This window comes from Cinclus cinclus, chromosome 2, assembly GCF_963662255.1.
Source record: "Cinclus cinclus chromosome 2, bCinCin1.1, whole genome shotgun sequence".
NCBI classification, from domain to species: Eukaryota; Metazoa; Chordata; class Aves; order Passeriformes; family Cinclidae; genus Cinclus; species Cinclus cinclus.
In genome coordinates this window covers 50,023,144-50,095,232 of record NC_085047.1, presented here as the reverse complement: position 1 = coordinate 50,095,232, position 72,089 = coordinate 50,023,144, and the positions used below count along the sequence as shown (strand labels likewise).

The 72,089-nt window shown below is 42.5% G+C and overlaps 1 protein-coding gene across 1 annotated transcript; it reads left to right on the top strand.

The window, feature by feature from the left end:
- Positions 1–38,375: 38,375 nt before the first annotated feature.
- On the top strand, positions 38,376–66,279 carry KATNAL1 (katanin catalytic subunit A1 like 1). Its single transcript, XM_062514691.1, has 10 exons — positions 38,376–38,537; positions 45,819–45,979; positions 47,919–48,087; positions 54,694–54,818; positions 55,324–55,429; positions 59,976–60,134; positions 60,975–61,101; positions 62,070–62,204; positions 64,476–64,602; positions 66,081–66,279. Exons 1-10 carry the CDS (start codon positions 38,376–38,378, stop codon positions 66,277–66,279), a joined length of 1,470 nt encoding a protein of 489 aa, XP_062370675.1.
- Positions 66,280–72,089: the final 5,810 nt, after the last annotated feature.

Genomic DNA, 72,089 nt, shown 5'->3' with positions numbered 1-72,089 from the left:
GTGGGAAACAAATCACAGAACACATCCAGGTTAAAAATAGCTGGAAAAGAGTGAGAGAGAGAAAGAAATTAATTCCAGAACCTGAACCAATATCCTACATGTACATCTAAAGCTGATACAACAGAACCTTTTTAGCTCAGATTCCGTCTGTCCAGCTCCATCAATAATTTGTACCTGATTTCACATAGGACTGAAGGGTAAAAATCTCAACAGCTAGTGATTTCCATTCTAAATTTTGTGCAAACTGATTGCTGTGTGAGGGATAGGGACCTCAACTAAAGAAATGCAGCCAGCAGTCACGTGGCTAATGAGTATGTGCATGCTGGCTGGCCATGTATGCATTAGCTGATCAGACAGCATATATGGACCTGACTGCAGCCCAGGAAAAGGCCTTAGAGCATATAATGAAGGAAGACAGGGGTTCATTGCAGCCATTTTATTTTAGGAGGAGGGGAGGGAAGCAAAGCGACTGTGAAGCAGTGGTCAGAGACCCTCAGAAAACCAAGAGCCATTAGTTACACTGTTCACAAAGCAATTTGCTTCAAAAAGGCCTGAAATTTTATAAAATAAGACCTCTCCTGCACGTGAGCTGTAAATCAAGTGAGCCTGTAAATCATACAGTTTGTGAGGAAGTTGAGAGCTCAGCTTCACATTCCTGTTTAGACTTCAGCAACCACTTCTGCTTTTAGCACTGCGAACACCAGTGGAAACCACGGATACTGATTTCTTTCCTGTACTCAAATGTCACTTAAAGCCCTTGTTTCTCGTGAATAAGTCCATTAAGGACTTGCTTCATCTCTGTTCCTACCTGCCTCCTTTCCAATCTACAGCAGCTTGCCAAGAGTTGCTCTGCTCCATTCTCTTCTTTCATATCCTTCATGCCTCCCGTCTGACCATTGTATGGCCTCAAATTTGTACAGGGCAGTACACAAAATATTCAGTGAATTGTATCTGAAAATTGTTAGTATTTTGGTGCAAACAAAAGCTGGCTCTTCCTCCCCACCCTTTCTGAGGGTAAAGAGACCTTGGGTCTCCTCACTGTTTTTGCTGATCTGCAGAGCGGACTGGGTGGGATGGGAGCCACAGGGTGGAACAGTAGCCATGAGACACCCTATGAGCCATGGCTGTAGTCCATGGTCAAAAAAGGGTCTCTGTGTTCCTGTTCTGAGGTGTTTTTTCAGCATCTGGCTGCACCTGTGGGATGCAAGCAGAGAGCTATGTGGCTGCTCGCAGTGGACTGTGCCTGTGTTGGAAGCACACCCTGTCTTTGGCAGGGGAGCTTTCATCTGATAGAATCTGGATCTATTCCTACCATTTGTGGTCTTCCCCAGTAAGAGCAATTATCATTGCCATAGGCAGGTCTTGGGTTTCTCCAGGTGAGAAACCAGAGGTTTTGGGCAGTTGGGAATTTTCCTGGTGTGGGAAATCCCTGGGTGGCAATAATCCAGTGTACTGGGCTGTGTGCCATCCCTGCTGCAGACACCCAGGAACATTACTGGGAGTTGCACCCAGTGTGATCTGTTTGCAGATACTCCAGTCTCACCACAGGTATGGAGTGAGCTGTGATGGGAAAGGCCTGAGAAGGCTCCCAGGGAATCTGCTTGCGTTAATTCCCTTGTCCTTGCATACCTCTGGGTCTGCTCTGGTCTGAACACTGGGGGAGCTGCTAGAGCTCAGCTCCTGCAAGAGAAGCATAGGCTTTCCTAACATTGATCCCACTTCTGGAACTAGTTCCTGTAGGGAATTTTCTTTCCCCAAATAGAAGAATGTAGCCATTTTGCAAGGTGCCACGGGCCACCTGTAAAGGAGATCTAAAGCAGAAGCCAGGGCTTCCTTGCTGGAAGGGAGTGCTGGAAGGGAGTGCTAGAAGGTCTCATCCTCTCTCCTCTCCAGACACAGGAGCAGGGGAGGTGCTGGTGAATCTTGACCAACATGGAACAGCCTCATGCAGAATGGAGCGGCCCTTACATTTCTGTGAGTGATGTTAGGATCTTGCATTATTCTTGGGTAACTACAGAATTTGGGGAAGTGGTGGTAGGGGGAGAATGATCAGAAAGCTGGCAGAAATTGTGTAATTGATGTATCAAAGGTCTTTTTACTCTCCTCTGGTCTCATTTTAACAGTACCCATTTTATTCTATGTGTCAGTAAACAAGAAAATTGTTACTGATAAAACTTGCCTTAAGCAATAAGACACATGTGAACAATAAAGAACTAAGAGCCATATTTTCAAAAGTGTGTGTGCAGAAATGTCTATTGTACAATGTATAAGCAGCATGTGGTCTGGATGTGGCAAGCAGCAACAGGAGAGGAAAAGGGGAACAGATGGAACCTGTATATGAGTGACAAGAGCGGACGTAGGCTCAGATCAAGTTTTGTACGGTGCAGAGGCTGAGCTTTTGAAAAGCCTTAAATAACAACCACATTTTAAGGAGGACTGCACTAATGGGGCATGCAGATAAGCACACCAAATGGTGCAACTGCAGAGCACACAGCACTGCAGACAGTGATATATACAGAGAGTATAAAAAGTTCAGTCTGACACGCCAGCCATGCATACAATCAAAGGTGTGCACATTTTAGAAACATCAGCCTCCCTGAAACCTCAATGACTTAGCAATAAAGCATCAGGAAATGATAAACCAGGGTCAGAAAGGTCTGAGAATTCCACACAGCTGAAATAAAGGTTGAGCAAGAGGAATTAGCATCAAGAAATCAGATTCAGATGTTTAAAGCTGATTGTCTGAACCAAGTTAATATAATGCACCATGTGTCACTTCAAAACGTTTGGATCGTGCAGCTGGGAAGCCCTTCCCATGATTGTGAAATGCAACAGTTCACTGTATCTAAGAAGGCTGGGATGGACATCTCTGCCTGGACACGAGCAGGCTATAAATGATGAATTGGGATTACAGCCTTTAATGTCCCAGTCCAGTTTTACCAGTTCCCCAAACCACTAGCACAGAAAGCAAGCCCTGCAGCAAGGCACTATGAAGATTCCACCTTCATGTATTCTGGATTTGCTTTCTGTCTCCATTCGTCTCCCCATGGAATGAAAATGCTCACACTCTTTTTTCCAACTGCGAAGCACTCTGATGATCCACACCCCTTGCTCTCTTAATTTCACCCGATTTAAAATAGCCCCTATTTAGCTACCCAGTCTTTTTAAGGAAAATTATCCTCTCTCTGTCCATTCCACCAAGTCCAGGGTTCATGGCTCTAGACAATTATTTTTTTAACCTGTCAGTACTACGGGACAATCCCATTTTCACTCATCCTCACGCAGGCATAGAAGGAAGCCCTTACCCCTATGAATGCAGACCAGCACAACAACCACCTCTGCAGGACACTGTAAGTCTGCAAAACTTGCACAATTTCACTGCTATTTTTTTTAGTCTCAGTTGGATTTATATCAACTTACAGACACACATGTATTGTGTATGGTCCTTCAGCCTAGAAAAGTAATCCAAGAATCCAGCACTGCTCACCTGAAATCCACACCTCACAGGAAATGAGAATTCCATAGGTATGAGAGTTTTGCAGAATGGCAACTTGTTTGTTTTGTAGATTTGTGAAATTATATAGCTGGTGGGAGTGGCTCTTTCCTACAAAAAGGTCACACACTCATCAATCCTTGTGTGAGAAACTGATTAACTGGAGATCAGCATAAATTCTGTACTTTTCCATGCACTGTTTGTGGTGACCAGTTCTGGATTGCGGTGATGGTGTACACAGAGAAATCTTTGACAATACAGATATTAGGCTCTTATATAGTAGGTTTTCTCTCCTGTTCTATTCACATGCATTTTCATGGCAGCTGGACATGCATTATACAGCTATGGGCTAAAACACTCTCTGGTATGTTTCTAGTGAAGCCAAAGAAAAATGTGACACGTGATTTATGTTGTGAACAAAATAGACCAGGGCATGTTCTCTCTCCCATCAGCAAGTGGCACAGCAGAGCTTTTACACCTGGCAAGCTCCTCTCACACAGCCACCTTCAAACAAAATAGGGTGGCCAGCCTAAGGAATAGCATCTCAGAGAGGGCTCAGAGGCAACAGGCTGAGATGTGCCAAGGGATGCTGGAACCTGGGCCCTCTCCTGGGGCAAATACAACCAAGACAAAGCCATTTCTTTAGTCTCCAGCACTTGCTGGTTTCAGAAGACTCTGTGTAAAATTCAGCATCTTCTGTCAGTTGAAGCTAAAGTGCACAGCCTGGGTTTTACACCCAGGCTATGGGAAGTTGACTGGGGTTTGTTCTGTTGCTGACAGCTTGAAATTTCCATTTGCAGCTCCTTCCTGTTTCCTTTTCAGACATGCATCATACAAACTCAGAGAGGCTGCACAAATGTACCAAAATGGTGAGAAGAGAGGACATTCGTTACCACAGGGAAGCTTTTAGTGTGCCTAGTCAACGCTGAAGCAGCAGAAGCAGACCTGGGCAGGCACTTCCCATAGCCACATCCTGCAGATACATACTTTGGTGCTGCTGATACCTGAAGTCCATGTCTGCAGCTCCCATCCCACTTGGGATGCCACCTGGTGTACTCGGACATCAGAACCTAGGGACTTGGAAGTATGCTGAGGCATTTTTTTAAATTTAAAACTTGCAGCACTGTTGCTGCCTCATGGGGTCTTTCACTGGTAGTTGTGAAAGAGGCAGTGTGCATGCTGGGTGGGCATACATCCCGCATGTCCCCAGCATGGGAAGGGACCTCTGGGAGGGATCACTTGGATATATATATCTACCAGACACACCCTTGATTTCATATGTAGGCCACATAGGAAGGCAGGACTTGCTACCTGGAGCCCACACCTCAAGCCCTCCAATCCTGAGATCCCCTGGCCGCATGGCACCTTACTATGTCTGGGGATCTCCTAGCCATACCAGGACCTCACCATGCCTGGCAGGGAGAGCTGATGGAGTTCGTGGCACAGTCCCATCTTGCTGCAGCTATGCTCAAGAGCTTTGGTTGTCCTTTGCCTCAACCCATCAGCACAGAGAATGAGTGGTGCCAGCTACATTGTGAGGAGCAGGAGATGATGTCTCTAAAACAAGGGAGGAATTTTAACGCCCTTTGCTTTCCATTTGTCCTACCCATATTGCACCTGCCATTAGAATGACCAAAATTATCCAGTGACATCATCATGCATAGAAAAGCACAAACCATGAAAACTCCCCATGGAAATTTCCTGAGGAAACAGGCTTTCTAGGTTCTCAATGCCTCAAAAAACTTCCCAGTTACTTCTCTCCCAGACATTTTATCAGGAACTGAAGCTCACTGAATCAGTGATTCACTCCCCCCTCAGCACTGGCATTTTGTATGCCTTGGGATAAGAATCATGCTATTCTTTGCTCGGGTCCAGGACACCTCTGATATATGCTAGAATATCTCTGGCTTGTTACAATTAAGATTATTCCAAATTTCACGGGAGAGGCATTTTTATGCACTGCCTTTTTTATAGGCAACTTCAAAAGCATCCACCCAAACCACCAGATCAACAACACAAAGAAATAAAAAAAACACCTTAGTATGCTGCTTTCCTTGCCTATGTTTGTATAAAGCTTGTTTACAGCCAGCAGTCCACGAGAAAAAGGTCATTTATAGTATGTGCTGTGGCACTGCTTGCCTGAATTTTAGGAGTCAGCAACTTAGATAAACATTTGATGCAGCTTGCAGACACAGTTAAGAATGTCTCTTCCGCCCGCTGCAGGAAGCTGGTCAGTGTATCAAAGATCAAAGCTGCTCACGCCAAAGCAAGAAGGTTACATACAAGCAAAAAGTAACTACAAATGCTCGGGTTTGGATGCAGGATTTGCATGTATTGGTCTCTTAATTGGACCGTACACCACTTGAAGCAATTAAAAGAACCCCAAACACTTGCTGCAGCACCACCCAGATTACTCACGGGCTAATCCTACTGTTGCAGGGATAACAAGATGTTATCAATATGTTGTATATGACTTTGAGAAGATGAGTTTATTGAAAACCATATTAGGGACTTATTTAGAGAATGTAATGACCTTAAGTGGCTGTGCCTCAAAAGAGCTACCAAAGGAGTATGTGACCTGAAATGAGCATATACTGCAGGAAAGTCACTTCCCTCTGCTACACATACAGGCATCTGCAGAACAGGCAAATATTTATCAGGAACTGAAGCTCATTGAATTAGTTAATTGTTAAAAAAAAAAGAAACAAAACAAAACATCAACCCCTAAGAGATGTTTTTTTAATATTTAAAAAAATCGGAAAGGTAGTCAGGACCTTTTCAGAAGCTGTTCCTGAAATAAATGTCCCTGGGATAAAACACAGTTAGGAATGACTGTTGAGAAACTTTTGGTCATCTCTGGCAGTTCTGATGCAAACCTGACTGCTGCTGGAGTCACTGCTGAACTAGGAGGAAAGACTGGCAGGGGAATTCAAGCTAGCATGTCTGCCTTCTCTTCTTCTCTCTTCTCTGCTCCACTACAGAGTAAGAAATCAGAGAAAAGACAAGCCTGATTTAAAAAAAAAATTGGTGGCTGTAGTGGGCTCTTGCACACAAAGAGGATTCGGGATAATTTTGGGTTGATTTCCTTTCAATTCTGCATCTCTGCTCTGTTCTGGTTTACTATTCTCCAGCTCCTGGTACAAACAGGATCCTTCCTCAACAATGTTCTGCCACATCATCTTCCTTCCTTTGTATACAGGCTGCTCCTGCCTGTTACATACCATGGGGCTTCCCAAGACACCTCATTTCTCAATGCTAGCAAAAACAGGAACCAAAAGCAAAACAGCAATAAAATGCTAAATTCTCACTGCAGTTAAAAATGAAATCTTGAAAGTTTCCGATTCAAGATGACTTTTCTGTTAACGGATTATTTTTCTAGTTTAGTGCTCTACAGTACATGTGCAAATGAGGTGCTTGTACTATTTAGCAGATTCAAATGCCTCTCCAGCAAGGTTTGCAACATTGACCCATGCTTCTCCTCCTTTTTTACTGGTGTTGAAAAGTGAACCCAGCTGAGCAGAGTACACATTGCTTCATCGTTCACCTCTTCTCTTCCCTCTTGTAAGGCTTTGCTGTCTGATTTTTGCTCTGAGGAGGTTCAATAGCATGTGTACAGGGACAAGAAAAAACCACAGGCCACAGTATGTATTGCACAAATGCTGTTATTATTCTGAGGCCTGAAGAAACAAGGAAGGAAGCTTGAGGCTGGTGGTTTGGCAGGTGTGAGGCCTTTTTCACAGAGACATCTGTTTCAAGTGGTAGCTCTGGGCTCAGGGATGAGCAGGGAACACTTGTCACTCCCACCCCTTCTCTGTGTCACAGCACAGGGGGGTTTAGGTTCCTGATGAAGCGATGTCAGCTCCTTGTTCAATCTGTGCTTCGAGACTCTGCTCTCTTGTATTTGTGGGGCAGGGCTGCAAAGTGAGGCAATTCCTCCCTGCAAACTGCCTGAAACAGAGGTTGCTGCTGCTGCTACGCCAGCATGCATAAAATGGATGGGGTTAGAGTACAAAATGGGTGAACAGCAACATGTTCACAAGCTCAACAAGCCCAGCAAGCTCCATGCAAGGACTTGATAAAAATCGTTTGGATGCTACCATGTACCCCACATCAAAGTGAACTTTTATAATCCCATTAGATTAGTGTTTTGGGCAACCCTACTAGTGATCCCATTACAGTTTTGAATAGACTGCTTCATTTGGCAGGATGTTACAGCACACTCTCTGTGTTGCCTTGTACCATATTTGAAGGAATTCATTAGTGTTTGATGGTTAATTATCTATGCAATAACATATCTGGGACTCCACCGAAGAAATAATCTAGAAAGAAACTGCAGTTTTTAGGACTGGATCCTGCTCTACTAAACACATGTGTAGGGAGGAAAAAAAGGGTTCGCATAATATCCTCCCAGGCAGGGATTCTTTGGGTCTAGTTAGTGTTGAGCCACATTGTTATTTTAAATGATAATAGGTTCTTTCTCCTGTAGTTCATGGCCAACTTAAATGACCATTTAGTAACTTAATTATCTTTAAGGTTGCTACTCCTCTGTTACAGATTGCTGACATTGGTCAGAGAGTTCAGAAGTTGCTGGGGGAAGGGCAGATATGCAGAAAAGCAGAGACTGAGATATATGTCTACAGCTTCCCTCATTTCCATAAGAAATCAAGCTGAAGCAATTTCAAGGAGAGGGACTGTGGATAATCCCTCCCAACACACTCATTAATACGTCTCATAAACAAGTCTCCTTGTCCACTGACAAGGAGAGTCAATCAAGCACCACTTTAGTCTGGGCAGGAGAAAGGCTATGGTTTCATAGGGCCTGCTGGGTTTTATGGCTTCTTCAGAGGTTTTAAGCTGTGCTGTGCTGACGTGCCTTCATTTAGAACTGAGCAAGCGGTAGGTGATGTGATGGGAGAATTAAGCTCCTGTCTGTGTTTCATGTCACAAATAACAGAGTAAAATCTGCTGATATCAATACCAGAATGGGCAAAATTCTGGCAAAATGAAAGGCTAGGTAGCATTTTGACATTCTTGAAAATGAAGGCAGAATTCCTGACATGAAGTATCCTTCTGTCATGCTTAACATGTTCTCTAGAACCACCATGTCATCTGTGGTGGTCACGAGTGAGGAGCACCACTAAAGCACTCATAGAAATATAATAAACTTCAGAGTTGGACTGCAATAAAAAAATTATTTTGTCCTGTGGATTAGAAGAAAAATAAGAAAAGCAAGCCACACACAAGGAAGCCTGATGTTCCAGCTTTGGTATTATAATTTTTTTTCTTTTTCCTGTCTGACAAATATCAGCATGACAGCGAACAGAACTCTCCTAGTTCACATGGCAGCGCAGCTTAACTGTGCTGGTAAGTGGAGAATTGGCTCTTTGCTCTAGCATGCCCCTAAATAGTACCATTAACATGTGGTTATAGTCAGAGAGCACATTTGGTAGGAAATGACACCTTGTTACTTCCCAGATTATCTGCTCTCTATGGGGTAAATATTTTAAACATCGTGCAGGGTTTTAGCAGCAACATCCCTATTAAAGTAAATGGGATCTGAGTGAGGGTAAATCCAAGCACACAGTGCTGGGACAGTACACCTATAAATCTTCCGCACCTTACACTCTGTGCTTTATTCCCTGACAAAGGACAAGTGTTTTCTGCCTTTGCAAGGTTCCTAAAGCACAAAGGGAGGGTGTGTGCTCGACATTGCTTCCTGTAGCTCTGGCTGCTGCTACAGCACGACAGCCCGAAGTAGGAAGGACACAGGGATTCCTCAGCTCCGCAGCGAAGGCTGCAGCCACTCCAGCGGGAGGAATGTGGCTTTCAAGGGCCAAGGAGTTCAGTTCACTCTGGGCCGCAGTGACACGGTGATAAAGTTCGTTTTGAAACAGCGTCTACCTTTAAGCCAGGAAGCATTTTAGGCAACAGATACCTTACAGGCCTCTTCAAGCTTACTCAGTATGTATTAAGCAATTTTTTGTGTAAATTTTGTCTTCTGCTCATATCAATCCCATCACAGCAGTGTTTGAGAAGTATCCCAGTTTATGTAACAGCAAAGGCTGGGAAAAGCCCTTTCCTTAGGGTAGCTACCTTTAAACAAACATCTGGAGTTTGAAAAAAAGAGCCTGCTCTCTCCAGTAGACATCGTTTCATGGTTTAATACAATAAATGTGCAAGATATGTCTGGCAGCGTTCTTTGTTACTTCACTAGATGGCGTGTGGTGGTGCCTGGCAGGGGAGAGAGAAGGGAGAAGAATTAATTCAGTGTGTAACTGGCTGCACTGCACTCCTACCTCTGATGTACCTTTAACAATGGGGGTCTATGAGTTAATGCTTCAAGGGTGAGAACTGAATTTCCTGCTGAAACTTTTGCCTGAAGAGTACCCTTAAATCAGCAGTGGGGCAAAACTGGTAGAAAAGAGGTTTTTTAGACCAACCTCTTTCCTAGGCAAAACATGCTTTCAGAAACATAAGTTCTTCAAATCTAAAACAGGCCTGAAGAAGAGCTTATGTGTCTGCTTACTACAACATGATCAGCTGGTAGACCTAATCTCTTTCTATAAATTCTGTCATGCTTATAGCCTCACACCATCACTGCTGCTACACTACTGTAAAAATGTCCAAAAATTTGTGTGGCTCTTCAAAAGGCAAGCCATAAGGTTAATTTGTGCTCTCACTTTCCCTGGTGTATATCCTGGCATAGCTGTCCTCTTTTGTTCTTCTATTAACTATTTATGCCTTTCACTTGGCAAAAGAACAAGACCCAGCTCTGCCCTGAGGCACTTCCTCTAGCGGGATGACAAAAAATAATCCTCGAAGGGCGCTCACAGTGCATGTGCAGTGAGAATCTGCTCTTTTCTAGCTTGGGAAAATAGGCATTAAATCTTCAAGGCCTCAGACATGAATCGCGGAAGTGGCTGGATCCATTAGGGGTGTTCCAGGCTCCCTAACACAAACACTGACAGTGAAGCTCTCCACAGAGAGGTTTGTTGGTGAACACACCCGTTCTCTCGGCAGCACAGGGGCTGTGCGATTTCACAACTGACCTAAGCTGACCTACAGCTGGGCTCCAGCCAAAAGGCAGCTCTCTCCCTCTGCTGACTCTTGTGCTCCTTTGGCTGTAGGGTCGGTGGTGCCAGGGGCTGATTGGTCTCGGTGCCACCCTTCCCTCCCATTCTTTTTCCCATTTGGTAGGGTTAATTTTCAGTCGGCTCAGTTTGCTGAATTGGCCAACTGCTTGGGTGGACACAGGAACTGACACAAGGAGATGGCCAGGGCTGAGGAGCTGGAAAGTGTAAATTTGACCTTTCTGCCATCGGTGTGGGCTGAGCCCCCAGGAGCCAGAGGGCTGTGCACCACACTTTCTGCAGTCCCACAAACCACCCCAAATGCAGTGGGAGGAGGACAGGGCAGGTCAATGCCTTAGGATGGGATGCAAATATTCCTTTGCTCCTTTGAACACAGAGAAAAGGAGTGTAAAAACCATCTATTAAAGAATGGTGTCATGAGGAAAACACATCTGATATACATATAAGTGTGGGGTTTTCCTGTGGTATTTAGGCCTGAAGTGTTTACAGTTTTACCATCCAGCTATGCACCCAAGCTGCAAATGTGTTCAGTGCAACCCATGCACTAGATTTAACACCTGCTGCACCATGGCTATAGCTACAACAGCAGCTTATACCCTGGCTGAATCAGCCACCAGTGCCACATCACGGTCAACACTCTCCCCAGAAAACAAAATTATGTCCAAAATCAAGTGTTTTTCTTTGTTGTTTACAGCTTGTTGCTGATGGGAGAGTGTATTTGGCAGGTGCTTGCCTTGGGGGAGAGTGTCTGGTGAAGTGCCAGTGCTGCAGCTGTGTGGGGAACCGTGCAGAAAAGGACCTAGTGCTCACACTGACTGGGCAAAACAGGGGCAAACACTGGCAACCAGCTGAACAAGAGGCCTCTCGGCAAACCCTGAAGAGAGAACTCATTCTTCCCTTGTGAGTCAGGTTTGTGTAGCCCCTGTAAGATGAAGCTACAGAGTAAGACAAGTTCTGCCAGGGTTAAGCCACTGCAACCTCTCCACTAAACTTCCCCTGAATCAAAAGAGGTTTAAGATGTTAATGGGAGAGGAAAACCAGGGTCATTGGATGGCTTATAATCAGTTCTGTAGGAGAGGCAAGTAACTATGCCACTTTCTTCTGTATCTCCATGAAATGCTCCTCCTGTCTTACTTAGATCAGCTCATTTAGCTACCTCAGCCTCAAAATGCAGTTGTCTTAGCTAACTCATTTGGTTCGAATTTCCCCATCCCATCACTCAAATCTAGTAAGTTGAAACATCTGGATGAACCCAGAAAAAACTGCAAGAGATGTCCTTACTTTATTCCAAGTAGTCTGTGCTTTGAAAATCACTGTGCATGCAACATTTCTCTGCACACAGCCACCAGTATCCTCTCAGCTCAGGCTCCTGGTTCAGGGTCCCACTCTGCTTCTCCTTCACTCTGTCCTGATAGTCTCTCAGGGTTTAAAACTGTCATACTGTCAGTATGTTGTGTTTGAATTACAGAATTGTTCATATACATGTCTCCGTCTCGTAAACTTACAGCCAAGAGTAAAGATCCCCGTAAGAAAGAACTCTTTGGGCTATAGAGAAATGCTGCCAACTACTGTAACAGCAAAACATTACAGCTCCCTTTTGCCCCAAAAATAACATTTTCTTGCTGTGGGTAAATAGCTATTTCAGTCCTTCTGGGAGCAGTAATCTTGCCCCTCTCTTTCTTCAAAGGTAGCGTGCAGTCCTCCATCCCATAGTGAAGCTCATTTCCACAAGGCATGTCCAGACAGCATCGGCATCTGCCTAGGAGTTGGGATAGTAGAGGATGAGAACAACGGCAGAGGGGGATGCTCCAAGGAAGTCGCTCATGACCATGACAGAAGCTAAAAAAGCATTCCTCACCAGAACGGCACTCAGAGGACTTCATCTGGGCTCTTCTCTGCCTGGGAAGGACTCTCACTTGGTTTCTTCCCCCTCTACTCCATACCTTAGCACCTGTAATTCTGAAAGTGAGTCAATGTCTACAGAGACATCGATGGCTGTGTTTCGTGCAGTGCCATCTCAATTCTGTACCTTGAGGCAAGTCCCCTTGCCTCTGCCATGTCCTTGCCTGGGTTTAATGCATCTGCTGCTCAGGAAGGTCACAGGGCCATGAACTGTGTGTTCAGCGCACCTAGTGAACAGCAGTTTACTGTGATTAGCTGGGATTTCCAAGTACAAAATAAAATAACTGTAAGCCAAGGAAAGTAATGACATTTGTCAAATTCAGCTATACCACAAAGAACAGATAAACAGATTCCAAAATCATAAGTTAGTCCTCCACCTATTAGTCTGGTTTTAGTTTGTGTGAGTTTTTCCCCAAGGACATCTTTCCTCACCAAAATGCACAGGTCTTTATCTTCCTCACATTATTGGGTTTTCAAGGTGTAGTAATTTCCAAGCAGCTGCTCAGGTTCCATTAGTATTGATCTAATTTGAGATGAACACTGACCTCATTAGGTTTAACTCTGTTTCCTGCCCCACTGTTCATCAGTGAAGGGTGGTCTAAGATAACACCTGAGAAACAGTGCTGGTTCTTAGAGCAAAAAATCAGGACAAGTGAATCCAATCCCAGCTCTGCCACTGACAAGAGACAAATCCATGTCCCTTTTGTTTAAACTTTTTCTATCTGTAATGGGAGTAATACTGATATCTCTTTGGACAGATGCACAATGGCCTGTTTGTAGAACACTTAGAGATGGTGCAGCACGGTGAGATCTCAACAAGGGTACAAAGTGCTACTGGTGTTTCTTAAGTGTCTTATGTGTGTCTTAAACTAACCTTGATCTTACACTTCACACATCTGATCCCCTTCCACATCTCTACTATAAAACAATCTATGATTTAAGTAAATTGTTTATTAAATATGTAAAAGACTTGTAAGAGTCTGCTTGTTTGTTTTTTTTAACCACTGCATACTGCAGATCTGAGCTAACCCGAGAAAAGCAAATATATGGCCACAAGTAGAGTTCATTGAAGGTGCTGCAACCCTTCTATAGGTATGCATCAGGTAAATGCAATGTAGCCCAGATTTTCTGGGCTTCTGAAGGCCAAGAAGCCGTGTAAGGTCTTTTGATCATGGCAACAGCATGAACAAGTGGGTTACATAACTGCCAAAGCTAGTTACATCTTGGTAGCCATAAAAACATTTATTTTCTTGTCACCTAGCTATATGACAATGGCTTATACCTGCTTCTTGCAAGCCTTGCTGCAATATGTGCTTTATCTGTGGATGCTCATCCAGCAGCAGAGGGTGTACTGCAGAAGGGCACATGGCTCTGGATTCCTACCATATGGCCCTGACTCTGGGGCTGCAGATTGTCCTGTCAGCAACAAACTCATTTAAGGTATACCCATCTCCCTTCATAATCCAGGCTGTGCCTTCCCATGTTTAGCTGAACCCAATCTCCATCATGCTCCTTCTCCTCTGCACCACTTCAGCAAAGGGACAGGATCTCCAGCACAAAGCAGGTCAGGCCTGGGATGGGTGTATTTGCACAGATCTTCAGCACTGGCTCCTCTTCAGCATCATGGAGTGCCATGCAGTGTGTACTGTTCCTCATCACTGATATATGGCTGTGACCATGGAGCACTTCCACACAGCTCCTGAACATGGAGCCCTGGGTACAGGGTCCAACTCCCCCTCTCCTGCAGATGTGACTGCCTTTATCTCAGGTCTTCTGGATATATAGAAAGTGTGTATCATGCTCCAAGCAGACAACAGTGAGGCAGGAAATGCCTTAAATATGCATCTAGCCTTGCACCATGCCATAGCAGAGCCACAGCTGTCTGCAGCACCCTGAGATCCACATGTCCTCTGCTCTACCAGAACTGCCCCACATTGTCTCTGCACATTACAGCTCAGCCTCTCCAGGGAACGCTGTGTTTGCTGTTACATTTGCACACCAGCCAGCACTTTGCTTCCTGGTTTATGAATGGTGTGTCCAGAAATTGGCTGCTACACTGGTGCATTTCAGAGAAGATAATGCTGTCCTTTTCCCTGCTGTTTATCGTAACCTTAATTTCTGACAAACAAAAGAGATGAATTCTGGGCAGTTTCCCAATAATCAAGCACAGGGTGAGCAAGATGGCTTTACAATATATATAGCCTGTGAGAAGGGCTCAACAAAGCCCTCTGATACTGGGTATCACACTTGCACCAGGCCCTTAGACTGATGAATAATGATAACAGCAGCAAATATTTTCTGCCCTGCAAATAGCAGCCAGAGATAATAAAACTTCAAAACTAGCAACACAACAACAACATGGGAAGCCTAAATACATTATAGGGATGCCTTAGGACTATGAGAAGAAATTGAGTACCTTCAGCACTGAATGAGTAATCCTCAGGAGACTATTTAAAACTCATTGACTCATTATGCCTGCACATAGCTTTGTCAGTCAACAGAGACATCAAAAGTTTGTGTAGGTTAAGTTTACTCAGGTACTGAAGAGCAGAACGAGACTTTTTTTATGATCAATTGCCTGGCTCTGCCCCTGGGGCAGAAATCCTTCAGACATCTCTTGGGGTTTCTTTTGTCATTTGATGGATTTGCCTCTGACATATGAAATCACGAGCTGAGCTGTATGGCTGAGGCAGGGTGGAAACACCATATGCAGGTAGGATGTGTGTGGCAGGGTTCATTTCATGTTAGAGACATAACACTCAGCATGCTCCCTCTACCTGCAGTGCAGCACAAGACCCAGGTGGAGAACTTGAGTGATCTGCTCCTCAGCTGCCTTACACACTCAGGACTGTGAACTGCACTGCCCTGAGGATGCCCAGGAGACAGACTGGGCTGCTATTACTCTGCATATAAAGCATCCTGGCCCTTCCTCACACTGAATTGCTTCCTTCCCTCCACCAACCTCCTTCATTTCCATTCTGTGGTGTCCCCCATCCCTCCCTCCTTACTGATAGCCACTCCTCATCCCCCAAACCTGGCTGGAAGGGCGATATAAGACAGGGCTGTCAGCATAATGCAGAGGAATGGTGGCAAGTAAGAGAAGACCCCACAACAAGGAAAACACTCTGCACCCTCTAGTTCCTGTTGGGACATAAATGAAATTGTTCCAGCTAATTCATCTTAGTCCTAGATACATGTTGTGTGACAGCAGGGCCTGGAAACAGCAGAGAAACCTCTAAGACACATTCTGCACGGGGGTGATGCCAGTTATGTGGATAGAGTTCACTAAACAAATGTACAGGTTTAAGTGGTAGGTGTCCATTTGGGAGTTAGTCACCTTAGGATACCGTTTTAAGTCAGAGAGAAATAGACACTTTTGGCATAAGATAGAAATTTACACTCAGCTGAGCTCAATTGTACCTTGTGAGCTCCTGCTGCTCCCCGCTGATAATACAAGGAGTCAGGCATAGCCTGAATGCCTGCATGACACAGACCAAATGATGGGCGAGATAAATCCCATTTTGCTTGGCTGTGTTTTGACACAGGGATGCTACACGTTCTGGGGCTGCAGAAAGGGGCTTTGTAGGGTGCCTGGTGGAGCACGCTCTGGCACGTAACCACAGAGGCCAGGGTGCCCGATTCAGAGGAACAGACACAGTGACAGAGACGGCAAAACCCTTCGGAAATGTGGCTGCTGAAGAAACCATGACTTCATTAGACTTGCTCAAGATGCCCTCTACCCTAGACCTTTCACCTCATGTAATGGTTTCTTGGCCTCAATCCCTTATAATTCTGAAATGAAAAAAATCTCTTTTGACTCCTGTTTTCAAGCCAGGGCTGTTTGATTTGGAACACTGCATTGAAGTCTGTGTTACTGATTGATTTCAGGTTTATTATATTTTCCCCTTTGAAAAATGCTACAGTAAAAAAACCCCACTTTGTCGTTTTTCATGTAACCCCCCCCCCCTTTTTTTTTTTTTCAATCTTAGCAAATGCTCAGTCTTTTCCACTTCAATAGCTTGAAATTCTCCCCTGGGAGCCTTAAGCTCTTTAAATATTTTTAGGTTGCCAGATTTCTTATGTTCTCTCTCCAGGAAGCCAATTTTGTTTCTAAGCTCTCGAGAGTAGTCCAGCTTCATCTTTTGCGCACTCACTGCATCACAATAAAATGCTGCCTAATTGCTGCCTCAGCCGAGTCCCAAAGGTGCTGGAGTTTGTCTCTAGGCTACAGTTGTGGACAATAAACTCTTCTCAGACTGGAGTTAAGCCTTTTTATTATTTAAATCCAAGTAATGTAAAATTAGTTTGCTAGCAAGTTACCCACTAAGATCTAGTATGGAAAGAAACTCCCACATATTGTTTTCCAACACAATGAGAGAATGATCAGATACAAAGATTTGCAAGTGGCCTGTAATACAAGATGAGTACAGAAACACCAGCATTTAATTTTGCCAAAAAGACAGGAAAATGTTTCTGTGAGCCTAGAAGTTACTCTCAGAACTCATCTGTTTGGTGTTCTTTACCTTCAAATTGAAATTGGTGGTATGAAAAACTCTTTTTTTCCTCTAGCTTATCCATGACCTGAAATACCTAGGAAAGAGGAAAGGCAGCTGAAGATAACAAATGCCAGATGGGGAAGAGCTTTCTTGTTCTCAGTCTAGCACCACAGCAAGAGGATTTAGTAATCATTTTGCTTGAAAATAAACAAGAATATACTAAGACCAGCCACCCAGGCTGCACCCCCATCAAGCTTGAGAAGACCCCTGTAGCAAGGAACAAATGGACAGTACAGGGAGTGAGAATGAACACATGCTCTCTTTCTCATCAGGACCATATTCATCTATCCTCAAAAGCAGAAGACATCTGTATATGGCAGTTTCTCTCTTTGTGCTCCTTTTTGTAATCTCCATTTTAAAGTGTTTGTATTTCTTTTGTACAATATGGCTTCTGATGAAAGTGCATACTCCACAGACAGTATATAAAAAAGACTTAATGATCATTGTTTTGAGACTCTAATTCCTTAAGACAATAGTTTCTTTGGATGCATTTGCTGCTGTATGCTCAAATCCACAGTCTTAATTAAGCGAAAATGAAGCTGAAAGAGATTGCTAGATTTTCTCAAAATGGTTAGACTGTCCTTTAATTAAAAAGGTCAGACATGATAACAGAGACCTGACATGGTTTTTGTAGTGGTGTCAGCAGCATATTTGCAGCCTGGGACACTCATGAGCAAGGACAGCACACATCCAGGTCAGGGCAAGCCTGTCCAAAGGGCTCTTCGTAGGGCTCCTTTTGTCAGCACAAAGAACATGCAGGCAGATGCAGGGATCTGCAGTGACTGTGGGGACACTGTTAGCCACACACCACACACTAATCCCCTCCTGTTGCTGGGGTCTCTCATTCCTTATTTAGACTTGTTTTGATCACTTTGGGGGAAATGCCAGGCATGGTGTGACAGAACCTCCATTACTAACAGTGACGTAGAAGATAGGAAGGATGCACAGGTCTGAAGCTGACATTGGCAGGCAGCAGCTAGAAAAGCTAGGACGCAATTTCAGCCTTATTCAGATTAATGGGAACTTTGCCACTGATGTAAGTGGAACGAAGATTTTGCTTTACGTGTCTGCCTGTAATCTGAGAGCATGTACTGTGGACATCCTGGAGACTCAGTGAAAACCAGACCCCCCAGAGTTCACCTTAGATTCACTGTCTCAAATAAAACTATGTGGATTCTTTGTGCCCCTTTTAGTTATCTGTAAAACAAGTATGATAATGCTTTGAGTGCTAAACAATACAATGTGTGTAGGAAGACAGTATCTTTTATTAGGCTAACTGAAATAGTTGGGGAAAAACAGACAAGCTTTGAGGCTTGTCTGAAATGCTTTGAGATGCTCTGATGAAAGGTGTTTGAGCTGTGCAAGGGATCATTAAATTACATTCTTCCTCTCTCTGGAAATCATTTAGTGATATTTCAAAGGAAAGATGCTGTACAGAAATAACTGATTTCTATTGCAAGTGCTGTCTGGAGCTAAATATCTTCCTTCCTCTCTCTTTATGAACTAATATAAAGAAAAATATGTTTTAAATTAGCATGTTAAGAACAATTTTGTGGTATAATGTATAGTTCCGTGAAATGTTCTGTGTGAAGCGTAGCTCACTTAAGATCCTTAAGCATATTTCAGTACACTCAAACAAAATGGCTGGATTGCTGTTGAACAGTTTGTGGAAATTATGAAGGTATCACTGTAAAGAAATTAGAAAGCATGGAAGGTCAGTGAAAACAGCACATGAAAATAAAAAGGCAGATGTGAGTCAAAAACGACATTATGCTTGTAAATACTGGCTAACAAGCGCCTAAACTGTCACTTTTGTGTGGACATGATGCCTTGGAAAGCTGTGAACCAGCTAGTGTCCATAAAAAGTGTCAAACAACCTCACACTTAACTCTCTGCTCCCCCTGATTTACCAGGAAGGAGTTGGGAGTGTTCACTTGAAATTAGCCAGGGCTGAGAGACCAACAGCATTAGGGTGTCACAAACATGGGTGCAGCAAGATAGATCAGTGCTATCTATCATTGAGTCTGTGCAACACTGGGGTTATGGGGGACCCTGAAGGGGTAGGGGAGGGAAGGTTTAACTCTACATAAATCCTACTAATATCACTTTACTAGTACTTTAGTTCAGTGTCAAGACACAAATGATGTCAAGAAGAAAGAAAGCTGGGGGCAGGGGAATCTTTGAATATGTGAAAAGTACTTGTGAAAAAGGATGAAATAAACTTGCTTATGTCTATCAGAACACGAAGCAATAGGGATAAATTGCAGTAAAGGATATTTACATTAAACCACTATACAACAGTCCAGGATTAAGGAAATTAAGCATTGGTACAGACTCCATAAGAGAAATGGGGAAACTTCCATCACTGGAACATTAAAAAAAAGGCTTAAATAAACACGATCACAAGTTTCACTATGGATGATTGTTCACTGAAGCAGAGAAGACTTGGAGATTCATCCGAGAAAGGTTACAATGTGTGACCAGATCTTCCTGCATGTTCTTTTTTCCCCAGAAAGATGTTGTTGAAGATTTTCTGTTTGTGTGAGATTTTGACATGCAGTCCTCTGAAAATATCTGTCTAAGAGAGGAGGGACCATTTATCTTTTGAAGTCCCTGTCCACTGGTCACAGATGCAGTCACAGATGACTGGCTTAGTATGGACACCTACTTATTGAATCTGCAAAGTGAGATGAGACAATTACCATCCCTAATGACAAACTGTGTCCTTTCTAATATATTCCTAAATATAACACTCAAATCTCCATTACTCATTCCAACTATAATTACTTGTTGTGCACGTATGAGGTGGCACCCATAACACATAATCATAATGTTATTTATTGTCCTGAATTAGTAATTTAGCACATTATATTTAGATGCCATATGGCCTGATGAAAAATGTGATAAGGGCTTCCTATGCAGTGGATAGAAAGCTTCTAGACAACAATTAATATTATCTATTTCACTTTTGCACTGCATTTCTACTAAGAATATCACTGAAGCGTAGGCTATCTCAGGAAGGAAAACGTTATGTTTAGATCAAAGACCCAGCCAAAGCTCAGCCGAGTTGCAGGTAGAGCTACTAACTAGGAATGTAAGTGGTTTTATTTCAGCAGTATGCATGAAAGAATAAGGTGCCTCCAATGTACGGTATTAACCACTTGTGTTTCCAAAATCTGCATACAATAACACAGATGCTCAAATAATCTATATGAATGTGTGTGTTTATATTGGACTCATCCTACCACAGGACTAAAGCTGGGTACTTAGGAAATGTCACCACTACGTCCCACACAGAGGTCATGGGAGGAAGCCTGAGCACCCAACTGTCCCTTCTGCTAAATTGCAGCTTTCTCCTTGGGGACCTTTTCAGGTACATTCCATGCATTCACTTTTGAGATTCCCCCCAAATGGCAGTAAGGCAAAGAACATTGTATTTGGCTCTTCCAGACCCATGTTGTCTTCCAACACTATTCTTGCAGGTTCTGTACCAGGCAGAGATGGACACCACATACATATGAGATCCAGGGTACAGGTCTGTGTGGCATGGACAGAGCAGTCTGGAGTAGCCCTAAGCATCCAGGGTGTGCATCAGCACATGCCACTGAGCCTTGGGATGGAAAACTGCTCCCTCTCTTGTGTGGATACAGATTTTGCACCACTGCCCATATCAGCCAGCACTGCACTGAACAGTAGTGCTGGACACTGCTTTCATGAGGTAGAAAGGTCTCAAGTACTGTCTCAATAGGAGGGGAATTTTTTGGTATCTGAGCAAAAGAGAAACCCAGAATAAAAATTATGAAAAGTGTCAAAGGGAAAGAGTACAGGATCACCTTCTCCATCCTGAGAAATCCATAGAATATTATTCTCCTGTGCACTTGGAACAATTTCTTTTAATAACTTTTGTTCTTTTGTAACCGGTAATTACAGAAATCTCAATCTCTTATGTACAAGTACCCTCATCATACATGTATTTCTACATTGCAAAAGGATGTGAAGACTTCAGGCTCTTGTATTGATTTTGGCTGGGGTAGAGGCAGTTTTCCTCACAGTAGCTGGTGCTTGGGCTGTGTTTTGGAGTCGTGCTGGAAACAGTAATAACATGGGGATGTTTTGGTTACTGCTGAGCAGGGCTTACACAGGGTCAAGGCCTTTTCTGCCTCTCATCCCATCCCACCAGCAAGTGGGCTGGGGGTGCAGATGGAGTTGGGAGGGAACACAGCAGGGACAGCTGACCCCAGCTGACCAAAGGGAGATCCCAGACCATGTGGTGACATGCTCAGCTTATAAAGCTGGGGGAAGAAGGAAGAAGGGGAGATGTTCGGAGTGATGATGTTGCTATTCCCAAGCAATCATTAAGCATGAGGGAGCCTGGCTTTCCTGGGAGATCGCTAAACACCTGCCAGGCTCTGGGAAGTTGTGAATGAATTCCTTCATTTTCTTTGCTAGCTTGTGGGGCTTGTGCATTACCTATTAAACTGTCTTTATCTCAACCCATGGGTTTTCTCATTTTTACCCTTCTGATTCTCCCATCCCACTGGCTGGGGAGTGAGTGAGCAGCTGTGTGGGGCTGTGCTGCCTACTGGGGCTAAGCCATAACAGGCCGATTTTGTAACTTCATTACATTTAAAAATTCATCAAATATGAAAAATAAATGCAACACTTTCCCTCCTTCTTTTTTTTTTTTTTTTTTTCTTTTAAGGAAAGAAGAATTACTTGAATGAGGAAATGCATAAAGGAAGACAACAGCATATATAGGTTTAACTCCAGCTTAGCATATAGAAGTTCACTTCCAGCTGTGCTTCTTTGTGGATTTTACCTTCTTCCTTATTTAAATCTTTAGGAATCTTTTTATTATTTTAAAATATTTTTATTCTTACTTGCATGGAGAAGGACCAGAAAGCTGAGTATTTCAGCTAAAGGAGGCAATTAGGTAGGTCAATCTATAGAAGGTCACAGATAAGTATAATTAAACAATCTCTTTGCAGGCTCTTAAGATGCCTACCTGATGACTACTGAATTTTAAAAAGCAAGAGATGCCATGCAAAACTACTGAAAACTACTAATAATTCTCTCACCTCATTGGGTTTGTGGCTCACGTTCCTAATACATGCTTGTTTTAAAAGAATACTGCTTTATAACAGGATGGTTAATTCTGTAACAACATGAAATACCTTAATTGCCAGAGACTGCAAAAATGTCCTGGTGGTGGACACCAGTAGCATCAAGTCTGTCTGAACAGGAATGAGTTTTAATAATCAAAGAATGAAGCTTTAGTGCCATACTAGCAGCTGAGCCTGGGTGGTTTTAGAGGTCAGCACACAGGGCAGTTGAACCTCACTTGTTGTAGTCAGCAGTGCTCCATGTACAAGGAGCAGCTGCTCAGCCTGGAGGTAGGATCCAGCTGCCCAAATGTAGAAATTTCATATCTGAGCATCTCTTATGAGTCATATAAAGCATGATCTAAAAGGCTGGGTTTTCCATTGATTTTGAAAAGAAATTAAGACAACTAGTTTACAAGCTGATGCCTGCACTGTAAACCATCAAAGGTAGATACATTGCATCCTGCATGTCTGATGAAACATTAGAAGCCCTTGGCTGATGGGTGGGAAACTTCTTAAGCTACTCCAACTTGACTGCACTCTGGAAACACCACACTTCTAGGCCTATTTATAAAGTTTGGCACACCTTTTCATGGTAAATTTGTAAATACTATAAATAATTCTGTTTAAATTATGGCTACTTTTACCACAGATAACAGAGATGCATGGCTAGATTATATTTTCCTTACAGTGACACAAGCCATAATAAACTTCCATGACATTTTTGAAACTGTAATGATATAAAAATAATGTGCTTGAACAGAATGATACTTAGATTCAAGACTCAGACTCCTTAACTTAAATCTTTAAAGTCAAATATCTTTTTCTTGGTTGCACACTTGGTTGCACCATTGCTTCCTCAGACCTGTTTACAAGGTCGTGCAATTAAGAAAATCAGAGACATGACCTAGGTTAAAAGTTACACCTTCTTTTGTAGGGTTCTTTTCAACTCAGACAATTTCACCAACCTAGCACCACATCAACCCCTGCACAAGCCCAAGAGACAGAGTGGTATGTGAAGTAGAAGGCAAGAACAAGTGCCGAGGGGTGGAGATCAGGTAAATCAGTTTAGTTGCCAAGGCAAAGATGCAAAGAATAGCACAGAAAGGCATTCAAAGTTGAAGAGGCTCCTCAAGATGATAATTCAGAGCAGAAGTCTAACTAACAGTCTGAACTGCTCTCTGGAGGAGCCTCTCACTCCTTCAACTATGCAAGGCATCTAGGGAGACCAGCCTCCTAATTTAGGCATCTACGTTATATATTTAAACATAGGCAGTGAATATTCCCCCTGAGAATGTGAATGGGATGTTATAATAGTTTAAAACATGTTTCACTGAAGCTGTGATGTCAATGTCTGTTCTTTAATGAGATACTGTTCTTCGTGCCACCGATCCTCTACTGACACAGCCATGTTTCTCATTTATTAGATAAATGAACAACATTAACAGAATGCACAATGTTCAGTGATGGTCCAAATTCTGAAGTTAAAAAAAGATTCCCAATTTTACTGTCAAAAAACGAACCGGATTAAGTTGTTCAAATGGAAACCACTGCAAATTCCCAGTAGTAATCGTTTTAGGGGACCAGAAAGGGAAAAGAGATTCTTCACAATGATTACCAGTGTATATTTAACTTTATTGTTCTCCTCAAACATTTTTTAAAAATTTTTTCAATTACGAACTTTGATCTGTAATTACATCTTGTCTACATTACTCTTATCTATTCAGAACTTTTTACATATTCAGTGATGGGGCTTTCAGAAGTTATCAGTAAATGACAGAAGTTGTTCTTTCATTGCAGATGCATGGTTTACCTCCTGCCCTGCAAAATCTTGATACTAAGGCACACACCAGAACACTGATTTTCGCTGTGTCCTTCTCCAGTGTAAACACCCTCACTACCATTGATCACAGCACTATTCAAAGGACTATTTGAGACAGCTGTGGAAGGAATGCTCTTTAAATGTAGCTGTCTTCTCTCCTGAATGAATATGTTTACAGGAGTGGATTGTTAAAACCAATTCATTTTCTAGTGTCTCACACTGCGGAACTGCAACTAACATGACTAAGAAATGAAACATGCTGGGCAAGCCATTAATATGCATTAGACTATGCTTTGTTTATTCTAGCGGTTTGGGCATCTACACAGTGTGTGCAAAAAGCTGCCCAACAGCTCCCTGATTTGACACTGCCACTGCTAAGTCAGATGAACATCTACAGGGGAATGAGAATAATATATACCAGCATGACCTAAAATGGCTGTGCCTGAGTTAATGGGCTCAACTGATGTAACTGCTTCAAATTACCAAAGCCTACTACCCTATGGTGTTGTATCCATTCCCACTTAGCAGTTATTCCCTTCAAGAAACTTGCCAATGGATCATACATGGTATTGCAACTCGTGCACAGAAGCAGATGCTGTGGGTATCATTAAGTGGGGAGCTGCTAGTCATTTTACATGGGCACACCGGGCAGCTTGCTGCCAGATGAAATCTAGAACAGCCAAGTTCTGCCTGCCTTCTGCTCAGCAGAAGCACCAGCTGAAGGTATCTTTTCTACTGTGCTACTTACGACAAAACTAAAAGGAGCTTGGTTAGACCTCCATCCATTTGCAAATGTGGTAGAGACTGAGAAGTGAGGATCAAACTTATTGCAGTGGGACAGACAGTGCAAGTCCAGAATGTCACATCTTTAAAAAACAGCTTGAAGTTCGCACTTGACCATGAAAGAGTAGTACTACCAAACAAAAGCACATCAAGAGAGATTTTCTCTCAGCTGTCAACCCCAGCAGACAGAATAAGGAAACTGCCACTTGATACTGTCTAGTGGTCTGCCACAAGCAGAGATGGCGTGAATAAATTTTCTTTCCTGGTCCAGGTTTTCACTTAACAGTTGCTGACATCCAGCTCCTTGGGCATGACTCTACTTTCTTTGAAGCTTCTGTCCAAGTTTCCTCTCTCTTTGTTTTGACTGCCGTAAACTCCTTTCTTATTCCTTCTCCAAAAAGTAATACTCCAACATATGCAAAATGCTTTTGCATGTTAAGTATACATATAAAAGAAACACAATATCCTAGTTCCTGTTTATTTTTCTAATTTCTATCCACAGACTCAAAGCAGAACAGGTGGGATTTTTTTTCCAGTGTACTGTGGGCTTGGTTCAACTCATCTCAAAGATCCGTCTTCTCTTCCACCCGTGTTTTCCATTAATGTGACACCAGCCTGTTTTTCATCATTTCAATCAACCTACTAAAAACTGCCATGACAGCTTTCCCTCTCTAGGACTCTAACAATGCAACACATTGGGTGGGACTCCTGTCACCTACCTTTAGACATCTACAGTGCAAATACTCATACTTATGTTGATCAGATGAGTCTGCTATAAGCACTGGAAAAAAAAAATAGCACATTCAGGGCACAATCTGCCTTGGTTGAAGCAGGAATTGTATCCCCAAAGTCTTGAATCAGAGGCAAAAGTCTAAAAGATAGATATCTACACTGACCAGATAAATAAAAACATCCTTCTCTATTCCACCTCTCACCTTCTGGCTTAATTGAAATCCTGTTTGCAAATCAACTGCTTTCCCTTATACTGTTCTCTATCAACAATTTACAGCACTATGAGATGTGCCTTGTGGGAAATGTGTTGACTAAATCTTTCTCAGGGTTTGGACTCTGAGGTTCTTTCCTAGGAGAAAAATTGGTGGATGTGTCATACTGATAAATATAATTCCAGAAAGATAGCTACACAGAAGAACAATTACTATGTGTGTATGAAAATTAACAGTCTACTGATGCCTTTACTGACTTGTGCATAACTTCCCTTGGAAGGTTAATGCCCATGAATATGTAACATGCACCTTCTTCTCCCTATTGCTTCCCTATTGTTTTTCCCTTTTCATTATTACAGCATTTCTTCATACAGCCTGTAAGACCTTTGGTAAAGAGTTATGTTTGCATCTGAGCATTAAAGCTTATTATGAAGGCACAATAATTCCTGGAGTCTAGTTAAATATAATTGCAAGGGGAAGGGAAGACAGAAGCAGAGGGCAGTTCATAACTCACAGACTTCTCACATGATTTCAACCTTCTCCTTGCAGAACTTTGTGGGTGGGAGGAGGTTACAAATGAAGCTTTCTGTTACATTGTGCTAAAAGCCTGAGCCAGCCCTCTAGTCAGTGGAATTTATGTAATGATAACCAAATCAATTCAGAAACCAGTTTTGTTAATTTGTCAGAGACCCTAGGAGTGCACAGCTTTAAACTTCTCTGACAGTGTCTGCAATTACTCTAGCTGAAGAGACACTTCTGAACCGAATCTAATGTTCATGGCAAAAGAGTTACATTAATTTATATCAGCTTCTGATTGAACTGACTAGAATAAATCAGAGTGAGCAGGCACACAATCAGCTCTGCTGGCAGATTTGCAGATTGCTGGAAAGGACCATGATAAGTCTCTGGGGTCTGACTGTGAGTAATGCTCTCCTCCACCAACACAGCTGGATTCTGCCTAACCACACTCACTGACACCCACCAACATCATGTCTTATCCAGAACCTCTAGGTTTATGGCCTTTATCAAAAAATAAAGAAGTTGTAAGCCATAAGAATATGTTCAGAGCAGAAGAAGCTTCAGTGGCTTAAGGTGTCATCTCCCCTCCCAGCAATTTCCTACCTCCTCTTTACCTGAAATTACTGCCTCACAGCAGAATTGGTGGAATGAGACACACACACTAGTCCCAGCTGCTTCATTCAACACAAGGTCCAGCAAATAAGCCTAAACTGCTCATAAGATGACTTTAACATCATATTTTGCATTAAAATGGCTTTAGAAACACTGTTTCCCAATCCAGGGATTGCTGTGGAGGCAGGAACCTTCAGTATGGAGGTCAAGGAAGCAGTATGTTTTTGCAGCAGTCCAGCCAGATTTTCTCAAATTTGAACCAGCAATAGGAAAGACTAAGAAATTTCACACAGTTAACATTCTTATGGCTTACTAACAGGTTTATGAACTTCTGATTGGCTGGCTGGACTAGATGACCTTCTGAGGTCCCATCCAAGATTAATTACCCTGTATACCTAGTGTGTGTGGCCAGAAACCTGAAGACACAATTCCTCCTGCAGACACAGTCACGGCATAGCTTGGCAAACTGTGGAGACGCACGCTTACCAAATTTTCCCTCAGAGTGGTCAAAATAAGTTGACACTGGTATTGTTCTGGTGTTGAACAGCTGCTTTTTAAAAGGGAGGTCAGCTGTAGCATGGGGCTCCTCTGTCACTAGGAAGCAGCCCTACTCGGCTCAATTGTAACTAGAAAAAGGGATGGGGGGGGGGAGCCAACCAGACAAATAGAGATTATGCCCAAATAACCAACCTTCTCTGGGTCACAATTTCCTACCTGGGGGATACAATCCTCAGACAAAGCACTTAATGTGTTGCCTAATGTAGTAAGAGGTACACAGTCCAATGGGAAGGGATATAACTGAAGTGCTGGGACAAGGCTGCTTATCATCTGCTCTCTAGAAATGCTGAACTCTGTAAGGTCTGCACAGCATCTATGCTTTTGAGTATGTGAAAAATCAGCAGGAATTGATGTCATGGGCAGGCAAGTTTGAAGAAATCTGGAAAAGGGGAAGCCAGAGTTGCAGCTGTTATGAATTCATCACGATTTTGGCCCCGGTTCCAAAATTCTCACAAAGACATAAGAATCTCCACATGATTTTGAGGGAAGCAAGATCTGTAGATATATGACTGACACATACACACATGCTGTATTGTTTAAGAGGAATACTGAGCTTTTAGTTTTAATCCCTGCTCTTTCACTCATGTCAGTTAGCATTTCTGAGAACCTTGTTGTGAGACACAACCTCATGCTGCTGCCTTAAAGTAAACTACAACAGAAATTTTCCAGAGAAATCATGTACTACTATCAGGTGTGATCACAAGATCACCGTCACTGGGATACTCTCAGAGCTGTCACAAGGCAGTTTCAGCATTAAGGGCTCACTGCAGTAGTGCAGCTGCATACAGAAACACAGCTTGGATCCACTGGGATTTCAATGAGCTGCTCCTGCCTCCACATCTCCTCTGCCTTCCTTGTGCCTGCAGCAGCTCTACAGACTCAGCTATTTCGGGAACTTTGTCCAGCTGAACTCGGTTAATTTTTTGGAGGAGCAGAACTGGCTTTCCACCAGATCAGATCTGATGCTTGCCTTGCCAGATGGCATCATTAGAGTTACTGCGGTGTAAATAACAAACAGGAAGGCATAGCCATGATCAGAGACGAATGCAGGACTGCCCCTTTTGGTGGCAATATAGACAAAGGCTGTATTGCATTAACTGAGAAATTACATCCTTAAAAAGGTTTATAACTGCATGGCTCCCCTTGCAGGACACCAGGCTGTTCGTATTAACTGTGAGCTGCGTGCTTCAGAAACGCTAGGTAACATTCACCCTCAGGAGATGACACAAACTGGGTGGTACCACCCTGTAAGGCTGCCTCTATCGCCAAATACCACTTTGGTCCGGGAACAGGGCAAATCCCTAAATCTGCTCCTTTATGGTACTATAAAAGCGTATTAAACCGCTATAGCAAAGATGATTCAGTGCCCTTCTGCGCGCCTACGCATGACAAACATAGGCTCTGCATTTCCTAGACACTCCCACAGACGAGGTGGAGGCACACGAGGTTTGCATTCAGAGCGTGAATGAGCTCTGATGTGTATTCAGAGCTCTTCTCGGTGGTTCCAGCTACAAGGACACGACTCAAGGGCAGAAAGTGATGCACAGGAAGTTCCAGCCGAACACGTGGAAGGACTTCTTTACTGTGCAATCACCGTGAAATGGAACAGAGTGCTCAGAGAGGCTGTAGAGTCTCCCTCACTGGAGCTATTCAGGAAGGGTCTGGACGCAACCCTGTGCCATGTGATCTAGGATGGCCCTGCCTGAGCAGCACCAGGTGACCCCCGGTGGTCCCTTCCAGCCTGACGCATCCTGTGACTCTGTGATTTCAGCCGAGCCGAGCCCTGGCGCGGCACAGAGCGGAGCACGGCCGGCGCTCAGCAGCCAGCCCGGCCGCTCGGCTCCGGCTCTCCCTCCCTCCTGCCCGGCCGGGCCCCGCGCCGTTCCGGCTCCCGGGACGCTCAGCGCGGAGCCCTGCCGAGGGCAGCCAAACGCCGGCTGGGCGGCTGAGCCCGCAGCCATCGCCGGCGGTGCCGCGAAGTTTTCCCTTTAGGAAAATCCCTTGCGCCCGCCGCCAGGACGAGGCGGAGGCGCTCCGGAGGCCGGAGCGGCGCTGCCGTCCCGTCCCGTCCCCTCCCCGCGCCCGCCGCCGCCATGGCAACCGCCCGTCGCCGCGCGCGCGCACCCCCTTCCCCGCCCGCCCCCCCGCTCCTCTCCCCGCTTCCCCCCCCCCCGCCCGGTCTCACAGAGCCGCAGCGCTGCGCCCCCTCCCCGCGCCGCTCCCGCCAGCGGACACGCACCCCCGGCTCTCCCAGGTAACGGCAGGGCCCGGGAACGGGGCAGCCCCTCACGGCGCTGCTGCCCGCGGCGGGCGGCGGCTCGGATCCCGCCACGCTAAGAGAGGCGGCGGGGATGGGGGGGAAAACCTGCGGTAGAGGCTGGAGGAGGGCGGGGGCGCCCCCCCATCTCCCGCAGAGCGTGCCGGGAAGTGTAGTCCGCGTCCCCCCCGCCGGACTCTGGGGGCTGCCGGGAGAGGCGGCGGGAGGGAACTACAGCCCCCAGCGCTCTGGGCGGAAGATGGAGGGTGTGGGAGATGGGTGCTGCGGAGCGTACCCCTGTGGGGACGGGACGCTCCCTCTGAACGAGGGCACCGAGGCGACTCTTCCCTCCGGAACAGCGAGGGAGAGAAGCCCCTGTGCCGCTGACGGGGCGGGAGGGGCAGGAGAGAGGGAGGGGCGGTGCGGCGCGGCAGGGCCGGCTGGGAGGGTGGGCGCACGGGCGGTGCGGCTGCAGAGGGGAGGTGCAGGGCCGGGGAGTGAAAGGGAGGTGGGTGCGGGAGAAACACGGGTGGGTGCATGTGGTGAGGGAAGGATGGGCTGGGGGGCGTCTGGATACCAGCGGGGGAAAGAAATCGTACAGGGAAAGGGGCACATGGAAACATGGATGGATGGATGGATGGATGGATGGATGGATGTAGAGAGATGTGCTAGAGGAGGAGTGGTGGAGCAGATGGACAGAGAGAGCCGTGCAGGAGGCAGAGCAGACCGGAGGCTGGAAATGGGTACGAAGGAGGCAATGGTCAGAGGCAGCTTTGGAAAGTTTCCCCAACCAGTTTGCGTTTATGGTTTCCAGTTTCACGTCTCTTACCATCCTTGGGCTCTGCTGAGCTTGTTGCCCTTGGTGGTCTGGACACAGTGTTACTTTTTAAAAATTATTCTGCTACATTTCTATTTCCTCCCTCCCCCCCCCCCCCCCAAACATTTCTGTCATGATGTCACCATTGGCATCTGTCCCTTTTCTCTCTACATTTCCTCTCCTGACAGTTCTAGGGTTATTCTTTGTCTTGTTCTCTAATAGCCATGAGGGGGAATAAAATTACAGTTTCTCTATATATCATATTTAAAATATACATGTTTATGATTGGTATATAAGGGGATGTCAGTTTTTTTATCCTGAAAATCTGTGTCTTAAAAGCATCAGTGCATTAGTACTCCCTTGTATATGAATGTTGGAGGTCTCTTCCCACTACACTTTCACATTTCACAGAGATGGGTTTCTTTTCAATGAATGCTTGATTGCAGTTGCAGACTGTTGAGCAGTTTATTTTTTTCTTCCTTTTTCCCCCACCCCTATGTCAGCTATAGCATAGACAGGCTTCAGCTTCTTGCAGCTCCTGGTACTTGCCACAGTGCAGAACACTGAAGCTGCAGCGTGCTTACAGGGTGCTTGGCTCTTGGAGATTTGGGCTTTGAAGAGAAGATCCTAGAGAGAGAAATAAATCCTGCCCTGACCTAATCCCAGTCAAAAGACAGAGAAGTAAATGGAATACAAGAAAACAATGATAGGCCTTTGTCTGGTTTTCTGTGTAATTAATAATAATAAAAAGAAATACCCTGATTCTTCTGGGGATGAGCTGAGAAATCTGGAGAGCTGATGTGTGTAGCACTAACAGTAATATGCCTATAAATGTATATTTTTTAAAATATATGCTATTCTATTAAAGTAATACACATCCTTAGTCCTAAAGAGCCAATTCTTTGAAATTCAGAGTATTCAGCCCAAAATTCTGACCTTATGAGTTGGGGTTATAAACACCCACGTAAGTGTATTAAACCTAAATTATTCATGGAAAGCTTATCTGGGATGCAGATTGGTTGAGCTGGGAATGGAGCAGCAGCAGCATGAAGTCTTTGTGAAGCTGGCTGTGGTCTGGTTGGGAGCATGGGTATGCTGTGTCCAGGGCCAGGTGCAGGAGCAGTTTCACTGCCTTTCTTGGCACAGAGCCCGACCTCAGAAACACTCTGAACCTGAGCTGCCTCTGTGAAGACCCATCCTGAGAGTCTTTGGTGGCATGTTTGCTCTACCAGAAGTGCTTACACGCATGAGATAAGCAGAGAAGCAAGTGGCTCCACAAAGGACCAGAAGGATTATTGACTTGGGCTGGGTTCCACTTTGTTGAGCTCCAGACAGGCCCTGCAGAATTCTTCAGGTATCTGGGCCCTGCATCCTGCCAGAGGAGGGGTTGACTGGTCCACCTTGTGGCTGAACATGGACCTGGGTTTGATTTGATATTCCAGAATATTTGATAATTCCAGAACCCCTGGAGGCTGTGCTGGAGAGGACAGAGATGTGTGGAGCCAGTCTGGGTTCAGTAGAGCTAAGATGGAGCAGAAGCTGGCAAGCCTGTCACTGCCTGACCTGTGTGTGTATGGAGTTATGCTCGCCAGAGTGCCCCACAACATTTGTTTTAGCTCTTTTTATTACCCAGCCTTGCTAATCACACCTTATTACCCCAAATAATGGTGATGTGACCATATGGATGTGTCTGAAATGGGTGTATGAGGTGCTTGGAGAAGGATACGGTTCACACTCAGTTTGAGGAATGACACAGCCGTCTCTGATTCTCCTTTTTACTTCTTCAGAGAACTGTACTTCAAAGGCTCTGCAAATGGCTCTTTCATTCTCCAGGATGCTTTCTGTTTGGTTCACAAAACTAATGAAATCTCTCAATCTCTAAATTAATCTTTAATTAAATGACTGACCTCCTATTTAGTGTTTTCTTATGTGTTTACTTTTAACTTGTGGTGAATGTCCCTACCTCATTTGAAGATTTTTTTTTTCACTTGCACTCAAAGTAACTCTCTGTTTCAAGTTAAGAATGCACACAAAAATAGTTTGAGGCCTGCATGCATGCTTCTTCTCCTTCCCACTTCCATACACATTTCCCCATTAACTCCATGTCTGCTATTGCAAAACGGAGTGTCAGTGCAAAGAGGCCAAAAACCAGTCAGCAGAAAGCAGTTGACTGAATTAGATGATCACTTGGTGGTGGATTTCCTGGACCATGGTATGTGTGTGTGTTTTATCTGATGTCTCTAGTGTTCTGAAAAATGACATAACCTGCTGCAAAACCAATGCTGCTGCTGCTATTGTAGCCAGCCTTGTCACTGCTAATGCACACAGCAAAAGGAAAAAACAGCCCTGGCATAGCACATTTCTCATCTTTGATTCATTTACATGTAGTTTAAATTCAAATCTGCTGGAACTGAGCCAAGTCCTTACTTATAAATATGTTTTTAACAGGAGTTGTGATCCTGTGAGGTCATGGTCGTTAGTTTCCACACCAGTCCATGGGACCACAGCTGCACGTTCAAACAAAGCCATGTTAACAGGAAAAGATGGATTTAGTTATGGAACTTGGCAAGCCTTTTGTTTGTTTGTATTTTATCTGACAATGATCGGTTAAAATGTTGGTTTTGTCATGCAAATGTAATGTCTGCAGCATCAGCAATTGCTTCTGAGCAGAGACAGATAATTATTGGAAATGAAGATCAGTTGTTCTGCACCCAACACCAAAACAAGAGAGATAATCTTTATAATAAAGCAGGAATTACTTATTTATTTTAATTATTGTATTTTTAATATCTTATTCTTAAAAATAAAATGTATCAAGCACGTAAAAAAATATAGTCTGTATTTCTGTCAGAAATAGAATTTTGTAGGCTTCTAGTAGGAGTCACATGTCATATGGGGAAAAACATTTTTTTTGTTCCTCTGAGAATGTTCCTGTTAGTATTGCTGTTTATGCTTTCCCTGCAAAGCATTGTCATATTGTTACATGGCTCTATTTTGACAACTTTTAAGTTTGAAGAGAAGACTGAAAATCGGATCATTGTGCTATTATAAGTGAAGACCTAATTGAGGGAGAGCTGTTTGAAACTGGTCAAAGCTGGCTTACAAAACCAATATGGCCTTAACCTAAGAAGGGCAGGTTTCAATTAACTGTAACGAAAAGCTTCCAAGCAGGAAGAGGAATTTGAGGAAAAAACAACTTCAGTTTATTACTTGCACTCTCATAATGGAAATGGATGCATGTGAAAAGTGCATAAGTCCAAAAATCAAAACCTCTTAACACTGGACTTCTCTTCCTTGCTTTGCTCTGTGTGGCAATTGACCTGTTCTGGGATTGTGCAGTGGCAGAGAGTCATCCTGGCTCTGCATTGTAGATGTGGAAAATGTACAGTCATACCTCAGTCATAAGCACTGTATTCAGAAGATGGTGCCTAACAGTGTGACTCTCTGTCTTGTGACATTAGTTGCAACTCTTACTTTGCATTTTGGGATGCCCGACATCATGCAGGGCTGATTTACAGAAAATGAGAAACAGGATTAGTAGCCAGTCTTCATCAGCATATGTCCAGGCCTTTCCAGATGTTCAGCTGTCCAGTCAGCAGTACTGCAGGGCTGACATGATGTGAGAGCATATGTCCAGCAATCTCAGGGAGCTGTGGAATGTTTTTGTTTTGCCTGGGTAAAATTTTGGGCAGAGAAAGACGTGTCCAGAAAAATCCACATATGGTATAGCTCTCTCAGTGGGGAATTAACATCTGATTTGGAGAAAAGTCTGATTAGTAGGTATTAAATAAGGTTTGATGTGACTATTGAAACAATGAGAATAAAGCAAAAGTGTCTAACAGCTCATTTAGTGAGAGTCTTCCATCCTGTGCAAGAGTCAAGGGCTTGTGGAGAAAATGAGGTGCAGTGGTGTCACTGGCTGTGTCAAAGCACATGCATAAAAGAGACATGTAAAGATAGCAGATGCCTTCCATATTGGCACTTGCAGAATGAATGTCCGGGATCAAGCAAGAGGAAAAGCCCTGCTGCAGACCCCCTCTACAGGGGAGAGCATTTGCTGCCTGTGGCAACACTGTGGTGAGATAATGCTGGGAGAGAGGGTTTGAAGGGGGCCAGTCCTGTATCCATTCCCACTGGTGTTGCACACAAGTTTGGAATAGTGTGCTAAGCAAGCTGTCCCCCTTTGCCTGTTTTTCACGCAGTCACTGTATCTACCCATGGATATGTTTTGTGTGTATAATGCTTTAATGTTGAAGTAGAGACTGTCTTTTGGATCTTGCTCAATTGTGCATTGCTTTAGTTCTGGGAGAAAAATCCTTTTCTGACCCTAGACAGGGATCAGCTCAGCTTATGCTCCAAAGAATAGAGATTAATATCCCCTGTGACCTTTTAGCCTTGCTGCTGCAGGGTTTTTAACAAGTGGGTTTAAGACCCCATGTGTGGCAGCTATGCCAGCATGAATGTCTGTAATGTCTCCTCTTGTCAATGATCCGTGAACTAAGGAATCTCCAAGGATATCTTGACGTGCTGTTACGGTCGAATGAAGGAGAGAACCACACAATGATGGAATGAAAAGCTGGTGTCACAAGTAGTGTGTAAGTTGTTCCAAATGCACTTGACAACAGTTGTCCCTGCCTTTATATTTCCTTAAAAGAAGTGGCTGTGGTATGGTAGGAAAATTAAATATCTCAACAAAGCTCCAGATAACAAACAACAAAATGCTCTATTTATGATTTATGTATTTCTGGTTCCTTGGATGCCTCTGATGTTGTATGAACTCTATAATACAATGTAGAACAGATAATAAAGAGTGAGTACATAACACAAAACGTTTAGTTCTAGTTACTTCTCTCTCCCTCCCCACCCCGACATTGAGGAATGGGATGTCCAGAGAACAACACAAGAAGCAATTCCTTCCTAAAAATATTTTTTCCTTGGTTTTGGACTTATTTGTTTTGATTTACTTTGGTTATTCTGAAGTAACATTACCTTCACTGGTGTGCATAGAAAGCTTGTAGCTTGTTTAAACCATTTTTAGCATTAGTTTTAAATAGCAGTAGAATCTCAGAGAACTGCCTCGGATTCCAGGAAAGCACTGATTTAGGACTGAGGCCTACAAATATGGTTTAAATAAATGGGTGACATTATATTCACCTTTTCAAGCTATATGGCCTGCTTTGGTGTCTAGGGTAGGTGATAAGTAAAAACGGAAGTGCCTGAATCCACAAGAAAGATCTAGGGGCTTTTGTCAGCCTAGCTCTAGGTGTACATCCACCAGCCTCCCTCCAGGCTCTAAGTTTCAGTGCCTGTCAGTGTTTTATAAGCTCTTCAGTGTGACACACCAGGCATCAAGCTCATGCTTAAGCTTTGGCATCACCAGCATGAGGCTAGAAGCCTCCAAACTCTTGGTAGCTGGAGGAAATGGGAGAGTCTTGTTTGGTTTGCTCCTGCGATTTTAAAACCATGTAATTATTTTAAATCCTGCCTCTCAGCTTCCTTCTCTAACCACTGTCCTGAAGTGGGCATGTTTGCATGGCTCCTATGGCTTGCCTCCTGCCTGTGGATTGACTCAGCTTGACCGCAGACAGAGATGAGGAGGTTGTCTCCTCTGGTGAGCAGGGAACTTCTGGAATTAAGGGGAGTTGGATGTGAGTATCAGCCCTCTTAAGGCAAAAGGGAGTTAAATATGCCCAGAGGGTGGGAACTAGCTGTAATAAGGAGGCAGGGGAGGTTGTAAAGCAAGTATGTGTTCTGTTTAATGGATTTCTTGGAATTGAATTCAGCAGTTCCTTAAAAATGTTTTATTTACTTGCTCTTTTTTACCACATATGGGGAAAACCTCCAGAGATTTGAGGAATGTTTTTCTTAATGGCGACAGGCTGGTGGTGAAGCAAATCCTAACCTGGATGTGTTTGAAGACAGGTCAATGGGTCCTGCCCCAGATGGTGTTCTGTTCATTTATAAGTTGACTCATGAGATCTGAATGGCTTATAACCTATCTTCAGTTCCTATCATTTTATCTATTTCCAGTGCAATGTGAGTGACATCACTTATTTTCCCCTATTAATTACAATCTTCTGTATTTAAAAATTAAATTATCTTAGTTGCCACCAACCTATCTCTCCGTAACGATGTATCAGGAAACAAAATAAGGGTTGTCACCCTTTCCACCTTAGATTTTCTTCCTGCCCAGTAGTTTACAGCAGCCACCGGGAATGCTGTGCAAGCTGAAAAGTGCAGCACAGCATGAGGACAAGTAAAGCCCCAGTGTGTCCTGCTGTGCTTGGTGGAGTGTCAGCTGCAGGGTAGCATCATGTTCTTGCTATCAAAGTCATCAGCCACATGCAAGCTGTGTGACCTGTGGGTTTAAGTGAGGGTGGCAGGTCTCCGTGGCTTTGTTGCAGGGAGCAGGAGGGATGAAGTGGGGGAGCAGAGCTGGTGCGCAGCTGCAGGCAGCAGTTAGGACCATCAGTGTGGTACCTTTGGGAGCTGGAGCATGTGTTTGCTCAGGGCAGAATGAATGTCATGTGGGTGTCTGCTTAAATTGTCAGGGATTTGAATTTTGCTAAGCACAGGGGAATACAGAGGCATAAGACACATCCTCCTTAATGCCATCTTGCTCTTGTCTTGTGTGTTTATAAAACCTGCTAACATTTTTATAACTCATTAGGATGTAAAAGTTTGCTTCTCCCTGTTCTGACTTCTGTCTGCGCCTGTTCCTTCTGTGTGCACTCCTGTAGCACGGGCTGTTTTCAGCTGTGTAGCCTGAACTGTGTTTGTACCCCTCCTTCCCAGTTTCTTCTTCACCTCCTTGGTCTTGCCAAACCCTTGATGCAGCTAGTGGACCACCCTCTAGAGCTGACCTCCTCCCTCTTGGTCAATGCAACTCTGCATTGCATAGCTATGAATTGCAATTTTTTATTTTTCATTTCTAGAGGTTTATATCTAGGTGAATGTCAGGGACCCTACACATACTAAGTCAAGAGTACAAGGGAAAGGAACTGATGCTCTTTTCCTGTGATGAGGACCTAAGCTTTGGGCCTCATGAGATTCAGATAAAAGAGCAGGTACTGTTTCAATCTTGAACCTTAAATACAAGCCTAGCTGTACAACACAGCTTAGTTCTGAATGTCTAGGTTATTGCTTTCTTGACTGGTTACTGGGTAAAGCTGAGCTATAGGTTTGCCTTAAAGTCATGCTGCAGTTTGAGGACTAGGGGGAAGTTGTACTTTGGGAATCACTGTTCTAAGGAATGTTAAATTTGGATTGCTAACTCTGCCATAAATCCCAAAGTGGCATGTTAAATTTAATGAAAAAAGTTCAAGTCAGCATGTGGATGTTGGAGTACTTTGAAAGAATATTTAAACAGAATGAGACTCTCAACTTCGTCTATAGTAGAGCAGTCATTCAACCATATCATAATCTCATTAGGGTGAGGGCTCTTGAAAGTGTGGAGTGCAGACATCCCTGATGCTGGTTGGCACATTTAGGCACGTATGTAATACAACAGTATAAAAAGCAATTTAATGCCTCATGTGATTTGTGATTCATGACTGATGGCTGCTAATACATTGCGGTGATCTACAAATTAAAGTTTAGTTTGTTAGGTTCAGTGTGGGCAGGGAATTTAATTTTCTTGCATTAATTTAACAAGATTGGGGCCAAAGGCAGCAAGGAATTTGTGTTTTTTATCAGTATAAAAGAGTTATGATTTATGATCTGAAACCTTAGGCTAGTAAAGAGATGCTCCAGACATAAATGGTTGTAGGAGAGCAGGACTAGATGGGAATGGTTTTGGAAAGACACAATTCAGCTGTGAGAGAAATAACAAAACTAAAGCGTCACTATCTAAATTATTCTACACCACGTAAAATTAATTTTTCTGGTAATTATGTTCTCTTTTAGATTTCTGAGTGAAGATGAATTTAGCAGAGATTTGTGATAATGCCAAAAAAGGAAGAGAATATGCTCTCCTTGGGAATTATGACTCTTCTATGGTATATTACCAGGGTGTCATCCAGCAAATCCAGAGACATTGCCAGTCAATCAGAGATCCAGCAATTAAGGGCAAATGGCAACAGGTAGGGGGAAATAACATTGCCCATATTCTATTACTTGGTATTTGAAAACCACACTATCCCTCCCAAACCTTATAAGACGTAGAAGACTTACACTTAAGTGATGCTGGCTATGTTTGTTGTACAATAATTTGTTGATATTCATGGGAAAATAATTTTTGTGGTGTGTTCAAAAGGAATTCTATTGTTCTAACTGAATCAGTTATTTTGTTGTTTTCACTTAGGATGGCCTGTTTGTGCATGCATACTGTCTCTGCACACTTTTGAAAAAATAAAGAACTTCTTTTTCCCCTTGTATCTTTTGGCCATCTAATGTCCAGTAACTAAAATGTGAGTGGGTGGGTTAGCATCACTATATTAGCAACACTCAGAATTGTTGTCTGAGTAGCAGCTAACTAAATGACAATAGTGTACAAATTTGGGCCAGGTTTCTAAAACTGCAAGTCATACTCTTAGCCCCAATCTTGCACACATCCATCTCCCTGCTAGACAGAGTACTGTTGAAGCCATGGAGGTAATCTGCAGGTGAAATGTAAGAACCCCCAAGGACATCTATTTATTACTTTCAGTATTTAAGTCTTCCTTACATTTGGTGGCCCATTTTTCATGATACACAAACTGTGTTCTATAAGCATAAAAAATGAGGAAAATCATATATAAAGATGTTAACTAGAATGAAGATTTCATGTTGCATAAAGACTGTGTTTTGCAAGAATAACATAGAAAGACTGTGTTTTGCAAGAATAACATAGCTCCTATAAGATACAATTTTGCAGTAGGTAGCTAAAGAGATGATTTCAATAAGAGTTTTTCTAAATATCACATGTGTAAATGATATCTTCTACAAACAGAAGCAAATTTTCTTTTTATTGCAGCAGGCAATTTGTTCATGGGTTTGTGTTTGAAACTTCTGACACTAGCATAGAGTGTTTTGTGCACTGATAAGTTCAACACTGTTAACAATCACTTTGTAGTTACAGTACTATTAATAAGTGTTTATCATAGAAGTGTAGAAGTCTGCTTGTTTGCAAAGCATGTGCATGTACGTCCAGTAGAGATATTTTTCCTGGTAATGTAGTAAGCTGGATATTGTATAGGAGATATTAATACTCAAGTACTTGTGTTCAAGCATTTTCCCACCACAGGACATGCTGATAAAAGATGTCCATGCCCAATACACGTCCTTAGTTCCTGCCAAACTTGCTGCATGAGGATTTCCTCATTCTGCAGCTGAACCACTGCATTGTCTTCACATCTAGTATTTAGTGTTTCCTCTAATGACAGTGATTCTTCCAATAAACTTTCAACAACCCTTGTGTTGTGAAGGTCACTGAAGACTCATATTACTGTGTGTTGTTTGAACTGCTTCAGAGAAGCCTGTGCACCATGGAATGTGTACTGCACACTGGAGACAAACCTCAAATACAAAAGGACCATTAACACAGTTTCCAGGATTTATTACCTGGTGAAGGCAGCTGGCTCTCTAGGAGAGAATCTGAAGTTGGCACCATCTCAGAAATTATCCCCTTTCAGCAAAAGAAGAATGGCTCCTGAGCATGTCACATAAATGCTTTAGAAATCTGTCCCAATAAAGATCTGCAGCAGGTGGGGTAGCATCTGCCGTGCTGTGCACTCATGTTAATTCTGAAACATCCCAACACAGTAGTAGTGCAGATGAGTTTTGTCAGAATATTGCTTTGCTGTTACTGCTGCCAGGCTCAGAGACAAACAACAAAAAGTAAGAAGTGTGACTGAAAAAAACGATGTGGGTGTTCATGCCTAGGTTATTTGCCTTCTCGTTCATTTATGGGGACAAAATGGTACAGCCCGAGAGCAAATGATGCAGCCCTGGAACTGCTAGCTATTCCATACCAGAACTTGAATGTTTTGGGGAGACCTGTAGAGATAGATCTGCTTTCTTTACCCACTCTTAATAAATAATTGTTGTGTTTTCTCACTCCTTGAGACAGACTAAGAGGGAGTCTGATGATGTGGATGTTAGCACTACTTTCCAGCTCCAACAGCTGCTACATTCAAACTGTGAGCCACAGTCAAGGAGCTGTCTTGACCGACAACCTGTTCTGAAAAAAATTTAACTGAGAAGTTGGATAACAAGTAGCATTCATTCACAGTATTAAAGCAATATCTAGATATCTATTTTAGATATTTTTCATTGAAGAGTTATGCTGTACACATTATATAAGCCTACCAAATTTCAGGACCAACCCACTTGGTACCAGAAATATTCAGAAGCAAAGATTTTCCTACCACTGTGCTTCTTGAAAGTGGCTTGAAAAGCAAAGTGACCCTTAGGTCATAGTTAAGGGGATTCATGCAGTTGATTTTTACCTGAAATTCTGTCTCCTCAAGCATATGGAACTAGCCTGTTCTTCAGGTTCTTCAGCTTCTCCATCATCTGAGGAATCTGGAGAGGCTAATACCACTGGTACCTTTTGGAAGCGGAGTTTAGCAATCCTTGACACTGTGTGGGTAGAGCTTTTACTCTTACGTCCCTGTACATAAGTGCTCAAAGGAGAAGATTGTTACTTAAACTAGTTCTTCTCTTGGATGTACTGTCTGTGTGCACGTTCAAAATCTCGAACCTTCTGAAGGATTCCTGGGATGCTGTGTCTGTACGAAGCATCCCCTTCCTTTCTTGTTTGTGTGCAGCTCACTAACAGGATGTTTGTCCTAATGATACTTCTGAGGCAGTGAACTAAGTTTCATGTGTTTGTGGACACATTCCCTTGTAAAACAAAAATGTTCATTTGAGAAACATCTCAAACAATGTTTCCAGCTGTGACTGTGCAGCTGACCAACTTACATCTCTTACATGCACCATTGTTCTTCCTGTTTGGTCTCTTCTCAAGAGTGGGTGCTCCATCCTGAATAGGTACCTCATGCCTGGTGGATCTGTTTTGTTGCCTTGTGTACGAGAGGATTTTCCCAGTAGTTTGTTGAGCAATGTCAAAGCCTAGGTGAACCAAATTTAGTTGGGATTTTGGGTCAGATTCCCAAATGCTCTTGATCTACCTCTCTTTGTGTAGGTGTCATTGTTTTCAAATTTCTACGGGTTGGTCTGGACAGAATGATGTTCTGTGCAAATGTTTGATGGGCTGTGTTTCATGTCACACAAAGACAGCTTCAGCTTTGCAACTGAACATCTTGATTACAAGGATTCCTCTTGTTTGGAGCTGATGGCCAGGATGAGGAATAATATGAACATGTTAACATCTTCTCCCTGGGAACAACCGACTGGCTCAGTACAGCTGATGCAATACTGCTTCTGGGAATTCAAAATCAGTGCTAACCAGGGAAGAGGGATTTTGTTACCAGTCTGGCACACCCTGCAGAACTTAAATAGGGCAAAAGATGCATGCTGAGATCCACCAAAGCAGAGACATGACAGCATAAGAATTCCTCTGACTTCATGGAAAATTCACAGCTTTTGATCATCTCTTGACTGGTTTGTCTTGGTGATATCAAGGTGACCGGCTCTAGAGACCCATCCTTGTTTTACATTCAGGGGGTTCCCAGATTGCACTTGGGTTGGCTGAGTGTAGCTCCATTTGCATCTTCACTCCTAGGCCTCCTGAGCTCTTTTATAAGATAAGAAGTTGCTTTGTTGAGCTTTGAGGTGTGGCTGACAGGTAGGCATATTAATTCATGTAAATGCAGGCTGGGACTGGAAAGATTCAAAATCAGAAGCAATTCATCCTTACCAAAACTAAAAGGTGGATTTAGTCCCATGACCACCACTGTGAACTTTACTTGTGTTGACATTCTCCCTGTTTATTCTGAGAGAGTTTCTTGGCTGTCGCAGTGTTTTTACTAGACAGCTGGCTTGTAGGAAGGAGCTGCTTCAGTGACGATTCAGCAGCTGCAGAACGACAGCAGAGCGTGCCCCCAGGAGATAGCGCTGGCTTATGACAAGGCCAGTGGCTGTCAAGCAAAACCTGCTGCGTGTTAGTACCTTGTGCTCTGTGTTGCACAAGAGCTGAGAGCACAGGGGCCTCCACTGGAGCTCAGGCAGGAGCTCAATGATTCCCTGAGTGCTTGGAGCAGCCAGCAAGGCCCCCTGACTGACTATGGTCACTGGTGCAGGTGATTAGGTGCACTGTATTCCTGCTTAAAGAATAAATAGTGAATTCTTCTTTTTATTATTTCAAACACATTTTGGCTGATCTATGCTTTAGTTGTTTTTTGCTTCATGCCTGTTTCATTAACATTTAGTAGGTTACATTGTGATTAATTAAGAAACATTCTGTGGGTAACTCATGAATAGATGTCATTTTGGAGCTATATCTTCATTCCATAGGATCAGACAGGGTTGCAGGGTATCTGCTTTGGATATGGTTTAGGGCCTTTTTATTATCACTTTTAAAGATCGAGCTTGTTGAATAACTAATGCTAATTGCAGGTAGTAATTTCAGGTTAGGAAAACACTTAGAGATAAACTTGATCAGTTTTTCTTCAGGAAAAAGAAAATCCCACACATTATTTGTACTGACCAAGGTACAAATATCCACACTTACTGCAATGGGTATAGAAGTACAAGCTCTAGCATAGCAAATAAAAGCTAGAGATGGAAAAAGTATAACAGTTACCAGATTATGAAATATTGAGGTACTCCCTGAAATAGGTTTTGTAGCTGCCACTAAAAACAAGTGAACTCAATTCTTGTTCACTGTGTTTTATACCCTTATGACAGGATGTGTTTTCTGCTTTGTTGCTGGGAATTCTTGGGTTTGACATGTCAAAACCAAGCTGTAGGGCCATCCTGTGGGCAGAAGGGCTTTTTATTGGGCCTTCCAACATCACCCAGTGCCCACGATACTGCTTCTGTGGAGGAGGTGATGTAGCTGCCGTACCAGAGCCTAGCTCTGGGGACTAGGCAGCTTCACATGGTAGCTGAATCCAGCTAACATCCTGCAGTGCCTAGAGAGGCCAAGTTCTTCCCTAGCTTGTCTTCCCTCCATCTGTGCCAGCTTCTCTACCTCCTCTTCCCCCTGTAATTTTCTTTTTCCTGGGATTTACCTGGTCACTGGATATCATGCATATATAGCTTGCTAACCCAGCAAAAGTGTCCTTTATTTTATTTTTACCCTTCTAGGCAATTTTTTGCCATTTTACCGACCTGTCTTACTGTATTGAGATGCCAGAATTGAATCCAGAAGAGTGTGGTTAGGGAGAAGAAGTGAAGGGAGTTTTTTCTGTTTGGTGGTGGTGAGCTGCTAACTTGCCACATTATCTTTTGATACTTCTTAAACATAAATAACTTAATAGCTTTCTTCAGGCTCTCTAAAACCTGAGCTGGAGCCTTCTGAGGGGTCTGGTGCATAAGGGTGTGTGTGTGATGGGGGACAAAGAGACTGGTGAGTCTAAACCAGTGATTTTTCCATTTGCAGCATTCCTAGGTTGCTTCAGAGTGGCAGTGATCACTGAAAGACACTGTTCAGTCAACTTCATAATTGTGGCACGGCCTTTTTGAGCCCCTGTCTGGGTTATTTCTCAACTGCAAGAAAGTGTTTCTGAACATGAGTAATTTTCTTTAAGGCTTCTAGGAGTTTATGGTTGGTTTTCCTTCATTGAGGAAGGAATTGTTGATTGATTTTCCAGGTATTGACTAAGAAATAGGGTGTTTATTTCAGAGTTTGGTCTGCTCAGGTCCAGCTAAGAGATGGCTGGCGGACTTTAGTCTGTTTTCATCTTCCAAAGCATCAAATGGTCACTTTCCCTCAGTTTTCAGATACCATCTATCCTCTTGCTGATCCAGTGTGGTGAATAACAGCACGCTGGCTGTTAGTGCTAGAAAGTTGTTTCCCACCAATTTCTTTGCATGTGTTGGAAGGCTGATAGAAAGAATCCTGTCAGTACTCTTGGAGCACTGGGGTAGGAAGTGACTGTCTCTTGTGGAGTGGTGCCCTAGAGGGTTTATGCTGTATCATTCCTTTGTACCTCACAGTGGTTGTTTGGCTGGATTTATTTTTGGACAGGAGAGATATGTGTGAAGACAGTTTTAAGGAACCATGTTAGTAATCAATTGCATTTGTGACTCAGTTGGAAGCTGTCACACTGGGGAATGTGTCCACTGATTGTGTGATGAGAAAGCAAAGAGAGCAAAGCAGGGCAGGAATAATCCTGCCTGAGCTGGATGTCTTGTGTCTTTGGAAAGATACAGTTACCCCATCTGGAATGAGCAAGAAGGCTGCTTTGCCCTGTGAAATGATCAAGATCTTCCTGTACGTAAGGTTCTTTTTGTATAGGTGTTCATAAAACTTCTGGTAAAGTAAATGTGGTGTTTCAAGAGCTGTACAGTGCCTTGGGGATTTACCCTTCTTTTTCCCTGTGTCCATACCAATATCTTGCTGATGACAGTCACATATATTAATAAAATCATGGTGGAAACTCTCAAGCTGGAAGGAACTCATAAGGATCATTGAGTCCAACTCCTTGCTCCTGCCTAAGACTAAACCACATGACTAAGACCCCTGTCTAGATGTTCCTTGAACTCTGGCAGCCTTGGTTCCATGACTACTGTTGAGCCTGTTCCAGTGACTGACAACCCTCCCAGGGAAGAACCTAATGTCCAATCTGAACTTGCCCTGATGCAGCTTTATTCCATCTCTTGTGTCCTATCTCTGGTCCCCAGGGAGAGGAGATCAGCAGCTCCTTGAGGAACTTGTAGACCACTTGTGAGGTCGTTCCTTAGCCTACTCTTCTCCAAGCTGAACAAAGTGAGCTCAGATGTTCCTCAGAAGTCTTGCCCTTGCCCTTTCACCATCTCAGTTGATCTCCTTTGGAAGCACTCTAATGCTGGGCTCCTCACAGAGTTCATTTTGTAATATTATATTTTAATGATTTGGCCAGTTTTATAACTAGGACATCAGAGACTGTAATCAGAGGTATTTATGCCAGAAGAGTAGCAAATTACTATAGATTTGCCAACAACACCCTTACTAGTATGAGAGTATGTGTGCATACATGTCAACATGCACACATAAATCCAAGCATCAACACATGTTATGGAAGAGTGATCACTGCCTTAGCAATCATGTCTGATTGGGATATTAACAAGCAGGAAAGTGAACTCAACAGAGATTCATTTCTTTATGCTGCGGATAAAGGTCTGTTATCAGCCTGATACGTCTGGGGTTTGAATAGGAAGACTTGGGAGTCCCTGCCATTGAAGTTAGTTTATGTTCTTGAGGTACTTTGTATGTTTGTTTGGTTCTTTATAAAGTTAGAATTGTAACATTTTAAGAATAACGTGTGTTTCTCAAGGTCAGACAAGAATTAGTTGAAGAATATGAACAAGTTAAGAGCATTGTCAACACTTTAGAGAGTTTTAAAATGGACAGACCTCCAGATATCTCTGTATCCTGTCAAGATGAGCCTTTCAGAGATCCAGCTGTTTGGCCTCCTCCTGTTCCAGCTGAACACAGGTAAGGAGAGGCTCAAGCAGAATGGGTGGAATAAAGGTGGATCAGCATAATTTTGTATTTGTTTTTGAATGCTTTTGTAACATGAAAATCACATTTAATCGACACATTTATTAAGTTTAATTTAGTTACTTGTGATAAACAGTAAATCTAATTCATTGAGAAAGAAGTATTTAAACTACAGTCAGATTTATTTTTGACATTCTAAAGAGAGTCACTGCTTTATTCTGGTAGGAGTAACTAAGTGTCTGGAACTAGAGTATGCTGAGGTACAGCAGAGGTAAGTGGGCTTTTGGTGAAAGATTTTGTTCTCATGTGCAAGGAGAAAACTTTTCCATTTCAGTTTATTTGAGCAAAAGAATTAATTGATTGCTGTGGAGGCTGTAAGGAGCTGGAACTCCAGGATCTTGACGGACCTGGTGGTTAGAAATCACTCCCTAGCTACAGATAATTAAACCTGTGTTCAATCCATTAGTTAGTTTAATTACTAAACATGTTCTGTTACACATAGTATATCTCTTCTGTAAACATATTTAAGGTAACTTCAGTTAGCTAATAGATTTCTTAAAATAGATGCTTGTGCATTTTCTGAAATCCCTATTAGCAACCTAACAGAGATGGTTGGAAACAGATTCAGTTTGCAGACAAAAATAACATTTATCATGTCAATATTTTTCTAACATAAGAATTTTAAAGTGTGTGTGCTCACATAAGCAAAAGAGCAAACTAAAGTGAGAGATCTTGGTTAATGGAAAGAAATGCCAAGTTTACTTATAACTTTCTGTGCTTTATGATTATCAAAAGGTCTTTTCTTTTCAAAAAAAAACCTAAGAATATAAGTGTAAAATTATATTAATGCTGATTGCTTTTGTGAGTGGTAGAAATAACTCAGATTTTGTGTGGTAATGTTATGTAAAGTTCAAGATGTATGTATTCTTGTATTTTCCTTTGTGGTAAAGCCCCAGTAGTTCATCTGCTTCTTTTAAGCTGAAATTTAAATCTTGTGTAAATGAGTAAGGAAACCTGGGCACTGTTCTATACTGTTAAGTTTGAAGAAAATGCATGAAAACAAAATGTTGCTGTTGTATCCAGCAGTGCGTTTAAGAATGTACTCAATTTAAATCATATTCCGGGAAAATGTTTTTAGAATTAACAAATTCTGAGTTACTCAAAACAAGAATCAGTACAAGATTCAATAGTGGACAATTATTAAATTAGGGTGACATTCCTGGCTGTTTATTTTAGCTCTGTATTTCAGATTCAATCCCTAGAGAAAAATGACAATGACACTTGTCTTAAAACAATTTTTTTCTCCTCATTCTGCTGCTAAGTACTCTTGAACATTATGGGTGATGTACACAAATATAGGTGGTTGCAGTTCAGCTCAGTTTGCTTTTGCTTTCAAGCCAGTTTTTATGTTTTGACATTTTTACACAGGAGAATGAAGTCAGAGGTAGGCGGATTGTTTGAAATCGTTCCTCTTTTGTTTTGGGGCCTGTCAAAGCTTTTAGCCACCTTTTTTATTATTTCTCTATTTTTAATTTTTTTATTTTACCAGAAATGTCATCTGTTTGTGTAGAATTTGTGCATGTGAATGTAGTCTAATATACTGTCCTGGTTTGGAGTCAGAGGAATACTCAATTTGAAGACTTTTACTGAATTGTTTCCTCTTTTGTTACATGGGTTTTGGTTTGTTGTAAGACTGATTAGGAGTACTGATCTGATAATGTTGTTAATTTTTTCTTTTGTGTGTTGTTTTCTTACTTTGGGTATCAGACAGAACCCGAAATGTAGTTTTGGATTTGCAAATACAGGGAAATAAGGCTTAGGATGTTGGCAGCTTTAGTAATCACGTACTAAGGCAAATTAGAATCCTTCCTTCTTAATGTTGCTCTTCTTCTTGCTGTTTTTAGCATGTTTTTGTTGTGGTTGCTGTTGTTAGGGCTCCACCTCAGATAAAACGTCCCAACCGAGATGGAAAATCTTTGAAGAAAGACTCCCCAGGACTTCAGCCCCGCGGGCCTGTGGGCAGAGCACACCTGGTGTCCAAGGGGGAGAAATCTTCAGGCAGCCGAGAAAGGGAATCCAGAGCTAGAGGAAAAGATGACAAGGTAAGAAGTGGGAAAGAACTTGGCAGGGAGGTGCTGTGATGCAGCATGTGGCAAGGGGAAGCACTCTTAGTCGTTTAATACAGATAATAAAAAGTCACAATAGTCCCATGTGGGAAAATGTTGTCCCTTCTTTTTCCCTATGATCAAAGCATATATTGTGGTGATGTTTATTAATAATTACACCAAATTAAGAGAAGTTCCATCATGTTTGCTCTGTCTTGGTGTAAGATTTTTTTGAGGGAGGGAAGCATAGTGTCCTGTTGCTGAGGGTTTCTTATTCTTTGAGTGAAGACCATGGGCTTGTATCTAATCTCTAAGTGTCATTCAGGCATCAAGTCCTTTCTCCTCCTTTCCCCCCATGTTTGGTGGGGTCTTTGCATTAATATCTTTACAAAAGCCCTGTATTGTATTCATTTTTAGGACAAAAAAGTGCAGAAATGAGACCAGTGTCCTTCCCTAGACTTGGAGCATTATGAATGGAGTTCCATGGAACCATTGTCTTTATCATACCGTAGTATAATTTAGGCATGCCTAGGAGTTCAGAACAGTTCCATAAATGCATCGATGATAGGTAAATCTGTGCTGAATTATTTGAAGTTACATACTTGAAAATGATGTGAGGGAGAAGTATTAAAAGCAAATTCTAAACAACTTTCATTTTCTCTGGTTTATGAAAGGGGTTTTGTATTTATTATAGTGGTTAGAAAGAAGCTTCTTGGAACTGTTTTGTTTTAAAAGTAAGCGCAGTGAATTAAACTAGACTGGAGATACTTTCTGCTGAAGATCCATGAAAAGGAAGCAGTGCTGAAGTGAAAGAAAAGGAGAAACTGATTCACTATAAAGCAGTGATGTCAAAATAAAAGGACTGTTTCATGGCCAGAAAAAATGTCAGTGTGCAAATCACTGTTTCTGAGACACTCCTGTTTTTAAATTTAATTGTGGAGCTAGTGCCAGGAACCCAAGGACTCAGTGGTATTAATTATACAAGCTGAGACTGTATTAAATAGCATTACTTTCCCGAGAGACAAAGATATAAGACATGCCTTCCTAGGGGGGCACACAGTATTGTACAGATCTTGAGAGACAAATAAGAAAATATATAGGCCAGTTTTCTTCCAAAATTCGGTTAGTTCCTTTGTAACCTTTCTATTACACTCCTTGACATCTTAGGAATAACTCAAATATATGCTTTTTCCATCATCAATTGTTTTCTGTATTCTGAAAAGTATTAAGTAATCCTAGCCCTTATTACCGTCAGAAGGGAGAGCCAGGCACATTTACAGCAGTGCCACTGAGTGACTGTACAGATCAATCATTTTAGAAATCCCTCTACCCTGGATCAGTAGGATTTAAAATAACAAGTGTACCTCCTGCAAGCTATAAAAATCTCATGAAGATCTGTGAAATTATTGAAAGTTTTGCCAGCTATATGGGGAATTGGAGTCACGGTGTGTGACAGGTTCACCAGATGTGCTTGTGTAAGACAGTCTTCAAAGTCTTAGCTCTAATGAGGGTGAACTCTGCTCTCCAAGCTTTCCGGTGATGAGCATTATAGGGCTTTACTATAAGGAGCCTACAACAACATGACTTGTATAATACTTGTCTCTGGGAATAATGTGATTAGCAATACTACTGCTGTGAGGTACAGAAAAAGTCATGATGGTGTTCCATTTAATATGGTACATTTTAAACACTGCTCTTATCTGAATAAATTGGTCACTAGGTGGCAGAAGGAAAATATGTCTACTCCTCAAAAAATTCCAGTACATGTGCTCTTGTATTCCCCTTTGTCTAGCTCCTTGGTGGTTATTCTGGTTCCTTTGTCTGGGGAAAATCATCCCAGGTTACAAATCCCCATGTGCTGTATAATGGTTCTTATAAGGGATCCATGATTTGCCTTGGAGAAAGATTTTGAATGAAAGAAGAAACAGCCAGGTGTGGGAAGTGGAAGAAGTTAATGCAAATTCCTATATTTTGCACACATGCATGAAAATCAGCTTACCTTTCAGTTTTATCCTGTCTTAGTTACAAGTGTTCTTAATTTTCTGAGTTTGAACCATCAATCAGCTCTCCTCTGTAGCCTGGTATGTCAAATCTAAGAGATTTGGTAACTCATCATGTTCAGTTAAAAACAACAGGGCAAACCCGAAGCTTTAAATTAAGTAACCAGGTATCTTTTCTCCTACTAGATGTTTCAGCTCTGCAGTTTTTGGGTTTAGGATAGGACTACTTACAACAGGTAATGAGTTATCCATTTTCTAAGATGTTGACTGCAGTGGAATAGGTTGCATGCTGTCCTGGCTATAATACCACAATGTAACACACATTTTTTTTCCAAGGTAAATGTAAGTATAATACATATATTATAGGAATGCACTGCCTGACTTGAAAAAAATGCCTTCTTTCACTGTTTCTCCTCTGTAGACCATAAAATATTTTCATTCTGACAGTAACCATCTTGGGATCAGTAATTTTAACCTGACTATGCCAATAAAATTATCTTTTTAGTGCTATATAAAATAATTTTGAACTAAACCCGCCAGATTGTGTCTATCCACTAAATCCTTACGTGTATTTTTTTCCCCTAAAATACTGTTTTCAAGTTTTTTTTTTCCTTCTTAGTTCCACTGGAAATTATTAGGCTTGTTTTCAGGGTACCTTCTGTTGGAGCATTACTAAAAGTTTTAGCTTCTGTTTAATAGTTCAGTTTAAAGAGGCAGCATGAATCTTACCAGTATGTCTTCTAGAAATTGCATAATACCATATCAAAGAACTGAATACTTTTTTTAGGAGTACTCTTTAGATTATTTTAGACTGTCAGTGGATAAGGACAGTAAATATTATGAAGGATACGAAACAGCCAAGGGCTGCACAGCCATATCAGTGAAGTGAATATTAACATCAGTGAAGGTGTGTGATTTTAAAAATTAAATTATTTTTTATTATCCTCCTGTGCATCACCAGCTGTGACATGAGATGAGACAGTTGCATTGAGGTGAAAGCAGAGACCTCCTTGCATTGGGCCTGGAAGGCTACATAATCTCCATCTGAAAATGCTGAAAGAACTGGTAGGTGAAATTGCAGGCCTGAGAGCACATTTTTACAGTAAAATTTACTTAGTTTGATGCTGTCTCATGTGAATGGTGAGCTGTGTTGACAATGCCTCCATTGAGGAGGGGAGAGGAAATGTGATCCAGGCAACTGGAGTTGTTAATTTTTATATGTTTTGCAACAAATTTAGGGTGGATAAAAAGCTGAAGACTTGGAACTAACTGAAGAGTGGAATAGAGTGAAATATGGTTTTTTAAGCAAAGATTTTGCCTCTGCCAGGACTTTCTTTAGAGTTCTAGTTCATCTCTTATTGAAAGAAATTAATCTACCTGGATACCACATGGTAAGCAATTTGTTATTCTTGTGTGTGGTGTAGAGAAATTTTAAAGTGGGATTAAGCAGCAAGGGGAAAGTAAGCAAGTGCTACTGAAAGGAGAAGCAGCAGGCAACTGGCAAATAATTTTTGACTCTTGTTTTGTATTTAAATTAATATTTTTGTGCCAATTTAACTTGGCACAAAAAAAAGGCACTAACTGAATTTGCTCTGGTGACACCAAGTTGGGAAGCGCCATCACCAGAAGAGGCAAATGAAGCTGTTGCACAGACAGGAAGAATTGGATGACTGTGTTGGAAATGGGATAATGTTCAGCAGTGCAGAGCAGCAGGCTGTGTTCTTGGAAACTATAACAAGAATTTCTGCTAGAAGCTGGGAGCTCAGTGGTAGAGGAGAGGATGGATTTGCATGTATCAGCAGAAACTGGATCAGGCTGAATTTCCATTTGGCACATTACCTTTTCCTGGTGGTGATGGGAAGGGCTGGCTTCCAGGGTGAGGCGTGGTCAGGTGCCACCTTTGGCTTTGGCAGTGAGGGGTGGAGAGAAGAACCTGCAGGAAAGCAAGATGTCTTCAGAGTCCATTTCTGGCCATTACAGCCTTCAGGGTAATTCTATATTAGTCTGCTGAGGTTGCCTTAAAGGAGGCAGTATGATGATAGTATGGATGTGAATGTAAACAAAATCCCAGTGAGCAAAATCCCAGATTGTTGGTGTGTTACCAGCAGAGAGAAGAGATATGTGTGCCATTATAGGAATATCTGGTGAGAAAACAGCTGGAGTATTTTGTGTAGAACCATGCTCAAGAAAGATATGTTAACACTGGGAGGGAGGGAGTGGGGGGGGGGGGTGGGAAACGTTGCCAATGTGAATGGGTAATTATGTTCAGTTTATGTTCCAAAAGGAGACTTACTGAGTCTGGTAAATAAAGGGAGAGCATAAGCCTGATGCAAGTATATCAGTGTGGTGGACACACCGAGGAGTCAACTGCTGAAACTAATGCAGAAACTTAGTTCAAGAGTAGAAATAACAAGTTTGGAAACAAGGTTTTTGTTCCAGTGTGTTAGTGCAGGTCTAATAGCTCTTCCTGATAGAAAAGACAGCTGATTTCTATATGTTTAAGACAGATATTAGTTGCCTGAAATTATGAGATGGGATTGCCCAGGGTGGGAGTAGTCTTTTGCAGCCCTGTATACCTATCTGTTGGCATAGTTCTTAGAGGGAAGCCATCACAGTAACTTTATTTAAAGATGAAAGTAATACCCACAGAGATGACTGGAAAAATTATTCTTACTCCTGCTGCCTAGTTTCAGGTGACATTTTTTAAAAAATCATTATTTCTAGTCTATGCTCGCTTATCTGCTGACTGAGAATTGCAGGTTGGACCATTTTGGGACCAGCCAGCGTTAATAACATTATTACTTGTGAAAACTATAACTACTTTAAATCTTGGTTTAATTCCGGAACTGGAGGCAATAAAAAAATAATAAAAAAAAGATTCAATGTCACTACGATGGCAGCCGAGGTGATGCTGAGAGCACGTCTGCCCGCTGGCCGCCCTTCTCCATCGTTCCGCAGGGGCAGGAGAACCAGCGGTCCCTGGCACAGCACGTCCCGCAGGAGCGGGGCAGGGATCGGGGCCGGGATCGGGATCGGGGCCGGGATCGGGGCCGTGCTGCCGCCCCGCGGCCGCTCCGGGGCTGCGGGCGCCCTCCCGGTCCCGGGTCTTGCCTTCCCCGTTTTATTTTTGTATTTCTGCTCCGCTGGGCTGGGCTGGGCTGTCTGCCCGCCGGGCTCGGGGGCTCTGGGGCTGTCCGTGCCCCAGCGTGCTGCAGCCAGCCGCCCTCCCTGCTCCTGCTCTTCAAGTCCTGCCTTCACTCGGTTTCACTCAGGAAAAAAACAACTAAATCCAACCGCATCAAGATAAGCCAGTTGTTCCGTGATGTGCAGAAAAATGTTTCTACTTGGAAGGCCAGTCTGGTGCAGAACAAGAGGAGTATGTAACAGACAGCAAATACCTTTATTTTCATTGTCCTGTTGTCTTCTTTTATTTTTCTTTTTTTCTTTTTTTTTTTTAATTTTTTAAAATGGTTACATTTGAATTCCCTTTTATCTCTCCTGAAATCTTGAAACTCTGCAGGGTTTTTACCGTTTCTTTATTACACTAAACCACTACTTTTTTTTTTACACCAGCTTTTTACTTAAACGCAACTCTGAGCTTTGTTTCCACTGCAAAAACTGAGTTAGGGGTGCTAAACAACACAAGAGTTCGCTTGGATGCAAGAAGTAAAAGTAGTGGGAAGCTAAACAACTCCCGCACAAGTCGTCCTGAGCAAACAGCAACTGGGAGGGTGTAATCGCTACCTTTTTGTTTTTCCATGCGGGGTTATTTGTGTGTCTCCAGCTGCCTCTCAACCCGCCTTGTCTAGGGTGCTTTTGTCCAGGCAGCTGGGATTCTTTAACTTGCTGCTGATGGTGTTTAGAAGCTGGGTTAAGAGTCCTAAAGCAGCTCCCTGCTCATTCCCCTCCGTTAAACCAGCGCAGCTGCTTCTCAGGCACCCTGGATGCTGAGAGGGGAAGCGATTTCCTTCAGAACTGAGAGAGGAGGAGCGTGAGCCCTGATGCTTCAAAGGGAAAATGCTACTTCACCCCCATAAGCTGAACAGCACTGGGGAAGTATTAACTAGAAACTCTGGGCCATTTGGGGCAGAGGCAGCATGTGGCTTTGTTACTGACGTGTCACTGACATTGGTGTGCTGCAGAAATTATTGCAGTCTAAAGAAGCCTGGGTGTCTTTGGAGCTTCTTTAGGGCTTTTGGTGTAGCCCTTAAATAAATATGACCTTTTAAAAGCATTTAAATTGTTTATGAAGCTGGCCTGCGAATGAGAGGCCAGACATAGATCGTTTGAGGAAAGGAGATATTGCTGGGCAGTATGGCTTTAATGAAATGAGGTGAGAGAATCTTGGTTTTCCTCCATCAAAGACAGCATGTGTGACAGCCTTCCTGTTCCTTTTCAGTGATGATAGAGTCAGATGTTTACTTCTGACAGGTAGGGTGGCAAGTGTAGCATGTTCAAAATACTCTTTGGATGCTCTGCTCTGGTCTTCAGCTAGTCATGGCTGTGTCTTTGTGAGGCTGTTCCTGCATTCATGCCTTTGGCTGGCCAAGAGGTGTTTCAGTTGTGTAATATTCTTATAAGTCTGTGTGATTTTCACTTCTAGGGAAAGAAAATACCCCAGGAATTTTCTGATGGGGAAATTCCAAAATTTGATGGAGCAGGTTATGACAAAGACCTCATCGAAGCTCTTGAAAGAGACATTGTGTCAAGGAATCCAAGCATTCATTGGTATGAGGATTTTCTCAATTCAAGTATTTTTGCTAGTGTGGAAAAGGAGAGAAATTACCCATCTTCAAACTCCTAAAACAGGGAGACAACACAATCTTCTACAGATAGGCAAAAATGAGATCTTCTGCTTTAACAGTTTATTAATTTGATTAAAGTTAAGCTTTTGTTGCTAATTGATATTATGCACAGTACATCCATTACAGGTACTGTTGAAATGAATGTACGCTCCAGAGATCTTTAAAAATACTGCTTTGGTGTTCACATTGTCCAAAACAATTTTTAATTAAGCACCTCTGGGTAACTTGAGTTGAAAATAATTTTTTCCCTGTCTTCCAAAAGTGGATTCAATTTTAGGTCACAGTATGATAGGAGTGCTCTCAAGAGGCATATGCTTGCATGCTAAAGGAAATGGTACTAAGTGAAAAGCTTTTCTATTTCTCTTGTATAAAAATAGAAGAAATATAGTTGTATGAGAATCTAATACAAGTTTCTTCATCTTGCACAGGGATGACATAGCAGATTTGGAAGAAGCCAAGAAATTATTAAGAGAAGCTGTTGTTCTTCCAATGTGGATGCCTGATTTTTTCAAAGGGATCAGGAGACCTTGGAAGGTGAGAATTTATGTGGTATTTTACTAAACTGCAAGCTGTAGCTATGTGTGTGTCCTGCTGTAATGTATGGATGCCTGTAGCAAAGGCTGAAAAGGTAAATGGGAAAGATCATTAATTTGTTTATTAAATCCTCTCATAATGGTTCATGTAAAAGGCACTGAAGGAAACAGCTGGAAGTGTATCTGGCCATTAGAGTAAACAGTATTTTCTGTTTATTTACTCACAGTTTGTTGATATTATAATACTTTCTATATGCCAGGCTGTAGATGGGAGCACACAGATCATATCGACTGAAGCAGAAATGCCTAAGAGACAGTTCCACATAGGCTTATGGTGTCCAGCTGTCGTCACTTCCTGGAAGATAGAAGTCCTTGGACTGTTTTTTCCCAAATGTTTCAACTACCTCTCACTCAGACTGCACATTGCAGCTACAAGGAAGCAAGAAAAGAGGGGGCCAGTCAGGTGACTTAGCTTTGCAGTTACATTTGCAGCTGGGCATAGTTGCAGCTGGAGTGGGAAATTCAGAGTAGGAGAAGGAGTTGCAAGCAGGGCAACAGGAAGGATATAAGACTGAACTAGAATGACCAGGATTGACCAGAATGAACTAGGATTGACCAGACTGAACTAGGATTGACCAGAAGTGAGCCCAATCTGGGCCTTACTTACAGCTAAGAAGGAAGAGGAGGGAGGAGTTTGGCGAGCATTTCTGTGAACAGCAAACAAAATTATTTTGCTTCTGATGTGGAATGGATTGACACTTGTTTGGGGTATAACTAGTCACAACACAAGGCCTTTTTGGTTACTGAGAAGCATTACTGGGGGAAAGAGACTATTGCAAATTGTCTGTTATGCAGCAGCACGTGTAGAGAATGCTGTGTACATGAGTAGTTTGCTGTTTAGTACGCTGGTTCAGCAGCATGTATCAGATCTTGCTTTACTAATGCTTATTCTGTCTTTTCCTGATTGGTTCTTGTACTTCCTTGGCTTATACTTAGGTCAGACCTGGCAGGAGCTGGGTTTCAGTGAGTTGCAGGAAGAGAGCCCAAACATACAGTCAGTGCAAACCTAGCCCCAGGCTATTGGGCCTTTGGAGGTATAGTGCTTGTGGTCAGTACCAGTGACCTTGTGGTTAACCTTAGGGTTAAATGAGCTGTCGTCTTGGACAGAGCCTAGATGTTGTGGGTTGCATATACAGGGTGAGATTTTAGTGCATTTTGAACAGCTGAATCTCTTTCTTCTGTTCTTGGCTTAGAGGAAGTTGATCCATGCTCTTCTTACAGACTATGGGAGCTCCATCTGTCTAGTGTTCAAAATCTTCTAATAGAGTTAAGATCTGCTCTTCTTTTTTTTCCCCACCTGTTAGCGTGCATAGAGGATGTAGTGGCCATCTGTCTTTAGGGCAGGTATCTCAATAGACTGCAGGAAATGTGAAAAATGCGACTGGCCTTGTCTCCAAGTGTTGTGGCAGTGGATAAAGGATCAACAGCTTGTTCCTTTAAAGAGTTACAATCTCCATCTCTTTGCATGAAACTACCTTTTCTTACTGAGCAGTACCACTTCAGAAAACCAGGTGGTTGTAGGCATGGAAAAGATTCTAAGATTATTTCCTCTCTTCAGTCTGAAATGCAAATTGATTTCTGACAAGGCTATGAAGAGTCTTCATTGTTAGCCTTTTCCCTGGTGACTTGTGAAGCTGTAGCTCTCATGAATTTATTTTTCACACAGAACAGCATGTATTTTCCCTTCTGTTGACCTCTGACTGTGCTATAAGGACGAGAAGTATTGAAGGAAAGGTTGTTTCTTGCAGTAATCAGTGTAGCAGCAGGCATTTGTTGAGCTTAGGAATTCAGGACAATAATTCAGGGAAAAAGGCAGCCGAAGCTGGTTTTGGACGTTCAGACTCCCCTGAGAACAATTCCCAAGACAGCCCTCACAGTTTGTGCCTGTATTCAGAGGACTGCGCCTTGCCTGAAGGAGCCAGCTGTCTTCCCTGATTCGACACAGGTGCTGTGTAGTTGCAGCCATGGTTTCTGAGTGTCCATGGGTTTGCTCTTTCTGTTCCTCTGAAACTGTTTTGTGCCAAGAAAGCCTGGTTGCTCACTGTGCTTCCCACTGCTCTGCTAGTGATTGTTACAACAACAAGAAGTAACCCTGCAGTGATTTCATCAAAACACTTACTCCCTGTGGTGCATTTCAGCTTCTTATTGGAATACTTTGGATTAACAGAGCCTTAGAGAAAGAATAAAGAAGTCTTTGTGTTTGTCAAGGATTTTAAATACTAAGTGGCAGCCTCCTAGTTTGCAGAAAGAGCAACTTGATCCTATGTGTTTCTGTTTGCAGCCATGCACATCTTGTTTTGCTGTGAGCTCAAGTTCTTTTTTTTTTTTTTTAAACTGGTGTTGCTATTGTCTCTATCCCCAGAGAGTTTGATTTTCCCCCAGCTTTACACCTGGTGTGTCTGCTTTGCACCTGTGTTATGCACATGTATAATGCCACCAGCATCATGTACAAGGTAACCCTTCCTATAACACTTAGCAGGAGGTGCAAAGTGATGGGCTTCAATTCTGGCAGTGTACAGAATGTGTACCTGAAGCCAGGATTTGACCTTCCACAATAATGGAGAATAGAACCAATATCCCAAAAATGTCATTACTTCCCTGTGTCACCAGGTCTTGCACTAAACACAGTTTATCAGACACGTGATTTGAATTGAGGTGAAGCTTTTTAAAAAATACTAAATGAATACATTTGATGCTCAGAGAGAACAGTAAGTTATCTCTGACCTGCATATTACAGGCTGAGAAATTTTCATCCAGTCATTCCAGGGTTGTATTTGCAATATTGTTCAGTGTAATATCAGTGGAGCTATGCAGCATCTCAAATCAGAATGTCTGAGTGTTCAGGGGGAGAAAAGAGAGTCCATTTATTTTTTATGCTTGCTGCTCTGGAACTTAGGAACCTTGAGCAGCCTGAGGAGTGACTTTGGACTGTTAGCTGTGGAGATGGTGTGTGAACATTTCTGACTTAATTTACCGATGAATGTGTGTTGAGCTTGCATTAGCTAAGTATTAAATGGCAATAAAGGTATTAAGAGTTAATGGAAAATGGAGTACGGAGAGGCTATTGCTTTTGAATGGTACATTTTTGAATAATTGCATTCCCGGTTGATTTGTTTTTATAGATCTCTTCCATGTCATTCTTTGTGCTTTTTGAAGTGAATTTTTTTGAGGAACAGATGAAATCTAATTTTCTGTATAGCTTGCACTTAAAAGATGTTTTATTGCTGTGGCATTTTATGTATGTTATTAATTGCAAAGCAAATTATGATGTGCAATTCTAACTAGCTAATTTGATTACCCTTGCAATACAGTATATTTTTAGGAAACTCTTGTTAGCATGTAATAAGATCTTGCTGTTGGGAGGGGAAAAAAAACCCAAGGTGCTTGAGCACTGTATTTTCACTGATTTACTTAAAATCACAGAGCCCTGTACTAGTGACCATGCAGAACATAAAACAGTGTTTTGTCCTTATGCTCTATGGGTTGGAAAGACTACCCATAAAGATGACTGTATTTTGTAGTATTATCAAGAGTGATTAACTCATCTCAGTGATATGATCCTAACATGGGTTCTGAGAGCACTGTGTGTAAAGCCAAAACCCTGTTTGTGTTGTGATGGGTAAATGTGCTGAACTGCAGACATGTGTGCTGCTTTCTTTCAGAGACCACAGATAGAAAGATAGTCTGATGATGTGGATACCAACCTGACATTTAACAATTGTTGCTAGCTTATAGCTTTCTGAATGATCACTAAAAGATTAGGCTTTTGTGGGACTAAGCAGTAGTCCACATGAGCCACAGTTGTTTATCTGTAAAATAGGAACAGCAGTGCAGTCCAGTCATCCAACAGCTTGATGAGGATGGTGTTTCACCCAGGAATTGCTATAATGCAGTATTGTGGTGATAGGAACATTGAGATTGGGAGATTAAGCAAAAAACAAACTGATGTATTTAGTGAATTCTCTCATGCAAACATAAACATCAACCAGATTCATACATATTGTCAGGATATTTGGGGAAAATGTTTTTCTGTAGAAAAGTTCTCTACTGAGGGAGCACAACTTACTGTGAAAGTATTTTGGTTTCTGTGAAACTTTCTTGTGAAGGGGCCTTTGTTCCAAAAACGAGAATTTACTATCCTAATCTGCCTCTGCAGCGCCTTGTGAGCTGGGAAAGGCCCAAGTTCAAGTCTAGACTATGTTTGATTCTGAGCAAGGCTGTAAATCTCTTGTCCATTTCCTAGGTGTTAGGTGCAGGCAACAGTTATTGGCTTTTGTGGTTCTGACTCCAGTGGAGTGGTAAGAAGAAATGGCAGAACACTTCCACACTGCCCTGGAAAGCAGGATACTTGTCTTCTGTTTTCCACTGATGAGGAACTATGTTATCAATTTAAATCCAGATCTTGGCTTATACTGAGGTGTCGTGTAGAGTACCAGTGGCAAAGTTTTTTTAATTTGTTTTTCATTACCTTTGTTCTCACCTTTCAGGGTGTGCTGATGGTTGGTCCTCCTGGCACTGGCAAAACAATGCTAGCAAAAGCTGTTGCTACAGAATGTGGGACAACGTTCTTCAATGTGTCTTCCTCTACACTGACATCTAAGTACAGAGGCGAGTCTGAGAAGCTGGTCCGCCTCTTGTTTGAAATGGTATGTCCTCGATGATGTGGTCTGGGGCTCATTAAGGTGAGAAAGGACAACACTCGTGGTTTCCTGCCCTTCCAGTAGCATGTTGGAAGGAAGCATGGAGTTCACTGAACTTACACCCCCTCAACCAATTAGAAAAACATAATTTGCACATGTGGTATGTTACTGAGGATTAAGAAGGAGATGGTTCATCACCCATGTTTAGGATAGCATTTTCCAGACTAAATAGAGTTGTGACCTCAACAAAAATTCAGGTTATGGGGTAACAGTGGCATATGAAGTAGATTTGAAATCAGAAGGGGTTTGCAACAGTTATTCTAGATGCAATACATGTTTTAGTTCTGTTTTTGTTCTGAATGATGGTCACAAGCCTCTCAGTGAAGCTGTATGTACAGTCCATCATGCAGGGTGTGTGAAGGACATGTCTACATGGACTATACTTCTGGGACCCTCACTGCACTCCTATAACGTTCGCAGCTAAAACCTGAGTCTCTTGAGATTGCTGAGCTCCCTTCTGTCCCTTACGCTTAACCCTCACCAGCCCAAAACCTGGACATGAAAATGCCTGTATTGTGTCAAGAAAACTACCATATTGTAGTCGTGTTTCTTTTCCCCTTTTCAATGTCATTTGCTGGGGAAAGCCAACCAACACTGAGCCATGGAGTACAATTTGAAGTGTATAAACCTCAGCATATGACAGTTTGTTAATCAAGGTCTTGAATTCTTCTCTTGTGACAGTCAGGGAAGATATGTATGCAGTATGTCTAGCAGGCTGGGTTGTGGTCTGATGAGGGCCTGTGCTTGCTGAGCAGCCTTAATAGTGATGTTTTCATTTGAATAAAGGCACGGTTTTATGCGCCAACGACAATCTTCATTGACGAGATAGATTCCATCTGCAGCCGCAGAGGCACGTCTGACGAACATGAGGCCAGTCGCAGAGTCAAGTCAGAGCTGCTTGTGCAAATGGATGGTAACAAGGGCTTAGATCTGGCTTTGAGGCTGGGATGCTGTTTCTTTACAGGTGGGAACGTAAGAACTTGAGCCATCTGGAAAACCTGGCTTTATGGATAAGAGAAAAATGAGGCAGAACTTCAGATGAGTGTATTTTTGGAGTGTTCAACAACAGATAACTGAAAAGGGTGTTCTGCTTTATTTTTTTCTAAACTGGCTATTTTTAGGGTGACTTGAAAGCTCATATTAAAGAGACACAGACTTCAGGAGCAGCAGATAATGGAGATTTGTGCAGTTTAATGCAGGTATTTAATTTGTATTCAGTTTAAACAAAATTCTGCCCTTTGCTAGAGTCTCCAACTGTGGAACCCCATTGTGAGATATGCTTTTGCTGTATTCTGTGATGGCAGCTAATATTACCCTTTTAAGTCAGATGTAGTACCTGTTTTGTGCAGGTGGACACAACAAGCATGACCATCTGAGGAATATTGTATGTTGTAGAGGTTTGATAGCCACCTTTATATTGCAGCTATCATAAACTGCTGTATAAACTGCTGTATATAAACTACTATTTAAAATGTTCTCGAATTTGCAGGTTCATTGTGGTAAGCTCAGGATAGGAAAGCTTTTGATCTCTTTGCAGTCTTTACTTGGTAAGCTGAGTGACTCCTATTTCTTCTATCACCAGACTTGACAGAGATAGCACTGTCAATGGGACTAGTAGGACTACACTCACATATGGCTGTGTTATTACCACTGTCAAAGAAAGCCCTCCCCTGACTCAGCAAAATAACATACTGTCCCTCTCTCTGTGATAATGATGGTCTTGTGACACCTAGCTATGGGAAGTTTGAAAGGGACACAGGACTATAGAGAGCTGTTGCTTAGCTTCGTCCAGGCTATGTTTGTCTGTGCAGTGTTTCTCAGCAAGCATCTCAATCAATAAGAGCTCTGGAGTAAAATGGCTCTGAACTGTTGTACTTGCAGGGGTAGGTGGTGCTCTGGAAAATGATGACCCTTCCAAGATGGTTATGGTATTATCTGCTACAAATTTTCCCTGGGATATTGATGAAGCTCTCCGACGGAGACTGGAGAAGAGGATTTATATACCTTTGCCCACAGGTATTGTTTGATAAGACCATTTTCCTTTCCTCTTTTTACAAGATGAGTTTAGGATTACTGCAGGACTGTTGCATTTGTGAGGAATCCTGATGGTTTTGTGATGAAGAGTGTAATTCAGAGGTTAATAATTTGTCTGGATCGCTTTATTTTTAAAGAGAGTGAGAAAAAGAGAAATACTGCTTGCTTGGGGGCTGAAAAACAAAGAGCTGCAGCATTTCATTGCAGGCCATTGATGGGTTCTTATATTTTGAAAGAGAGTTAGTTTTAATGAGCCTGGAATTATTTTAAATGTTCAACAGTCAGTCTTTGAGTGATCATCAAAGGCAGCCTTTGGACATGTTCGCAAATATTGCAAATGCACTCCATGCCCTTGCAGACAAATGGAAAGAAGTGGATCCATGAATTTTCGCTTACAGGCTTAGTTCATTGCAAATCATTGCTTGCTCGCTTTTATTTCTGTGCTTCCAGTCACTCAGAATGCAGCAGGCTGATTGTTTTCCTGCCTTAAGACATCTCAGCTTGCATTGTCTTTCCTAGCTGTCATTCACCTGTCCTATTAATTTTGAGATTCCTATCACCTGAAGTTTGCATACCTCTGTTTCTTCTTGGTACAGTGGATGCCTCATCTCCCTGCACGAGCACTCAAGATAACAAGATGCGTGTCCAATGTGACAGTGGTTGTGATTGAGTTTAGCAGGCCTAAGGATACTTAATAGTTCTACAGCTTGTCTTTGCAGCTTACAGGCAGTAACAGCTCCTAACAGGATGGTTGTCTTTATGACCAATTAGTTTAGAATCCTATCATCTCTTCCTCTTGTTTCTAATTAAACCAGATTGTTTTTTAACACAGTGTACTACATTCTGGACAACATAGGAGATGTGATCTGGTTTTATTTCCAGTCTCTGTTGTATCTATTCTGCAAGTAAGAATATTGTGCTACTCTGAGTGATGCATTTATAACTGTGTTGTGTGATTTGATGTAGTCAGGCATTTTAACTGAAAGAGTAGCATTTATGCGCCTGTATATTGTGGAATTTGATGCAAGCGTATATTCTGTAGTGTTTAATTTTCAAAATGGTGCACAGACTTGCTTAGCCCCACAGCAATAATTAGAAGAATGTTCTCTGATGCAGGATACTCTCTGAGATATGCTGTGTGTACATTGTGCTCTCTAAATAATAAATCCCCATTTTATAGCTAGTACCAGTTGTGTGTGATGGATAACTCTGTGCTCTTGACAGTTCTGCAAAGCACACAAAACCAGCAGCTCTGGACAAGCTTTCTATTTTCTTTTGTATTTCTCCTTCCCCCAAAGTTAAACAAAATAAGAATTAGGGACATCAATGAATTATTGGACATTTCTATAAGACTTTTAGCCTTTCTTACTGCTACTTCTTCTCTTGTGGTTGTCCATTTTATAGGTCATAAAAATTGATCACTTGGGGAATAAAGATGCTGAGCTGGCGGAAAACCAGTCATCCTCTTCTTTCCTACCCTTGTGCAGAGTAACACGGAGGCCTAAGCTGTCAAATGTGAATTCCCTCTTACAAGCTTAGGCTGCTTAACATATGTACCCCAATGCACACATGCACATGCCCTCTTCAAGAGAAGTGGTTAATTGACTGTGTAAGTGCTCATTTACACGGCTGGTTATTACTGTGTGCACTGTTTACACTGCATCTGGGTAGGAAAGTGGGATACCAGGGCATTTGTATCAAAATTATATTAATGTATGTTTATTGTATTAATGTGTCTGTTTTCTATCAGGCTTGATCTGATTTCTTGAGTCCCAACTGAATAAACTGCTTAAACATATGCTTAAAGTTCAGCCTGTTGTTAAGGGGTTTGTGCTGTCTGAAGCTCTTTTAATAGAAGCCTTATTGTAGTTCTCATGAAACTCTATGAATAATATGCAGTCAAACCCATGAATAGGGAGTGGATCCAAAGGGATGTGAGAAGAAACAGAAATTTCTAGGATTGTGCTTTTGTGCCCTTGGGTAATATGTGACCAAATGCTTTATCACCTGAGACATAACAGACATTTTTAATGACAAATCACTTTGACAAGTATCTCTTGACCATGCTGTTTTAATATACTACATTTAACCAAATACTTTACTGTATTTGCACACTTCACTATGACTTGCTCTCTCTCTTTTCTTACATTGAACTCTTGCGTTCATACTTATCACTGAAAAATCTAAGTTGTGTTTGTATCTTTTTGTAATGCAACTCTTGCCAGTCTTCAAACAAATATTTTTACGTTCTAGCAAAAGGCAGAGCAGAACTACTTAAGATTAATCTTCGGGAAGTAGAACTAGATCCTGATATCAGCCTTGAAGAAATTGCTGAGAAGATTGAAGGCTATTCTGGTGCTGACATCACTAATGTTTGCAGGTATCTCATTGCCCTTAATTTGCTGAGAGAACTGCATGGAAAGTCATAATTTGCATCACTGCAATACCCACAACAGCTGAAGCCATGCTCACAGTGACTATGTTTGAGGCCCAAATCTATTTACTATATTTGTGTATTACTGTCATGTGGAGTGGTCCAAAGACCATGAAGTCTTTCTGTGAGATGTGGTTTTCTTGACTATGAAGTGAAAAAAATTATCTGAGCATTTCTCATGGTACAATTGGCTGTATTTACTGTAGTTGTCTGCATTTGTTAATGTAGTGCAAAGCAGATTATTTTGGGTTTTTAAAAATCCTATTAGTCTAGGAGCTAGAATTCTGTAATCCAAAAATTCCTTTCACAGAATACTTCTTTGAGACTTCTATATACTGGATGTTTGGGCAACCCCCAGTGAGGCAGAGTCTTGGTGTCCACCTGAATCTTCTAGGTGCAAGGGGGATATAGATTACAATACTAGTATTTAATTTATTTTCATCCTGCTCCCACAATTTGTTTCATTTTTGACAAATCAGTCTTTTCTGATGAAGGATAGTTATTTGAAGAAACTTATCTAAAGGAAGTCTATGTCCCTTAAGAATCCTGTCAAGAGAAACTGATCCTGTAATAGCATGGCTTAGGAATCTTTTTCTTTTCCCTCTGCTGCCTTTCTGAAAATGTGAAATCACCCCATGGATTTGGAAACACAGTGTGTCACATAGTAGTGAAATCACCTGTTCTCCCTAAGGCTTGTGTTATCCCTTGCTGGGAAAAACCTGGGGAGAGGGAAAGTGTAATTTCAGACTGCCTATGGGCCACGGGGTGAGAAAATGAGCAGTATTCTTCAAGCCAGAGGGCCAGGCTGCCAGGATCTGAGCTGGGGTGGAGTCATGGAGCAGGCAGAGCATGAGGAGCCACAGGCACTGATGGCCTCAGCACTGCAGGGCCACGTGTTGCTGTGTCTGATGCCTCCTGCTCTGCCCCTCACACATCCAGGTGCTATGGACAAGCAGACAAGAGCTGGGCTGCACTCTTAACCCTTGCTGGCTGTCCTTTGGGGCTATGCTGCAGAAAGCTGAAGTCTAAAAGGCATGCGGTGTAAAAATCCACACTACTTAAAAAAAGAAAAAAAAAAAAGTCTTTGAGTTCATCTCCCACCCTGCCCTTTTCTGTTCTAAAGTTGTAAAATTTCATCTCCATGAATCATTGTAAAAGGTTTTCAGTTTTATAGTTTTAATTATCTCTGCACATTTACCATATGGTTAAGTGGGTTTTGGTGCCAATGCATTCTTTATGTTGAATTAATGTAGTGATCTGGGAACATGGAAGCTATGGAAGATGTGAACTGCATCTTCTGTGGTAAATAAATGCTCTCTTAAGTGTTCCTGCCAGTGGTTTCTAGCAAGAGTATACAATCAAAATTCATGGGCTTATAGCAAATTCTGCTAGCAATTAGCCCATACATTGTCCTGTATTTCCAGGGATGCCTCTTTAATGGCTATGAGAAGACGTATTAATGGCTTAAGTCCAGAAGAGATTCGTGCACTTTCTAAGGAAGAGCTTCAGATGCCGGTTACCAAGGGGGACTTTGAGCTGGCTCTGAAGAAAATCTCCAAATCTGTTTCTGCTGCAGACCTGGAGAAGTATGAAAAATGGATGGCGGAGTTTGGATCTGCTTAATCTCAGTGACAGCTTTCCTTTGCTGGAGTTTTATGGTTTTTGTTGTTCTCACTTTCAAAATGAGTTCAGAAATCTTTTTAAAGGTTTAATAAAAGGTTTGCCTCTGCCCTCAGCCCACCCCTTTCTGGTGACAGGATCTCTAAAGCTGTTTGCCTTTAAAGGGAATGAACACAATAATGAGCTGATATTGTAGAAGATATTTTATCTCTGATGTAGAAAAATAAGACAAACAGGAAGGGAAAAATCATACTTCTGAGGGTAGTCTTTTTATTTTTCAAATTAAGAGCAGTGTTACTTAACTTCCTCCTAGTCATTTTTTTATGGCTGGAGTCAATAAATCAGCTGGGGGATGTGACTCCAGAGGAACAGACAAGGGCTTGCTGTATTCCCTGCTCTTAAGTGCTGCTTCTGCCTCCCTTGAATGTGGCATCCAAGTTATTATTCTTTCTCTCCGTGCTCAGATATTCAGAGCAAAGCCTGTGGATTAATTGACATTACACAGAGGAAATGAAGATCAGTTTTCCATCAAGACATGGGGCTGACTCTCCTCTCATGTACCCCCATTTGGAACTATGTCACTTCAGACTGTTGTCAGTGTTACCTGCAATGACTTCTACTTCCAATTATGGAAATGAGAGGGAAAGAAAAAAGGCATGGATTGTTCTCAGTTCAGTTTATGCTTGTTCTCTGAACATAGTTTGAACCTGTTTGACCAGTAGGCACTTTGACTTAGGTTATAACTTGCACTTTTATGCTTATATATAATCCTGTGCTTTGTCTGTGCTATCTAAATGTAATGTTATTACTATTATTATTTTAGTATTACGAGTTTAATAAAGACACTAATATCAAGACTGTATTTAAAACACAAGACTGTCCTTAAAACAAGTGGCTGTGAACTTCCACTTCTGATTAGATATGATCTTTTTCCTAGCATACTAGGCAATGGGACTTGTATCTGTTTATGTTGTAGAACTGTTCTTGCTTAATTTTATTTTTTTTGGTGAAGGTTTCTTAAAAATGTGTAAATATTACCGGTTTAGTAATATTTAGAAAATAATCTGTATGATCTTGTTTATGTTCTTAGCTGTTTCTTCCCTTCCCTCATACAAATGCAGTGATGAAAAGGGTTCTAAGGTCGAACATGAGAAATCCTCTCTAGGGTATACCTGTCACGATGACTGTATGAGCTTTTCACAGACTTAGCCTCCGTGTCTGGCACATGAAGGTTTCCCGTGGCAGGAATGTGAAGGAGTGGTCAAATAACCAGATTGACAGAGAAATATGCAAGCTCTCAAATTTTTGGTGATGTTGTGAGCTAGGCCTTCAGTATCTTGGTGGATGTGAATTGCCCTGCAGTTTGGTAGGTATTCAACCCTTCAGCTCTCTGCTGAGACTCCCAGTGGCACAGACAGATGTGATGAACCAGAGAAGGAAACATGCAGCTCCTCTTATTGAATGGGAATATATCCTTATTTGCTGCTTTCTGTTAGTTCTCTCAAGTTCCCAATGACAGTAATTTAGCACACTGATCTCTCGGGCCATGACATGTTAACCACTAAGGCAAAAACCTTAAATCACATACTTAGTTTGCTCAGGGAAGTGGTAAAATCACTATCCCTGAAAGTGTTTAAAAATGTGTAGATGTGGCACTTGGGGACATGGTTTAGTATTGAACATGTCAGTGCTGGGTTAATGGTCAGATTTGATAATCTGAGAGGTCTTTTCCAACCTTAGTGATTCTATAATTCCTTCTGGGGAATAACTGGACCATTTTAAAGAGAAAGCTCTGAAAATATTGCTGTGGACTGTCATTTCTTCTGTAGGCTGTCACAGTTGTTCTTTTTTTGTTTGGGCTGCAGTAGAAATTAGTAAAGCTACACAATTTTTTTGTGTCCAATGCTAGATTAGCACTACAAGGGTCTCTCACCAAAGAGGCTATTTCTGCTCAAGGAGCTTAATCTACATAACCAAGATGTAGAAGGGAGTTGACACAAATGCCAGTAACAAACCTACTCAGGTGCCCAAAAGCAGTGCTGGGATTCAGCAGTTGCTGCTTAGGAGGGTCTAAGTACCAGTTTGCTCAGTTTCACATTGCAAGCAGCAGTGACCTTCCTACTGATGAAAGCACAGCACTTGGTGAAAATGTCAGTCCCTAGTTCTTTGATGAACCTTCTACCTCAAGGCATTAAACTTCCGTCTTGGATGTTAAGCAAAATTCACTGTACTGGTTATTCCCTTATGTAGGAATTATTCAGGTGCTGCAGTCTTTTTCTCTAAAGGTCATGGTTTCTACCCCAGAAATGTTTTTACTGTACAGGTCCATTCATCCTTTACAGCTGCACAACAGAAAAGTGGAAGTTTTCAGGCAGTAGATGCTTGTCATGGTTGTGTCCCAGCATTGCTGCCATGATTTGAGCCCTGCTAGATCAGGCACCCTGGAAGAACGAGACCATCCCTTCCCTGCTGAGACCTTTAAGGAAAGGCAGCTATTTTTGCATGCTGACCCTTTCATCTTTACCAAGTCATGCTGGCATACCCACCTAGGTGGGCTTGGAGACTGGGTTGTTAATTCCCAGGGAGCCAGCACTGAATGCAGCAAGGAGCAACTCAGGAAGAAGGACAGGCAGCAGTGGCTTCAGTAGTTGTACCCAGATTACATTAAAAATATGTTTTAAGCTGTGTTTACGTGTTTTCTAAACATCTGTGAAGGCCCTCTTGGGTGGTACTGTTAATTTTTGTACAATACACAATCTGGCTGTATGAAGTAATAAATGTGCACTAGAGTCTGTCCGCCTCGCTCGAGTGGGGCTGTGAGTGCTTTGCTGCAAACTGCTTCCAAAGGCTGCCATGCAATGTGGATCTCTTCAGTATGTCATAGTGCTCTTTCACCAAAGTCCTAGATGGAGAGCAGTTAGAGCAGAGTCTGGGGTTTTTGGATAAAGTTGTCAGCAATTCTTTCTCTCTAAATTGGCCTTTTGTTGCCACAAGCTATAAAATGGAGAATACTCCATGCCCAGCACATGGAAGGGTGGGTAGGGGAGAGCAGAGGCCCCAGCAGATGTTCAGTGTTAGCACCTGATTCAGACCTCACAGAGCCAGGCAGCCTTTTTTATTACTTGCCCCTGGGCTGGAAGTATAATCAGGCTCCAGAGAAGCTTTATCATCAGCTGCCTGCTAACCAGGAGACTTTCAAGAACAAAACTTCTATTAGGAAGGAGCTTTCAAACTTGGAAAGAGACCCCATGTCTCCTGGGAATGAGTTGATTATTTGAATTTTCTCTGACTTCCTTATGAAAGAATGGAGTTTCCAGTGTTTCATAATGCTTCAAACATGAAAGAGTGAGCAAGGGAAATGCTGATCAGGGGATTTCAGGAGAGGTCAAATCTTTGCATAGGAAGTTCAGCTCACCCCAGTTTAAAAGAGACTGAAATAGCAAAGGTGCACTGACTTGTTCTGATCACGGGAAAGATGAAAGAGGTTGTGGGCTATAAAGAAGTCCTCCATCAAATGAGCAAAGAATTCATGGTACAATCCAGGCATGAAGAAGTGAAAGCAGACAAAGAAATAGTGATTTTATTTTTTTTTTTTGATCTGTTATTGGAATAAGCCACCCTCAATCAGATTGCAAACTGAGATGTTTTTTCAGCGCTTCAGTGACAGATAAGTACATGATGAATGCACAAGTGACACTGTGCTGCCGGAGAGCAGGCAGGGAGCCTGGGAGTCCTAGAGCTGCACACTGGTGTAAAGTGGGTGTCAGCACCACGCAGCAGCTGAGCCCCCTCTGTGTGAGCTGGCCACCAGACAGCAGGGTGGTGCAGAGTGGAGCCAAGATGAACAAGAGTAGGCTCAGTAGTGCTCTGAAGGAATAGAGCAAACTGCTGGTGATAGCAAAGGCAGGGCGATGGTGCAGTTCAGGGAATGTCTCACACAGCCTTTTATTTCCCTGTGTGTGTTAAGGGTTTCGCTAGAGCTCTGGGTGAAAGCTTGGCCGTCGCTGTGGAGGCCTTGGTCACCTGTGTTCAGAACCCAGCTGCCACACACACCACAGCAAACAGCTGCAGCAGCAAGTGATGCTCCTGCATCCCACAGCACAGGAACATTTGACCCTCTCTGCCTTCTGAGCCTGCCCGATTTTGTGTGCTGGCTGTGACCCACTCTTGTGACCCACTTACCATATACATGGTGTGGTTCAGTACCTCTAATAGAGGAGTTTCTTTTGTGCAGTACAGAGTGCCTTTTGATCAGCTAAAGTGCCATGCTTCTACACATGTCTGCATGTAGGTGTCTTGGAAACATTCAGGCAATTTTCCTCTTCTTTAGAAGGCCCCAGCTAGCATTAAAAGCAGATGAGGTGAAATGTCTTGGCTAGCCTGGTTGCCCAATGCAAGAAAACTTACCTCAGCAGCCAAGGAGGCGCCACAAGGAAAGTTCTGGCTTTGTTAAGAAGTGGCAAAATGTGGGGATGTTCCCACTCCTACTGCAGAGGCAGAGTTAGGGTTGTGTCATGTCCAAGCTCTGATTCCTAGGTTTTGTGCGTTTGTGATTCCTTTGTTGCAGTAGGAACATTTTTATCAGAGGTAGGGGGAAGCCATAGGGTGTTTGTTCTGAGTCTGGATTAGGATTTTGGAGATCCCATGATCTGGTTGGTACAGGAAGCAACTGAACCCATTCCCAGGATGCTTACTTTTGGAGAAACTCATCATGCATCCTGCCTGACTGTCTGGCTGTACAGTAAGCAGTGTAGCTTTGTGCAAACTCAAATATAATATTTAGAATATTTGTTTGGGAAAGAGAGAAATTCTTACAGTTTTCAACTGTATTGCTCTCATTTGTAAGCAGCCCCTTTCATGCATTGTTTAACTGAGGTAAAAGAAAATGTCTCGGAATTAAGAATTTTTTGAACTTGACTTTGGAGAGCAAGAAAGGTAGAAAAATATTTGCCTAGAGGAAGATACAAGGGTACTCAAGACACAGAGCTGCAATTTTTCCTTTTTGTGGCTTTCCTTTTTGTCTAGCAGTTGCACTGGTGGGCTGTGCTTTCTGTTTCCAATTTGTTTTGAAATAATTACCATTGTTTATCCATCTCTCAGACAGCCTTTGCAGATGATTTGGTTCCACAGAGCCCTCTTTTGCTTGGTGGTTGGTGTTCTGGCACAGCGTGTTGTGTGACATCTGACTGAACAGGCTGAGATCTTCCTTGTGAAGGAAAGGTCACCCAAATGGTGAAGGTGAGAAGAGCTGCACAGCATACCAACTGGACTCACAGAAACCATAGCAACTCTGCACAGGGTTTATAAATACAACCAAGAAGAAAAGGGGAATACCTTCAAGGAGATGCTGACAACTCTGCAATATGCATGTTGATAAAAGTGTGGGTCTTTGCATCTTCACCAGTGAAGAGAGACTACGTAAGAGGGTGGAAGTGGCTCAAAGGAAACCAATTGCAGGCGCTGCCAACAGATTTCATCACCCAGCCTTGCTGCTTTAAAACATGCCGATGTCCAAGGGCCAATTTGTTACTGCTGCTACAAAAGCTGCCTTTTAGATAATCAAATTGGACTTTCTAAAAACTTGCTGCCCATCTTGAAATGTCTTCAGACTTTGGCTTGTGGTGGGACTGGAGCTGTGCTTGGACAGCTAGAAGAATAAGGAAATGTTAATAGTGGTGTATTTCTGCAAGGTCCTGGGGCTTTGCTGTGCTGGGTACAATCTGGGTGTGCAAGAAGAGATGCTCCAAATGCCTATGGGGAGTTTAGATGGTAGAAGAATGAGAAGGATTGGGGGAGGGAGGTGGAAGGTCCTG

Bases quoted from the DNA above. Each gene is read 5' to 3' on its own strand.
- KATNAL1 (XM_062514691.1), top strand. From the start codon at position 38,376: ATGAATTTAGCAGAGATTTGTGATAATGCCAAAAAAGGAAGAGAATAT. The intron at 48,088-54,693 runs GTAAGAAGTGGG...TTTCACTTCTAG, and splicing joins CTAGAGGAAAAGATGACAAG to GGAAAGAAAATACCCCAGGA. The intron at 60,135-60,974 runs GTATGTCCTCGA...ATTTGAATAAAG, and splicing joins TCCGCCTCTTGTTTGAAATG to GCACGGTTTTATGCGCCAAC.